Source organism: Ursus americanus, chromosome 19 (genome assembly GCF_024610735.1).
Source record: "Ursus americanus isolate L20-20 chromosome 19, mUrsAme1.1.p, whole genome shotgun sequence".
In the NCBI taxonomy this organism is placed as follows: Eukaryota; Metazoa; Chordata; class Mammalia; order Carnivora; family Ursidae; genus Ursus; species Ursus americanus.
Genome location: NC_142145.1, coordinates 57,157,474 through 57,229,562, shown reverse-complemented (window position 1 = coordinate 57,229,562; position 72,089 = coordinate 57,157,474). Strand labels below are relative to the sequence as shown.

At 44.9% G+C, this 72,089-nt stretch overlaps 1 protein-coding gene across 1 annotated transcript; it reads right to left on the bottom strand.

Moving 5' to 3' along the window:
* Window positions 1-34,209: 34,209 nt before the first annotated feature.
* NAPG (NSF attachment protein gamma) lies at window positions 34,210-57,604 on the bottom strand. The gene is made up of 12 exons (XM_045793885.2): window positions 57,423-57,604; window positions 53,252-53,319; window positions 51,208-51,292; window positions 50,452-50,469; window positions 49,775-49,805; window positions 46,213-46,322; window positions 46,037-46,103; window positions 45,683-45,753; window positions 40,129-40,207; window positions 38,268-38,347; window positions 37,622-37,751; window positions 34,210-36,545 (listed from the first exon to the last, which is right to left on the bottom strand). The coding sequence occupies exons 1-12, from the start codon at window positions 57,476-57,478 to the stop codon at window positions 36,405-36,407; spliced, it is 936 nt and encodes a 311-aa protein (XP_045649841.1). The 5' UTR covers window positions 57,479-57,604; the 3' UTR covers window positions 34,210-36,404.
* Between the last annotated feature and the right edge of the window lie 14,485 nt (window positions 57,605-72,089).

The window sequence follows — 72,089 nt, the reverse complement described above, 5'->3', positions numbered from 1 at the left end:
GTAGCCAGACACCAGAGGAAAAGGATTTCATTTCCAATATTTCCTTGCTGGTCGAGAATCAGTTGAGATAAGGAGGACTGGCGTCATTCAATCAGTGGGAAGACCCTACAAGAAGAGCAGTGTGCCCCAAAGCAGAGGGAAGTCAGTGGGTGGCCGGCCAAGGTGCCCGGACTTTCAGCTGCCCTTCCTCACCATCCACCCCTGGCAGGTCACACCTGCCAAGCCTGGCCCTCGATGGTGCGACTGATCCCTTCCAGGACATCTCATGCTGTCTCCTAGGGGCGCACTTCCCCACCTGAACCCTGCCTGCCTCCCCAGCGCCTCTCCCTTAACCCCACGCACAGACGTCTGTCCTGCATGGCGGGGGACATCTACAGAGATTCAGAGCACAGTCAGGACAGCAGACATGTGACTCCTTATGTCCACAGGGTCTGAGGGAAAGCTACACAGGACTCAACCTTTCTCAGGTCCCTGGCTTGTCCCTTCTACTCAATATACGTTTTTCTTCAAGTATGCACCATTTGTACCTCTACTGGCTTTTGAAAAAAAAAAAAAAAAACACACACACACACACATTCCCAAAGACAGAAATTAATTCCTTGAGGCAGTATAGGCAAAACTCAGAAAAAGAGAAACATTATCCTAATTGCTTCATATATTACAGGCTCATTCCAGCTGCCCTGGAATAGGCATTAATATGCAATGTAGGGTTAGTTTCTTTCCTGCATCCCCCACTTCCGGTTGCCTTTGAGCTTGTGAGCTCTCTTACCGGCTAGAAATAAAATGAGCCATATGCCCATTGAGCCAGATGAGCTCCTGTGGGTTGTTTGCCTAGCTGTCAGAAGACTGGCCGATGTTGGAATCACCATGACGAATGCCTGATTGAGGGTGTAGACATGAGCCAGGCTCTCTGAGAGCCTGCCATGGCTGGCAGCTTGTGAAGAAAGGGAATCCTATCTCTTTATTGGACACATGCTGTACTAGAGACTCTGTTCACAGCCATGACACATAAATTCAATTTTCTTATTCTGACACTAAGAAAAGTGGTTACCATAACCACAATTAACAGTCTCTCCTTTCTCTTGCTATTGGAGCCTGAGCTCCTTGTGGTGCCTTAAGAACATGCCCGGGCAGTTCTAGGAGCCCCACAAGGGGGGCTTCATGCCCTTGTGAATCAGTCCTTTGTGCGTCCCCTTGGCCTTCATGCATGTCCTCTCCCCGTGAAGGCAGTCTGCAAAGCACCGAGTGGCCTGCATTGCTTGCGGTCCTCCGTGCCCATATGGCTCTCTGGTTTCTGGGTGGACAGGCAGTGAGGCCCCTTTGGCCTGAGGAGTCTTCCTTTGTCACGTCTGAACCACTGAAGTGCTGCCTTGAGACCCAGTGACAACAAACACAGAAGCCATAGAGCAGACTTCTCATTCCTTTCTGTTCACTGGTTGGCTCGTGTTTATCCTCTTCCTAGTTCTCAGATACAGAGCTGCCCTCCATCTTTTGATACAGCCAGCCAAGCTCCTGCCAGCAAAGCCTGTCTGCAGGTAAGTGCTGTAAACCACTGGGTAAAATACAAAGAGGAAGAGGAGGAAAGGAGCACAAAACGAGGGAAAGGAAAACAAAAATAAAATAGCCTAGAGGCAATAGCAAGAGAATAAAAGCAGGTTGGTGCTTGGAAGCATAGAAAGGCCATGGGCAAGCTCCAGTTTTAATGACTACTACCCTGAGGTCAGAGCACAGGGACCACTGAGATACCTCACGTCCGGTCTCTCTGGCCTGAAGAAACAGGGCAGGGTTCAGGGTGCTGGCAAAGGAAGTGAGGAAGGTGGTCCTGGAAAGAATAGAATCAGAAAATCGAATTATCTGGCCCCTCTGAACTAAGCATGGGCAGAGAGGCAGCAAAGCAGCCCAGTTAAAAAGCAAAGAATTAAACTGAGATAAAATTGCTATTCAAGAGACAGAGTTTGATGTTTGCAACCAACCACGTTAATTTTGATAAAACAAAATCTCACATGTGCTCATCAGAGGAAGATGGCTGAACCTAAAGTCTCACCTGCAGGGCATTCACAATGATCAGGGCACAAACTACAATCATCTGGCATCTAAAGAAACTAGGAAGTGGGACACATTCTCAAGAGAAAAGGCAAATAGTGGAGACCACTCTGACAGGACCCAGATGTCAAAATTAGCAGACAAGGATTTTCATGAAGTTATGACAACTCTGTTCTATGAATGGCAAGCTCTTACTGAAAAAAGAGATAGCAATTCTCTGCAGAGGAATAGAGAATATAGAGATCCAAGTGGTAGTTCTGAAACTCAAAGTAGCATACCTAAAATGAAAATATTTATCAAATTAAATGGAAATGACAGGAGAAGCAGCCAGTGAACTTGAAAGATTACTAGAAACTATTTGATCTGCAGAAAAGAGAAAATGAATAGGGAAATACCCTGGCAATTCAGATAAAATGGACAAATTCCTTGAAAAATAAAACTTAGCAAAACTGGCACAGAATGAAAGAGAAAATTTGGAAAGACAGATGTATGTTAAAGAAATTGAGTTTTTTACTAAACATTTTTCCACAGAGGAAGCTCCAGGCGCAGATGATTTTGACCCAGTAATTTATCAAACACTTAAGGAAGAAATAACACTAATCTTACACAAACTCTTTGAGAAAGTAGAGAAAGAAGGGAAACTTCTTAACTTATTTTATGAAGAAAGTATAACCCTAAGACCAAAATATAACAAAATATCTCTAGAAAAGAAAAATACAGACCAGTATCCTCATGAAATAGATACAAAATTCCTCAAAAAAATATAACCAAGTAATATTGAATCAAGTAATATAGTAAAAGGATAATGCATTACAACCAAATAGGGTTTATCCTAGGATTGCAGGATTGAAATTACATTCAAAGATCAAATATTGTAATCTAAGAATTTAAAAAAATGAAGGAGAAAAGCAACATTTCTACTTCAATAGATGCAGTAAAGGTTTTTATCAGTGTGATAAAAACTCTTGGCAAAGTAGGAATAAAAGGGAAGTTTCTTGGTGTGATGAAGAACATTTATGAAAAACATAGTACTGAATTGTGAACAACTGAGTGCTTTCTACCTACAGCGGGGAACAAGGTAAAGAGGCCTGTTCTCTGCATTTCTATTCAACATCATACCAGAGATATAAACAATGCAATAAGAGAAGAAAAAGAAATAAAAGTCAGAAAGTATTATTAGTAAGAATTATTATTAACAGTAGTTATTATTATAATATTAATATTCTTATTGAAAACCTTGCCTCTTTACCTCCCTCTTCCCCAATATTCATTCATTCAAAACGTGTTCAGCATCTACTCTGTGTCAGGTACTGTGGCAAATGTTCAAGATGTAAAAATGAGCAGGGCGCTCACCATCCATGCCCTTAGGAAGTGTAAATTCTAGTGAGGCCAGTGGTCAATCTCAAAAGGCCAGAAATAACCTTAATGTAAACCAATAAGGTCATTTCAAAAGATAATTTATGGTATATCCATATAAAGAAATACTCTGCAGGCATTAAATTTTATGTTTCCTAAATTTTTTGATGACTATGTTTGTACCTGTAAGATTTTGAATTGTTATAAAGCAAATGTTGGGGCGCCTGGGTGGCTCAGTCATTAACCATCTGCCTTCGGCTCACGGCATGATCCCGGCATTCTGGGATCAAGTCCCGCATCAGGCTCCTCTGCTGGGAGCCTGCATCTTCCTCTCCCACTTCCCCTGCTTGTGCTCCCTCTCTTGCTGGCTGTCTCTCTCTCTCTCTGTCAAATAAATATATAAAATCTTTAAAAATAAATAAAATAAATAAAGCAAATGTTAGCAGATACCCATTTAGAGAAGGGGGAAATATATTACAAATACATGAAAAATACACACTCCCAACCAACCATGGATATCGTTATCTTAAGTATTCTGCAGTTAAACCATGACTCATAAGGTTAGGTTTTCCACTCCCCAGAGAAATTTTCAGACACCTTTTCAAGGCATTTGGTGCAAGAAAGTTGAAGTATCTTATTCAAGGAAAGACCAAAGCATGATTTAAAGAGAAGGTCATAGCTAAGAGCCAACCTAGGTGAAGAGATTGCAACACAAAATACAAGAAGAAAGGACCTGGGTCTCTGGCAAGAGACAAAAGCAAAGGTCAGGGACAAGGATATCATCTGAGCCCTTTTAGTGCAGGTTGGAATGAAGCAAGGTGTCTTGTTTGCCTTTGCTAGCCAGGTAACAGGATAGTTTGCTTTTAAGACTCAGGCTGGGGGCACTGGGGTGGTTCAGTCAGTTAAGTGTCCAACTCTTGGTTTCGGCTCAGTTCATGATCTCAGGGTCCTGGGATCGAGCCCCAAGTCAGGCTCCACACTTAGCTGAGAGTCTGTTTGAGATTCTCTTTCTCTCCCTCTCCCTCTGCGCCCCTTCTCTCTCTCTCTCTCTCTCTCTCTCTCGTACTCAAATAAATTAACAAATCTTAAAAAAAAAAAAAAGACTCAGGCTGAAGCAGACCCAAGAGAACTTTCCCTAAAATTCCAAAGCCGGGAATCCCTGTCCCTCCTCTGAGCTTCTTACCAAATACCCCTGGCTCCCACGGTGACATGTGTGATCTTCTCTGCAGCCCCTAGATATTGCCCTTCCAATGTTTTCTGCTCCATTTATCAAGTGTGTCCTCTACCTTCCCTAAGATGTCTGGGTCCATCATTAATTGAGACTACGCTTTTCTGAGAACAAACTTAGGTTAACCTATTTGAGATAAACTTATGGGGTGAGTGTGCAAAATCTGTGAACTTCCATGTCCTCGTGTAAAAGAATATGGACAGTGAATATGTCCCTCTGATCTCTCTAGCCTGTGGTGAGCAGTAAGTCAGATGATATGGGTGTCCATCCTTTGTGCTGTTCTGTCCCAACAAACTTTTGGTATGATATCCTGTATCAGGACAATGGTCCAGCATGAATACACTTATGACCCCCCCCCCAGGAGAAGGGTGCTCATCCACTGATACGTACGTACTGTGTGTGCAGAAGACAGGAATATTTTGTTTATTTTTAAATGAGTAAATATCCTAAGGAATATGAAACCTTTATGGAGGCTTTTTCCTCTCTGCATCCCAAAAGATCTAGTTTTCTATTCTGACCCACTGGAAGCCCTCAGTAAATGTCTGTTGCCATATTTACTCTTTCCTGGATTCACTCTGCAACTGTGTCTCCCCCTTGCATTCATTCATTTGGCACACATACATCGAATGCCTACTATATGCCGGGTGTGGTGTTAGATGAGCTCACAGTGTGATACGGCGGCGGGGGACAGACAAACAAATAGACATGTTGTAATGTGTGATGGTCCGTGAGGGTTACAGATATGCACACAAGGCTCCTAGGGGAGATCAGGGGGGGTTCAGCAGCTCAAGCCATCTGTCCTACTTGAATCCCCCTCCTCCTGCTGCCTCACTACCCATGAGCCTTTTCTGTTCACATCTTCATTCTTTTTTTTTTTTTAATATTTCATTTATTTATTTGTGACAGAGAGAGAGAGAAAGACAGCACAAGTGGTGGGGAGGGGCAGAGGGAGAGGGAGAAGCAGGCTCCCCACTGAGCAGGGAGCCCAACGTGGGACTTGATCCCAGGACCCTGAGATCATGACCTGAGCTGAAGGCAGACACTTACCTGACTGAGCCACCCAGACACTCCACAGCTCCATCCTTAAGTCTCAGTCCATATGATTCTTAAGGCATGAGGCCTTCTCTGACTTGCTGTTTTGTTGTCTGTTTGAACTCTAGGCTTTTTTTCTAACTTGCGGTGCTCAGAACATTTACAATACGGATGAGGGATGGGTGAATGAAAACCTACCATCCCGCAACCCAGTGTAAGCTTCAAAATAAAAACAGAACCTTCTAGAAAAATCAAACTCTTCCTGTAACTCTTTTTTAATACATCTTTATAATCCATTTCACTGACTGTGGATTAACTCTGTAGGTTGTGCTGGTAACTCTACAGGCTGTGATGGTAACTAGGTTGCAGTCGTAAGACACATGAAGGGAGAACGAAATAATGACCAAACCTCTCAGCTCGTTACTCCACACTTTCTGTTTGCAGGATGTGCAGAAGTCCTGCACTTCAGGTTCCCGCAGCGCCCTGCTCACCCTCCCTCCAAGGACCTGAGCCACGGAATACTTCTGTGCACAGCCTTTCAGCCAACCGTGCACATGACTATCTCTTCCTTTTCAGAAGGAATGTCAGTGGGCTGAGGTGTTGATTTAAAGTTATCAAATAGTCTTTATTCTAAGAAGTAGAGGTGCATTCCCAGCATTTTGGGACCACATATCCCCCTCTGATGAAATACAAATATAATTAATGCTTGGCCCCTTTAATTTGAGGTCGTACAGTTAAACGTACTTCTGTGTTGCTTGATCTGTTTTTGTTAGTTTACTAGACAGTTTTCCACCAATAAACCAGAGTATTATTTGCCAAGACAGAGATGGATGCCAAGATGGATGGATACAGGGTGGATAGAGGGAGGGAGGAAAAAAGGAAGGACAGAGAGAGAGAAAAGAACTAAAGCTTGATTGATGGTTACGGCCCCTGGCCTCCAATCCCTGCCGGGCCCCAGCTTCTCGTTCCTATCTCCCCCACGCAACAAGGCTTGTGTAGCCTGCAGTGACTTTGATCCCACTGGGGAATGAAAATTCTGGAGAGTGATGGTGGTGTCCTCTCCCTGTCACCTCCATGCACTTCCCCATATGTGAGTCTATGGGTTGTTACATAATTCACAACACTCTCCCAGCTATTAATCACGCTTTTTAAAACCAAACTCAGGATTTGCCATCAAAAAGCTTTTAAGACCTAAGAGAAAAATGTATTCATGTTAGTCCAAACTGCATTTGCTGGACAGCCCAACTCATTTTGGTTTGAGTTTAAAAAAATAAACTTATATTTGCCAAAATTAACCAAAGGATATCCTCTGTGGTAAAATGCTAGAGAAGTCTACATCTTGGTCATGGGTTCATTTTCCCAAGATGGTCAGGTAAGTCCCAAAGTGCTGGTCCCAGATAAGACAGAACTTAGAGAGCAGGGCTCCTGGATTTCTAGCAGCTGTCCAGAGTTAACTAAATTCGTTCTTAGTCTTTTCTGTGGAGGAAAGTTTCCTGGGGCTTGAGGTGCGGAAAACAGAAAATCTGGAATGGTTTAGCTGCACGTGATAACTCTGGTCTCATCACAGACACCCAGGGTCACTACCAAGCTGATGACAGGAGGGGCAGGGGAGCATTCGGGTCAGAGGGAAGAGAAAAACTAGGGGGCTCTTTTTGTCACTTGCTTTGCTAGTGAGGAAACACACGTGCAACTGGTGCCTTGAATGTGCTGGGCCCCACTGAGCCATCTTGCGGTGCTGGTGCCGAGGCACAGCGCGGTCGCCTCTGCGTCTCACCTGCGCCCTGCCTCCTGCCCCCCTACATCTGCTTCCCCCAGAAGCCCGCAGCCAGGCTCCTCACCTCCTCCGGCCCAGGGGCTGCAAACCCATCCTGAGGTGAGACCCCGGGCACTTAGCGTGCTGGCCGCCCTCTGCCCTCCGGAGGCCTGTGTTGAGACCCTGCGGTGGAGGGAGGGGAGACGGAGCCTCACCGCCTTCTTAGCACAGCACCGGCCCTTCCCAGCTGAGTGGTCCTGAGCTTTGGTTTCCTCATCTGTCAAAACAGAAACACTCCTTACTTTGAGAATTATGTTAAGCAAGGCAATGTCCTAAAACGATGATCACTTTTCCCTCTCCCTCCCCGTGTCTCTCCCCGTGGTAAACGGAGAAGAGAAAGTACCCAGCTGTGACTGCCAAGGACGGCGCTGGGGACGGTGCCACTCCAGCTAGATGCTCCCTGCGACTCCTCTCTCCAAGGCTCAGCCAGAAGTCAGGGGCGCAGAGCTGGTGCCCGAGCTCCTACAGGGCACCTCGGCTGCCTCAGGGAGTGCAGTCTTGCTGTGGCCCCACTATGCCTGCTGAGCACACACCAGCGCCCTCAAGTCCCTTCCCTCCCTGTGCTCTGGTGGGCCAGCCTCTGTGCAAGTGGGCCCCTGGGCCTGAGGCTGCTTTCCGCCTTGGCCCCTACGCCAAGGCCCTGCTCTGGGAAGAGGCTTAGCTCCGTGTCCTGCTGTTTCAGCCTCAGCAGCCATGTGCTTGCCGGTCCCTATGCACAGAGACATCCTGCTCCCCAGGGAAGACGCCCTGAAAAGGCAGCAGGTGTCATTTTATGAATGCAGCATGCAGCTCCTAAAGGAAAATGAAAGAACTCATCTTTGGGTTGAGAGGCAGAGCCAGTAGGAAGCTCCTATACCTAGATGCTTTGGCCAACCCTCCAAAACAAGTTTGGGAAAATAAGCCTGGAGATGTCTGCCATTTGCACCCTTTGTGGGGAGGAGTGTCTTCGTGGCTGGTTCTGCATTCTCATGTTGGCTGATTTTCCTGGAGAAAAGGCCCAGTTGGGTTTGGCACTGCCATCGGCCATCCCGGGTCGCTGGTCTCCAATGGGCAATACAACTGGAGAAATGGGATAGAACAGCAGGGAGGCACGTGAAGGGGTCCATGGAAAAATCATAGATTCCTATGTGGACTCCAAACATGGGTGGTTCCCCTCCTTTGGTGTCCAAGGATGCAATGCAAGGTTGGACCAGTGTTCCTGCAGCCAGGGCACAGAACAGAGCCCATGTCCCTGGCTCGGTCCTGGAGAAGTCACCCTGGCCATGTTCTTCTTTGTGTTCATGGGGCAGAGACACTCAGGGAGGCATATATTGATCCGGGAGGGCTGAAGGGATAATAATCCTTCCGTAGGCTACCCTCATATTCACATCTATCTCCAATCCATTTCTGCAGAGCAGGTGTCAGAATGAAAACTGTAAGTGAGGAGTGGTCTGGCTGCCCTTTCCCCAGTAAAGGGGAAGGTAGGAGGTGCGCCTGACATTAGCCTTCCTCACTGTCTCCTCACCTCACCCTGTGGCAGCCACATGCTCTTCTGCAAGCTGAACCTGCCATTCCTCCGTCTAAAAGTGGAATCTAACTCCCCTTCGGTTCAGTCTGGGTCAGCCCTAGGAATTTGCTTGACCAACAGAATGAGGAGGAAATGGCATGTGGAGACTTCTGAGCTTAGGCCATAATAAGCTTCTCAGCTCCCACTTGGGTTCCCTGGAATGTTTGTGTTTGGGATGCTCTTGGAGCACAGCTGCCATGATATAGAAATCCCAGCCACACAAGAAGGCCCTGTGGAGGCGGTCCAGCTGACAACTGCAGCTGAGTTCCAAGCCAACAGCCAGCACCAACCACTTGCCCCAGAGGGAAGGCGCCATATGTGATAACCAGTCATGTCAGCCTTTATCTGACTTCAGCTTCCACCCCCTTCTAGCAGCAACCCAGGCCCCAAAGAAGACTGCCTCGCTGATCCACAGAGCAGCAGAGAGAACAATAAAGTGCTGGCTTAAGCCTCTAAGCTTGGGGATGGCTTGTTATGCAGCAATAGATGATCAGACCATGAGTTCACGCCCACCACGGTGGCCTCATTGAGTCTGGCTGGGTCAGTAGGAGCACATTCTGACTCACCAAAGATCTTTCCCTGCCACAGTGCCCCCTTTATGTTGGCTTACAGGTAGGAGAATCTTACTTCTCTTCTAATTCCATTCTGAATTAGAAGTCACTCAGATAGCTTACTCTGGCTTGCAGCCACAGGACCCACACAGGGGCTAAACCACACCAGGGGTGAATCCCCTCAACGTTATCGAGGGTGGCTGAAGCAGCCTTCTGCAGAGTTCACACGTTCACTCTCTTCTGTGAGCCCCTCTCTGGGTTCCCTTTCTTTGGCATAGGCCCCACCTGAAGAAGGAGGGGGTGAGGCCCCCAGGCCCCAGGCCACTGGCAGGTCAGCCAATCCCCTTCAATGACACTGCCTCCTCTCACTGACATTTGCACATATGGTATTTTCTAAAATTTTCTCACCAAAGTTCAAGGACGATGAGTCAAATCCCTGAGACAGCTCTGGAAATACTGACAGCCAAGTAATACCAAGCCAATGGAATAAATCACCCGCAGTGTTCAAGGAGGTGGCTGGCAGCAGAACTCAGAGAACAGATGCTGGGGTTTGCACACCTCAGAGCACGGAAGAAACACCAGCTTCTCTCCTTCACATACCAAAGCCTTGTTCAGGAGCAAACAGTAGGTCTTGAAAGGTGATACTAGCCTCCCCATGGGAGTTTTGAGTAATATTTAAAGATGAGTAATGATCAAAAAGGACCATGCATAGAGTCTATGCTTAAATATTTTTTATTAAAGACAAATGAGTATCACAAGAGATGCTGGCTAATAAGGACTTAATCCATACACATTTGTCCCCTGCCTTTCACTTTTATTAATTTCCTACTTAAAAATGTTTCACTTTTATTAATTTCCTACTTAAAAATGTTTCGGTATAGGGGCACCTGTGTGGCTCAGTGGGTTACGCATCTGGCTTCAGCTCAGGTCATGATCCCAGGGTCCTGGAATCGAGCCCCTCATCAGGGTCCCTGCTCAGTGGGAGTCTGCTTCTCCCTCTCCCTCTGCCCCTCCCCCTGTTTGTGCTCTCTCTCTCTCTCTCTCTGACAAATAAATAAATAAATAAAATCTTTAATAAAAAATATTTAGCTGGTAGCTACACTTGTGGTGAGCCAAGCATCATGCATAAACTTGTAAAATCACTATGGTGTACATGTAAAGCCAATGTAACATAGTGCTTCAACTACACTCAAATACATTTTAAAAAAAGAAATACTATGCAATCATAAAAAAGAGAGCTTCTGCATAAGAAGGAGGAAGATTTAGAGAAATAGATCTCCATAGTCTTAAAGAAATCACACACACACACATGCTGTGACATGGAAAGGAGGTTTTAGGGTCCAAAGCAATCTCCTTAAGGAAGAAATAGAAGATAAAACAGGATTTTTAGAAGATGACGTCATTAGAAATAAACACACCCACAATGGTGTGGTTTAGAACACAGTTGGAGTAAGGCAGGTGGCCAGGACCCTACAAAGACAGTTCTCAAGGTGGTCAGTAGTAGGCAGGAGCCAGCCACCCCCTAGGCCCTCGGGGAAGTCTGAAGAGCAGTATGGGCCAGCAATCAGAGAAGTGAGGTGAGGGCTGGAAACAGGGAAATGGGTCCAAACTGGCCGAGGAGCAGTTAGCTCCCCATGTCCCCTGCCAGGTGTGCTCCTTGGGTGAGAATCTCTCCACCCCTAGAGGAGTCAGTTAGTGGAGCCAGGTGGGAAGGGCTGCCTTGGATTCCAAGTGAATGTCCACGGGTTGCTGAGAGATGCCTTCCTCCTCTTCCACCTGCTCACAGAACACTAGAGATATCTTCTCTGGAAAAACAGATCCGAAAAAGAGACCTCTGTTCTGGAAGATCTGAGGATGCTCTGAAGAGACTTGTGAACCCCTGTGCACAGCATCCTGCAGCACTACCCCTTCCTCCTTAAGGCCTGCCCACAAATGGCTCCTCCCACTAGCCCTTAGAGCCCCCGCCTCACTCTGAGAGTCACAGAAACACTGGGGAGGAGCAGGGAGATCATTAGGAGAAGGAAGGGGAAAATGAAGTGGGGGATAACAGAGAGGGAGACAAACCATGAGAGACTATGGACTCAGGGAAACAAACTGAGGGTTTCAGAGGGGAGGGGGTGGGGGGATGGGCGAGCCTGGTGAAAGGTATTAAGGAGGACACGTATTTCATGGAACACTGGGTATTATACGCGAACAATGAATCATGGAACACTACATCAAAAGCTAATGATGTACTGTATGGTGATTAACATATAATAATTTTTTTAAAAATGAAGGACGGAAACCAAATACACCCAAAAATGGAACTCAGGGGCAGAATTTCAAAAGCACAATAACATGTTCCAAAAGGTAATATATGATACTGCATTCTAGAAATAAGAACAGTTTATGTTAGGAGGGAGAAAAAGACAATTAGAAAACAAGGTAAGAAGAGAGGGCTCTTGAAAGATAAAGTTGAGAAGATCCTCAATTATAAGAAGGAAAACAGGAGAGAGAAGATCATAAAATCTGAGAATTAAGTCAGGGTGTGCAATGGCCCACTACTAGGAATCTAAAAAGAGAAAACAAAAGAGTGGAAATTATTTTTCAAAAGAAAAGAAATGAAGACCTTGATTTTCCCAGTGTAGTCAGTGAAAAGAATCCCTCAAGACACCTCCTCATGACATTTCAGAACACCAGAGTTATAGAGAACATCCGAATTAATTTTAGAAAGAGAGAAAGAGGAAAAGCTACCGTAACGGATTTCTCAACAGCAACATGGAAACTAGGAGATAATGGAGCAGGGTCTTCAAATTTCTAAGGGTTTCCAACCCAGAATGTTAGTTTTATCCAAATCACGAATATTAGAGCGAAACAGCTCAAACATGCAGTAGCTCAAAACAATACCTCTGCCCCCATTTTGGGGGGAGTTACTGGAAGACATGCTCCCCTATAATGAGGAAGTAAACTAAGAAGAGAAAGGTGGGCAATCAGGAGGCGGGGACCCAGAAGGGGTCTGCTGGGTGTGGAAGGGAGTCCGGACACACAGCTGTGGTGGTCTGGACACCAGGGGGTTGGGGGTTGGGGGGTAGGGAGAGGTGCCCTGGTCTAGCATCACAACACAGAGAAACAGTATTTGGGGGTGGGCATGGGGGTTATAATTTCTTTGGAAAATTTGGAAAGGATCAATTATAATTATATAAAAATATCAGCAAGTATAACGTGAGGCAATGATTAATTCTAGACAATTATTAATTTGGGGGAAAATCAAAAGATGCACAAAATAGAATATACGAACACAGCACTTAATTTTCTCAGCATTTATGTACTTAAAGATTTAATGAGTAACAATTACAAGGTAGGCTTGGTTCTAAGCCCTGGGGATGAAGCAGGAACAAAACAGATTAATCCTTGGATTGCATTCTTGAGGAGAAGGATGGGAGAAGGTTCTGGGGGAAAAACCTCAGGGTAAGGAAGATGACAAAACCCTTCGGGTGTTCAGGGAAAACCTCTGTGTTAGTTACGGCAACATCAGATAGGCAATAAACATTATTTATGTACTGAAAACAATGAAATCATAGGGCATTCATCAATCAAACTATGTTAGCTGAGAAAGGGGGCAAAGAGTAAGAGGATAAATCTCAACTTCCACTAAAGGAAGTTATTAAATAACTTCTGAAATCGAAAAATCAAGAAAGAGCATTATAAGTGTGTTATTTAGAAATACAGAAGGACATATAAAAAGAAACAGAAAATTTGAATTCAGTCGGCTCTGGAAAATAGGATTGGGGCTTAGGGCAGTGTGGGGCAGGGTGTGTTTGACACATAAGTTTTGTGCGTGTATTACTTGATGAAAACAATAAATTCATATAGTAGACTTAAATATCACTGAGATAATGACATACTTAATTCTATAGCTTAAAAGAACATAAACCGTACTATAAATATTGTAGATAGATGGATAGAGATAGATGATAGATAGATAGATGATAGATAGATGATAGATGATAGATAAATGATAGGTGATAGATAGATAGATAGATAGATAGATAGATAGATAGATAGATGATAGATAGATAGATAGATAGATAGAGACGGAGATGGAGAATTATCCACACCAAACTTAATTCAGACGACTTCCTGAACTCCAAAGGTACAGAAGAGTCACATGCTCATTCATGCAGAAAATCCACATTTACATACAAGGGAAAAGATAGGATTGGGCTCAGATGCCAATATTCAATGCCAGAAGTCAGGGAAGCAATATTTATAAGGTTCTGAATGAGAAAAGTGTCACCCAGGAGGGTCCCCCTTAGCCAGGTTCTACATAAAGTAAAAAGACAAAAGGCAGATGCTGTCAGGTAGGCAATAATTCAAGAAATCCATGAGCCTTTCTTGGGGAAAGAAAAAGGACGACATTTAGCCAACCAAAGGATTAATCAGAACCATTTCTTTAATAAAAGGAAAACAATGGTTAAAAACGGTGGTGAGGGGTGCCTGGGTGGCTCAGTCCTTAAGCATCTGCCTTCAGCTCAGGGCATGATCCTGGTGCTCTGGGATCGAGCCCCATATAAGGCTCCTCCGCTGAAAGCCTGCTTCTTCCTCTCCCACTGCCCCTGCTTGTGTTCCCTCTCTCGCTGGCTGTCTCTATCTCTGTTGAATAAATAAATAAAATCTTAAATATATATATATATATATAATAAAAAAATAAAAAATAAATAAAAATGGTGGTGAGCTCTGAACCTATTTAAATAAAAAAAACTAAGACTAAAAAACTGAGGAAATTGTCATTAAAGAATGCAATGTAAATATTCTAAACCATGAAAATGAAATTAATAATATAACTTTAAAAAATCAGGACCTATTAAAAAAATGGTGCAAGGCCCCCAAGTGTGCAAATGTCCCCATATTTCTGAGCAAGGAATCAACAGAAAACGTCTCAAGTTGAAATAGGTATAAAAGCATAAATGATCTAATCCATTTTAAATTTGAGAGGAATCTTCTAGAAATGAATCTCTCTTGTGAAGAAACATTTATCTGAATTTCAAAATTCCTTTCATTTTCTTCTCTTTCACTGAGTTCCATGGAGACAGTTACAATTTTATTTTAAAATAATAAATAAGATCTCATCCTGTAAAATAATGTGTGTATTTTTGTACTTTCACCAGTTTGTACAGAGAGGGCTGGTATGATGACCACGAAGTAAACATCTATTTCTGAATGATAAGATTTGAAAGAATTTGGCTTTGTTTTTGCCTTGTACTTTTTGGGTTGCTTGCTGTGCTTTTTTTTTTTTTTAAATAAACAAAAAGTTATATCGTGTTCGTAAAACAAAACCCAAAAGGAAATATTTAGTGACTAGTAGTTATTTTGTGTATGAGCCTGGCCACAAGTAAGCACCGTGGAAAACACAGAGGGTACCTGGAGTCCTTCCGTGCAGTCTGGTTAGAGACAGAACTGGTGGTGACGGGGATGGGATCAGTTTACAGAGATAAACAGATGAGAAGTAATACAGACGCATGATGCACGCACATCGACAGCCCGATGGACAGACAGATACCTGACGGCACAGCAATGCCTAACCCCAACACCTTACTTTTGCATCTGAGTTTACCATAGATTTGCTCAGTAAGGAAAATCAAAGCAGAAAGGTTTTCTGGATGTGACCCTATTGTCTAACTCAGGGAGAGAGAAATGCCCCTGTACGGGGGCTGTGGTTTGTGAAGATACTTCTCTACATCCTTCACTCATAAACCCCATGTCCTATTCGAATAAAATGTTATGCTAAGATTCAAAGTGGATGTACTGGATAGTTTTGATAAAGATTTTTAAAAGATGGCAAGACCGGCAAAGTGAAGGGGAAATGGCCATTGTTCTTTTTAGCTAAGTTACACATGTGTAAAGCCTAGGTTTTCAGACCGAGGGGCCATTACAACTGATCACCACCCTTCACCTGTGAAAGAAAGACAGAGCCAAGGCCAAAGGGCTGTGGGCAGGAGCTGAGGAGGCCGCCCGTGCTAAGTTCCCAACCACACGCCTAGGTGTTCTTTTGCCTCAGAAGGCAGAGAGCATGGCTTCCACGGTCACCCAGTGGTCACCCAGGCCAGCCCAGCTTCACTGTGGGTGAAGGGGACCGTGCAAGGGCGTGAGTACTGAAGGGCAAGGGCTGTGGCGAGGCACCTGGGAGGCTGCATTCCCAGCGTGAAAAGCAAATCTTCTCTGGGAGCTCTGAGAGGGGCAGGGAAAACTGGAGAAAAACCGAAGGCTTCGCAGTTGTGCAGGCCCCTGTAAGAAGTCATGGGGCTTGGCCATTATTGTTAATACAAGGCCATTTGTACCCCATAGCTGGGGAGGACTGGGGATGGTCAGTCACCCTCAAGGTGAAGGCCACATGTCCTTCATCTCCGTACTCCCTGCACAAAGCACGTTGCCCGGAACACAGGAAGTATTTCTTGGGCGTTTGTAAAATGAACGATTGGGTGACTTGAATTTCTGGACATTTGACAAGGACTCTTGTCAAGCTTGGAGAGAGATGGGGCTGGAATGGGGCAGGGGGAGGAAGGCACACGGCCCCAAAACTTGCCGCCTGATCGGAGTAAGAATGGAGAGCATCCAGGGGCTGCCTCACCATCGCCCATGCTCTACCAGCCACCAGGGAAGCCAAAGCCAAACGCTACTGCACACCTACTCCTGGGGCCCTTACACTTGCTCCTGACCTTGCCAACTTGGGCAGTGAGGAGGTGGGGGCAAGGCTGTTCCCCGGGTGAACGCTGCCGTGAATGGAGTACCCACGTGACGCGACGCAGGAGGCCTGACTCCTGTGCTTCAGGGGTGTCACCGCACAGCCAGCCTGTGAGTGGGGGACAGCCACTTAGAGATCACCTGTCGCCAGAGAGAGGGTCCTGGAAGACTCCCAGCAGGAAGGGACATCAGTGTCAAAGCGAGTCTATGTACCTCCGATTGAGGACAAGAAAGCTCAATATTATATTTAAAAAGTTACCTAATAGCAGAGTAAAGCATGAAGCGGCTTAAGTGGCTTTAAGCTCTCTTTGGTCATTGTTTATTTCCCAGCCCCCTGGGCATCTGGAATCGCACCATTGGCTTGAAATGTGCAGCCAGGAACACACATCCTGATCCACCCCCACGCAAGGACCCTGAGCGTCGGGACCTGCAATTCATCTCCCGCTACAGACAGGGTCACTAGAAAACGCGGCTGCCCCTTGGCAGAGCAGGGACTGATTCATAGCAGCGGCAGGTCAGGGCTTGGGCAAGAGCGTGGCCAGTGGGGACTGCAGACAGAACAGTGGCATCCCCCTGAACCTGCAGAAATATCCCTCCATCCTCACCACTGGCTTCCTCAGAAATCTGTGGAAATCTGCGTGGAGGGCTGTATGCTCCCAGGAAAGCTGGGGAGACTCTCCTGCCCGCACTGGCACTCACATTCTCCTAGATGTGGAGACGTCCTGTGCCCCCGGGTCCCCGCAGCCAGTTTCAACAAAGCAATCACTTTGGACCCAGCGAAGCTGAATTATTTAGCTCAGAGGTAAAACGAACCTAGATATTCCTGGTGATCGCATGATCCTGGATACGCTGGGAACACATATTATTCTGGCCTCTGCCCAGCTGGGGAAGGGGGAGCAGGGGCAGTCAGAGGTCCAGCTTTTCTTTCCCTGGTGAAGGGGTAGGAACAAAACAGCCCCCAAATGAGCCAAAGAGAGGTCAAGTCCCAGCCAGGAGGTGTGAGTGTGCAGAGACGCAGCTGCCTTTCGGCACCGCCTCTGGGGTCTCCAGCTTGCTATGCAAAGATGATGGATATGATTGAATTTCTCCAGGAAAGACTCTCGAGAAAAACGATTCCCTCCCCCCTGCTCCCCAGCCTCACACCTGCAACCCAACCGCAGCCAAGCTCAGTGGTCACACAGTGCCTCACACTCCCAGAGTGGGCTGGGCACAGTCCTGGAGGGGCCAGACCTTGGGTGACCTTAGGGTCATTCCACCTACTGCTCTGCTCTGGGCCCCACTCCCAGGAGCTCAAGTGCCACCGCAGCAGCATGGGCCTCTGTGGTCTGGGGTTCCAGGAATCCTGAGTTCCCGTGGTCTAAACACTGATCTTCCGGCCCTGCGTCCAAGCTGGACAGCTGCCTGCTCCCAGCAGCCAGGGCAGATCCAGATTGGGTGGGGCCTGAAGCTTGTGCATTTTGGAAGAGTCTTCCTTGAGAAAAACTGGAATACAAAATAAGGTTTGAAGTGCCTGTTTATTTAGAAGGAGAAAGAAACCACAGCACTCTAAAAATGTTGGAAGCTGGCAAATACATAAATGCAGGAAAAATATTTTTAATTAATTTACTCTCTGTTGTAATTTTGTAATACTTAACTTTCTGAATCCTCTTGGGTTTCATATTCCTTATCTTTTTCTTATATGACAATGGTTTTATAAGATCATCTTTCTATAAAGAGAATAGTTCAACTTTGAAAAACACGATTGAATGAAGTTTGTTTTCTGGTGTTTATAATTTAGGAAAGTTTCTTTTGTGTTTAAAGCTCATTATTGGTATTATAGTGTATTGAGTTTTTGCCAAATTTGGGGAAACCTCTATGATGTTTCTTTTACATGTTATCTGTAAGATTTCAGGACAATTCCAATTTTCATAAATACATTTTAAAATAGCAAACTCATAGCCAGTTTGCTGTTCACTCTGTAATGGTGCATTACGAATTCTATCGATGATGTCAGTGTTTTGATAAGTCAGCAAGAAACCCACATCTCTCTGCAGTGTTAACATGCTTCACTCCTCTTCATTCACGGCTGCCTCTGTGCTAACCTCCCCCTGTTTCCTTCATGCCCAGGAAGCTTTTGTCCAGAGCCTCCCCAACCTACCTCATGCACACAACCCCCACCTCAGGGCTGGTTTCTGGAGAACCAACCGAAACTGGGCTGAATATGTCCCTCTAAATCCATGTCCGCCCAGAGCCTCAGAATGGGCCTGATTTGGAAACAGGGTCTTCACAGATGTGATTAGTTAAGATCGGGCCACACTGGATTAGGCTGGGTCCCAAATTCATGACTGGTGTCCTCACGAGAAGAGGGGAGGAGGTAGGCACAGAGAGATGAAGGCCACGGGAGGATGGAGGCAGAAACCGAGAGGCAGCCACAAACCAGAGAACACCGAAGATCTCTAGGAGCCACAGAGCCTGGGAAGGAGTAACACAGAATTCTCCTCTAGAGCCTTCAGAAAAAGGCAGCCCTGCTGACGCCTTGATCTGGGGCTTCTGGCCTCTAGAACTGGGAGGGAATAAATTCCCATGGTTTGGAGCACCCACTTTGTCACAGCAGCCTCAGGAAACCAGGAAACCATCCCCATAGCTAGACCCCATAAGTTTTGGGGTAACTCCCCCCTCATGTGTGGTGGGGAAGAGAGGCTGGAATTGAAACTGTCCTACCTGATTATATTTGAGATAGCTTACAAACAGTTACATGAACGCATGGGTAGGCCCCTTTCCCAGTCCTGAAAGGCCCTGAGACATTAGCTGCTTCAGAACCAAGCTTTGGCCCCTCTGCCTGGGAACCAAGTGCCCGTCTCTAAGGAGCATCCATGGAAAGTGTGGATCACAGGTCAGACCCTGGGGTTGTCAGGGTCACATGACATCCTTGAAATGTAACCCTGCACACACACACGCTCAGTGAGTGAATGAAAAGGCAGTTTGCACGAAGAGTGTAGCCCCTGTCGTAAGTAGCTGGCTGTCCAGAAAAGTCTGACCACACGGTGCAGCGGAGTTAGACAAACGCCAGCAAGTGCACCTGAGCAAAGGCTCTTGGAGCTCGGGGAAGGAAAGGCAGGCATGGAAAGTGGATGCTGGATGCTTCTTGGAAAAGGCAGCAGAAGACCAGGACCTTAAAAGATCATAAATGTGTTTGTTTTTGTTTTAGAGAGGGAAAGGGGAGGGGCAGGGAGAAGGAGAGAAAGAATCTTAAGCAGGCTGCATGCTCAGCATGCAGCCAGACTTGGGGCTCGATCTCATGACCCTGGGATCATAACCTAAGCCAAAACCAAGAGTCGGACTATCAACTGACAGCCACCCAGGGGGCCCAGAAGATCATAAAGTTTTAACCAAAGGTGTTGAGCTGTTGAGACCTTTCCTCCAGCCCGACCCACAGCAGGTGTTTCCACCCCTCAGAAGCCCCGCCCCTCTGCAGGTGCCTGGAGCCCCTTTTCGGGCCGTGGAATTCATAGGGGACTTCTCGTAGCCATCAACCTTGAGAAGTCTGGCATGATGCTTGGGGTCAACCTTACTTCCCCTCCGCAGGGCTTACAGGTGTGGTAAGTGTGGAGGAGACCCAAGAAATGGAATTTTTATACCTGTGAACTGGAGGAAAAGAAATTAAAGCCAACCTGAAGGAAAGAGGGTGTTCAGTCATTTTGTCATAAATCCTGAATCTTCCACATTTAGGGGCCTCGAGTGCACCTGGGCGCAGCCCCCCTTCTCAGAGCAGAGGGAAATGAACCCCGGGTGCAGTGGTCTGGCCACAGCACTGCTGGGTACGGACACTCTGCTGCAAGTCCCCACACAAAGCCACTGCCTTCCTGCCACACCAGGCTGCCCTGTGACACTAAATCCTGGCTTTCACTGCTATTGATTAACGAGGGGAGAAATAATACAGTTTGAGCCTGATTACCCTGTATGAACTAGCTTGAAAGGTGACATCAAAGCTAGATCTCCACAATAAAGCAATGTGACAACTGAAGCCACACAAGAACTTAAAAAGGGGGGGGGGCAGAAAGTCAAATATTTCAAACCAGTGTATTTGAACTCTCCTCCTTTAAAACAATTATTTGGACACCATGAAAACACAGTTTGAATGCTTTCTTCATTTCACTGATTGAGCTGACACCTAAATATTTTCATTAAATTTGGGCACTTATTTGACTAAACTCATCGCCTTTACTTTGTTTTTGACATCAAGAATGCTCGGCTTACTGTTGGGTCAGGACAAGGGTGCCCCGGGGTCGGGATGGGGTAATACCTAATACGTACTCACCTGGGTCCAGAGGGGCTTGACTTCTGAAAGCAGCTGGCACAAAGTGAGGCTGGAGACATGGACACAACCCTTGTAAAGCATATTCAGAAGCTGCTTGGGCAGGACGCCCGAAGACAGAGAACACTGGCAAACCATGGTCTCCATGCACAGGGTCTTCGACTGCATTCTCTGTCCAGGGAGGCCGCTGCCCTAGCTCTCCATGCCTATCACTGGCATGGAACTTGCCTCTTTCTTAAGCAAGTGATGCCTGGGGAAGAGAGGTTGATGGAGAGGAAATATGGAGCCATTGGTGTGAAGGGGACAGGATTGGGGGGGGGGTACGTAATTCTTTATCTGGATGTTAGTGGCTCACTTTTCCTGGCTCCTTGTGAACAACCAAACGAAGCTCTACTTCTAGAACAACTAATTAACCTTTTCATCTAGGCTTTCATGCATGTGATCAGATCTCAAGTGGAAAAATGAACTCTTAAAACTTACCTGAAAGATGAGAATCGCAGCTTCTTCTTGGGAGAGCCAAATTATAAAGCTTCCAATCAGAAGAATTAAAAGAAATTCTCCCAGAATGGCTCTACCCATGTATTTGGTGAGATGTGCCCATTCACAAAGAGGCAAGCCAGACATCGGAAAAAAACAGACATTGAAAAAAAAGTCACATATCAAAGGGCAATCACGTCAAGAGGCTTAAAATAATTAAGAAGATAGTTTTTTAAATTGTGTTATGTCTAAAATACAGAGCAGCCACATTAACACGGGGAGCAGCAAAGGCCAGGAAAATCTTGTATAAGGCAGGAAATCCATTTTTAACACAGCATCATTCTTGAGTTCATTGTAGGGTCCCAAGGGAGGACTCAAGGGACACAGTTTCCAGATTATAAGGCCCACTGATAATCGAATTCTTGCTGCTTTGCCTGTGTTACTGTCAGAAGACTTATGCCAAGAGCAGAGAGACCAATTACCCTGTTTGCCTGGGACTGTAGGGGTCTTAAAACTGACAGTCCCAGGTCCCAGGTAACCTCTAGACCCAAGCAAATCAACTTGTTCGGTCACCCAAACTCTTCAGATAATTTCAGTATTATTTATTGTTGTTCCCTACCTTTCCTTTGCCAAGTTGATTGTTAAACGCTTTCCCAGTTAGGGAAACCTGGGTGGCTGAGTCAGTTAAGCAACCAATTCTTGATTTCGGCTCAGGTCATGATCTCAGGGTCGTGAGACTGAGTCCCACATTGGGCTCTGTGCTGGCAGTGGAGTCTGCTTGCAATTCTCTCTCTGCTCCTCCCCACCTCTCTCTCCCTCTCTAAAAAAATACAAACAAAACAAAATAACCCTTTCCCAGTGATATGTAAAAGTAAACATGTAAATCCAATGGGAAGCAATGGGAATAGTCTTAAATTACTCCAATTGCTGCATCAAAGTATAATTTGCTTCCTAGTGGAAATTGTAATCGTAATGAAACTCTGTCACAGAGCTTATCATATCCTCACCCAGGAAAATCAATGAGGTTGTCTTGCACCATATCCTGGGGAAGCTCTTAGCCTGCATTATTTACAAATACAAAGTGTTCTTTTTACATTTTGGAGGAAGTAGAGTATGGATCAAGGTCAGGTTTTTCCTAATACAATAACCAAGCAGTAAGTAATGAATTGGGTAACAGAAATGGTACGATGACTTAGTTTCCCCATCTCCAAACCAGATACTATCCTTGATAGTATCTACTTCATAAAATTGTTCTGAAAGTTAAATGTATCAATATTTGTAAATAAGTTAAAACAGTGCCCAGCACAGACGAAGGGCTGTATGAGCATTTGTAAAGCAAATTAATTAATTAAAACTGCACTGGTTAAATTTTGTTACTGTTGCTCTCAGATAAATGTGGATGGATACAGATATATACACATGTATATACAAAGGCACATAGGCACATACCTACAGACACACCCAGACTTGTGTGAGAAAACGTGTGTAAGGAATGAATGTAAGAAGATTTGAGCGAGGACTCCTGTGTGGCTCAATTGGTTAAGCGTCTGCCTTCGGCTCAGGTCATGATCCCAGGGTCCTGGGATGGAGCCCCATGTTGGGCTCCCTGCTCAACGGAGAGTCTGCTTCTCCCTCTCCCTCTGCCTCCACCTCCTTCTTATGCCCTCTCGCTTTTTCTCTCAAATACATAAATAAATAAAATCTTAAAAAAAGACGAAGATTTGATCAGATATTTGAACATCCCTAACCCTATTTCTGGTCCATGACCTGGGCACCCTGTGGGGATGGGGTCTCAGCAGAGGTCTCCCTGGGCACCTACAGAGCCAGCACCTCTGGGAAGAGAGGAGCTGGAAGTGGGGCTGCAATTGCTGAAAATACGTGCAAGAAGATGCCACCCGGTGGCAGCCCAACCCCCTCCAGGACCACCCCCAGGACAGGATAAATCTCCCTACCTGGAAGTGTGTGGGCAAGAGAACCTGGAACCGAGCTGCTGGTGTCTTGCCCAACCCCTCCCAGCGCGGTGGAAGGAAAGAGTTTCATAAAGAGGAAGAAGGATGCAAGAGCCCAGTGGACTCAAGTCTGGCCTTGAGTGGCCTGTCCTGACCCCTGGAGTTTGCAGCTTTGTGACAAAGGAATGATCACCATAAGTGCCTGATAACAGCCTACAGTGTCCTGGGAGGGTGAGAATGGGGCCTCAGATTGGGGAAACCGGCTATCCTGAAGAAGGGCTGGCTATCAGGACCTGGAAGCCACATCTATGAGCCTATCTCCAGGGATGAGATCCTGCAGGGTGCCCTGGATGCCACAGGACAGAAGGCAAACACCTGAGTCCAAGCCAGGATAACCGTGTACATCGGGAGTGTGAAAGTGAATCAGAACACACCCGAGACCAGTGGGGACAAATCAGGTCTGGAGCAGCACGTATTGGACTAAAGAAAACATTTTATTAGAGTTAATTTCACCTGCTTCTTTTTACTTTTTTTTTTTAAGATTTTATTTATTTATTTAACACAGATTGAGACAGCCAACGAGAGAGGGAACACAAGCAGGGGGAGTGGGAGAGGAAGAAGCAGGCTCATGGCAGAGGAGCCTGATGCAGGGCTCAATCCCATAACGCTGGGATCATGCCCTGAGCCGAAGGCAGAAGCTTAACCGCTGTGCCACCCAGGCGCCCCAATGCTTCTTTTTACTTTTTAATATGACTACTAGAACACTCAAAATTACATTTGCGACTCGTATTTTTTTTATCAGACAGTGCTGGTGTAGATTGTTTTCTTAATCAGACTGAACAGGGCAGCAGAGTTAGGAAAATTCTTTAACATATAGAAAGTGTCAGTGCTGCACCCTGCGAGCAAGGCCTGTGGAATTCAAACTCACATCACATGCCGTATTCAGCTCATCTGACAAAGCCTGTCCAGAGGGACTTGACTGTCCCGGGTCTACATGGACTTGACTTCTGAAAGCAATTGGCACAAAATGAGGCCGGAGACATGGACAATACTTGTAAAGCATATTAAGAAGCCGAATTTTCTTCCAAGTACAGGGAGAGGTTATCAAAAGGCTTTAAGGAAGAACAAGGCATGTCACTTACATTTCCAGAAACCCGTTTTTGCTGGTGTGCTGGTACAGTGTGTAACATCAGCTCTTTGGAGAAAAGAAAATGTCAGGAGAGAAGAAAAAGCCCTGATTGGTCGCCTAGGCCAATCTCCGTGGAGGAGCTCGTCCCACCACGACTGGTCCCTGGCTACCGAGGTGAAGTCACTGATGAGGAAGACCGGGAGAAGTCAGTGCTATCCATCAGCTCCACAGAAGGAGAGCTAGCTCTGGCCATGCACCACCGCCTCGACCAGGAGGGAGAGGGGGGCTGGGGTCTGGAGACAGGGTCCACGGCACTTGCTGGTGGGCTGGGCGTGGGAAAGTGACGCACGGAGGATAAATCCTTTTATCCTCCCGTCTCTACCATGCCTGGACTAGACGTGCTGTTTCCCAGATGGGGCGGTGGGGGTGGTGGGTGGAGGTGGGAACTCCAGGTTTCTCTGACAGACCTGGTGAGTTTGAAATGTGGAAATGAGAAGCAACAAGTAGGCAACTGGGTGTGAAAGAATGGAACTCAGAAGAAAGGTCCTTGGCCTGGGGACTGAGATTCAGGAATGATCAGAAAAATCAGGTCTCTTAATCTTCAGGAAAAGATGTGCTCCCAGTAAAGAGAGAAAGGAAAAGCCCTCTGGCGTGGGGAGCAAGAGTGAGCAGAGGCGAGGGGGCAGGGAGCGCCCCAGGGGGCTGGCATCCTCCTGCAGACTTCTGCCCTTCCTAGGGGACAATGGAGGCTCCTGCCCCCCTGAGATGGGCCTGGGGGGTGCAGGGGGCAGTTCCCTGTGCTCAGCCTTCCCCACCCAGCCGCCTCAGGCAAGCACAGCTCCTTCTTCCTTGCTGTGGAAAAGCAATCACTCTGCACGGGGCAGGGAGGCCATCCTAAGACGCAGATGCTTGGCTCAAGTGTGCAAATAGGGGGACATTTCAGCCCCGGGGAACGCCAAGCTCAGTCCAGAACAAAAAATTAAGATTCCTGGGCACAGGATCAGCATGGCTCAGACCTGAGATGTTCACTCTTGCCACCTTCCCTTGGGGTCGACACAAGCTGTTTCTTCCTTGTCTGTTCCTTCGAGGGGCCAGATGTTTTCCTTTGGACATTAGGAATTTGAAACATGAAACTAAAAGAAGTCTTAGCCTCTCCATAAACTTTCTGGCTCCCGCGGTCCTGTATCTGCCAAACTATACCCCCAGCTCCACCTCACCAGCCAATTTGGAAATGTCAAGGTTCTATTCATGTCCATGTCCTTCCCCTAATTGGACCCTCAACCTACTGCTCCCACTCACTGAAATATCTGGAATAACCCCAGGTGGTTCACACATGTTCCTCCCGTGGCTCTCACGGCTTCTCTAGCACTGGGAACTTGTATGAGCCCCACATACAGACGAGGAAATCAAGACCCAGAGAGGTGGAGTTTCCTGACCAGTAGAGCTGGGATTTGACCCCGGCAGAGCAGCCCTGGGTTTCACCGGGAACCACCACACTATTCTGCCTGCTGACAAGACTTAGTCTCACTCCTGTGTGGGCTCTTAAGCTCCTTGAAGTGTGACTCTGTCATACCCTCTTCCATTTTACCACAGCCTTACCACAACCATCTGAAGCAGGAATACCATGAGAGTTGAGGCTCAGAGGGGCTTAGTAACTTTTCCAAGATCACACAGCTCTTTAATCCTTATCTCTTTAATTCTGAAACCCGTACTTTTAACCACAGCAACAGAAACAGACTTTACTCCATCAATCTAGAGAGCAGAACTAGAATGTAGGAGTAGAAGAAACATCAAAGCCAATGCCATCCCTGTAAACAATAGTTTAGTAAAGGGGAAAGTGCCCACAACTTAGAAGCCAAAGGTTTGGGTTTGAATTTCTACTCCACTGGCTCAACTATCTGAGGCAAACTGTTTCATGTTTTTGGACTCTCCTTTCCCCTCATTGTAAAATGTCCTTCTTGCCCCTCAGGACTGTCAGACATTAAAGAAACACCCAAGAAGCCCTTTGTGATTGTAAAGTGTTCTATCACCGCTGCTGCCATGCTCGTCCATGGAGGGAAGATGCCTGGGCTGTGAGGCTCTACGATGGCTCTTCCTCTCTCTGGCAAAACTCTCCTCTGCGGGCAGCTCTCGGGCGGGCTGGCACTCAGCGTTGTCACCCAGAAGGGGAAGCCTGAGCTCAGAAGTACATCACAGAGTTGCATTTGTGGGCTCGGGCTGGGCCCGACCACCTGCAGATAACCTTGCAGCTCACAGCTGTGTCTGAGGGACCACCTCTGCCATCTGTAGATGGGGCGCCCTGACAGAAGGTCAGCAGGGTCCAGTGCATCCAGAAAATGCGGAGGCACACGATTCACGTGCACCAAAATTGTCCAGAATGTCTCCAAAGCTTTAGTTTGCTGTAGTGTGGAGCGAGGTTCCAGAAAATACTACATAGACTCTCTTAAACATGAGCTACTTCCTCAGAACTGCTTGTTCAAGCAGCATCTCATGAGAACATGGCCCGAGACACATGCTCGGAGATGCTACATGCTGGAAGGGTTTCGGAAACAAGTGGTTGAGATGGAAAAGTGTCAGGTGGGCTCATACCTTCTCCGGGATGCTGCTTACACTGTCTCCTCCTCTCTGGGTGAGGAGGTGTTTATCTTAAAGTAGGTCTCTCTGTCTCTCTCTCTCTCTGTAATAGTTCGTGGATCATCACTTGTTCAAGCAACTTAGAAGCCCACCTGCACAGGCAGTGTTTGGGTGGCGAGTTCTCTGAAGCCCACACTCACGGCCCTCACTGAGGAGGGTCCATGCTTCCTGCTTCCCCGCCACCACCGCATGGTGCTTCCTGTGTAACCGAGCCTCCTGCTCTCTGTTGGGGAAGAGGGTATTTCTGTCAGAATCCTTTAAATGTCTCTGAATTGCTAAGGTGGGAAACCTCCCTCTAATCCACTAATCCAGCCTGAAAGGAGAAAGAGAAAGAGCCAAGGACTTCACATGTAGGCAACTTTGTGATTTGCAGGAGAAAGAATAAACCCAGTGAAGTCTGACAGAGAAAGCAGGTTTCTTGGGGCCCAGATACTATGTCCCCTGCATCAGGTATACACTAGACTCAAGGGGTAGGACAGAAGGAGCCAAATGAAAGGCAGTTAGAAGGACCTGGCTCCAGAGTCGTGGAACTGCTCTACCTGTACCTTTACCTTTACCTGTGTGCACCTGTACCTGTTCCTGCACCTGTGCCTGTACCTGTACCAGCACCTGTACCTGTACTTACACCTGCGCCTGTAACTATACCTGTACCTGCACCTGTACCTGTACCTGCACCTCCGCCAGTACCTGTACCTGCACCTGCACCAGTACCCGTACATACACCTGTGCCTGCACCTATACCTGCATCTGTACCTGTACCTGCACCTGTACCTGTACTTGTGCCTGCACCTGCGCCTGCACCTGTACCAGCACCTGTACCTGTACTTACACCTGCACCTGTAACTATACCTGTACCTGCACCTATACCTGTACTTGCACCTGTGCCTGTACCTGCACCGTACCTGTACCAGTGCCTGTACCTGCACCTGTGCCTATACCTGCACCTGTACCTATACCTGTATCTGTCTGTGCCTGTGCCTCTACCTGCACCTGCACCTGCACCTGTGCCTATACCTGCACCTGTACCTGTGCCTGCACCTGCACCTATACCTGCACCTGTACCTATACCTGTATCTGTGTCTGTGCCCGTGCCTCTACCTGCACCTGTACCTGCACCTGCACCTGTGCCTATACCTGCACCTGTACCTGTGCCTGCACCTGCACCTGTACCTGCACCTGTACCTATACCTGTATCTGTCTGTGCCTCTACCTGCACCTGCACCTGCACCTATACCTGCACCTGCACCTGCACCTGCACCTGTGCCTATACCTGCACCTGTACCTGTGGCTACACCTGCACCTGCACCTATACCTGCACCTGTACCTATACCTGTATCTGTGTCTGTGCCCGTGCCTCTATCTGCACCTGTACCTGCACCTGCACCTGCACCTGTGCCTATACCTGCACCTGTACCTGTGCCTGCACAGGTGGGAGGCAGTCTGGCGGCTGCAGCTGTCATGTCACAGATCACCCGGGTATGGCCGGATGCACCACCAGCACTGGATCCTCTAATACAGGAGCCAAAACAGTGTTCAGCTGCACTTTGAAAGAACAATCCAGGGCAGCAGGGTCCGGCAGAACTTCCCGGGAGGACAGAAATGCATTATTGTGCTTGCCGAGTCTGGTAGCCACTAAACACATGGGGCTATCGTGCATTTGAGATGTGACTAGTGTGACCAAAGAAATGAATTTTACCTGTAGGTTGTCTTAATTTATTTGAATTTTGATAGCTTCGTGTGAGTACTATATATAGGGCAGCATGGTCTGGAGCCACATTGCTGATGGTCCGATGTCAGGTAAGTGTTTAGAAGCGAGAGAGAGCATATTCTCAAAGTTCTCTTGGTTCCCAGTAAGGGACATTATTAGCCTGACCCTGGGTGGGGCACCTGAAGACATGTGAGGACATTTTTGGTTTGTCACAATGCTTGGGGGACACAACTAGCATTTAGTGGGCAAGAGTCAGGGAAGCTAAATGACCTGCGATGAGGGCGGCAGGTCCATACAAAGGATGGCCCTGACCAAATGCTATTAACACCCCCTTACTCATCCCCTCTCCCCACTCCCCACTGCTCCACCCACCCATTCCTCTTCGGGAAGAAGGAGCTCAGGACAGAGCCTTCATGAAGCCCCAGGCTGGTTCACATCCACTACATAATTTTATGCCAGAACTTGGTGCTAAGAGAGTAACAACAGGTAAATAAATATAACTAAGGGTTTGCATACAGAACACATGCATGCTTATGTGCATGGCCCAGAGAGACAGACACATAGCTGCACGATTTTATCTGATCGGTAACTTTGAGTCCTATGCACCCATGCTATCGTTTGCAGTCTGTCTGAATAGTAACTTTGGAGTCCCTCTGTGTTAAGCATGGGGTGCTCTCTGCCAGAAACCCAGGCCCCTGTACCAGCGGGCTTCTTCCAGGGGAGTTGTAAGTTTGCTCTGTGGCGCCACCTGGTGGCTGAAAAATTCTAACACTGGAGCCCTGAAGAAAGTGTCCTGATAAACCTAAATAATCAGGCCCCCAAAAGGGAGGAGAGAAATATGCAACAAATAAAGGTTCCATTCCAGAAATGTTCTGTGGTGGAAAATTGCATGAGGTGTGTGTCTTCAGAGCCCTGTTCCATGGTGATATCTGGAGAAGGTCCGAGAGGAGGGCTCCATGGGAGCGCTAACCCTGCAGCAGGCCTTCCCCAGGAGGACACGCCGCACCTCCAGCTCACCCCGGGAAAACTGTGGCTTGGTCTGACTTGGTTCCAGCAGCTTCCTGCCTCCCATATGGGCAGGCGACTTCCCTCAGCCTTGGTCTGGGGTCTTCTTCACTCTTTGCTTCTCCACCCATTCTCCAAGACCCCCATCCCTCACCCACGGGTCTCCTTCCAGATGGACTGGCCATGCGCTCTCCCTGCCCTGCTTCCCTCCTCGCATCTCTAAGGAGCGAGGCCTCTGGCTCCTGTGTGGGTCTGGGGACATTTCCAGAGGTGTGCCCTGTGCTTGAGAAAGCAAAGGAGAAACAAATCACAAAGGTCAGGAATCCCACGGGCACAGGCAGACTGAAATCACAGCTGGGAGGGAAGCACCCGAGGATAGTTGGTAAACACAAGAACCCCATTTTCAGCAGCCTTTCCCTGGCATTTCTACTGGCTTTGCTACTGTAGGACTGATGAAGTCTGGGTTTCCTTAAACCTCTCGCCCCTCCTCTCACCCCCAGGGGTATTTCTTAGCTTAATCACTGAAGGAAGCTGGATCATGAGAAGAGATCAATATTAGCGTGAGAAGTGCTATTTGTGTTTATTTACTCTGCTGTAAAGAGCCTGGAAGGCCATGGCCCATTCCTGCTAAAGACCGTGAGGACGTCTGGGCTGGATGGATCCATCTTCACCCACCTTCCAGTACTAAGATCCCCAGGGCCCCTGAGGAGCTCCCCCAGGATGGAGTAACAGCTGGGGCGGGGGTAAAAGAGACTCCTAGGTGCTCGTCTGCATGCCAGGAGGGAGAAATGCGGACCTGACCTGACGCCCCTGCTTCCCAGCAGCCACACGCCTGCGTTTGGCTCAGGCACCTTTGGCCTTTGGCAGGTGACCAGTGCAATTGCACAGGGCCTGTGCTCACAGGGGCCCACACCTGGGATTGTCTGAATTTCTCAGTGATCTTGTCTTTGGGTTTGTGTTTTGGAAGCAGTGTCTGATGGGTCAGTGGAGGATGTGCCAGGGGCCTTGGGGGATTGGCTCACGAGGGGTCCACCTCCATCTTCACAGGACGGGCTCTCAGCAACCGGCTCCCTGCCCACCAGCCTGTGGCTGCCTGGGCTGAGATGGTGACCTGGGTGCAGGTAGGGTCGGTGCCAGGCGTGCACCCTGGTGCCCAGTGGCACAGCAGGGCAGCCCCCGTGAGGCCCTGCTCCTGAAGGACCCACACCGAATAGCAAATGCAAACACTGTGACAGGCAGAGAGAGACGCAGAGGAAACAAATATATTTTTTCTTATTTTTGAAGAAAAGGGCCTGTATTTTCATTTTGCATGGGGCTCAGAAAATCTTCTGCTGACCCTGGCTAGACAGGACCTCCAAAGCCCAGACTCACTGCAGCTTCGGCTGGGTATGTGTCATGAGGACCAGGATGGGGTCTCAGGCAGCTGCAGAGTGACACTTGGCAGCCCTTGTTCTAGGTCACCTGGGGAACCTTGCGTTTTCTCTCTTGTACAGCTGTCCGCAGACACACAACTGATGCAAGGGGTGCAGGAAGCAGGGAGCAGGGCCACCGCTCACCACCCAGTGTAGCCACACACGGACATGCCAGTCCGTATTCACCAGATGGGTTCGCACTGGTGGGGTGAGAAGTCTCCAGGGTCTCAACGGCAGTCAGGTCTTGATAAATCCTAATACTTCCATCACATTCATCTTTTCTTCTCGTGCCTTCTACACCCTTCTCTGGTAACACGGATGTATAAACCCACTGTGTTTGCCAAGAGAATTGGTTAGGGTTATTGCATTATAATGTTTAAGCCAGTGTTCAGCTCTGATAGTTTGAGGGCTATTCCCCTCAAACATGTTTGCAAGGGGATGGGATCGTCTGGTTGCCGGTGTTCAGCAGTCTGTGTGCACACATAAGCCATGGAGATGGACCTTGAGCTAAGAGGCTTCTGCAGAGGGGAGGGTGGGACAGTCGAAGACATGCAGAGGAAAGTGTTCGGAGACCGAGGAAGCTGTTGAAGATGTTGGAAAGTGCAACTCAGCTATAAAACCACTTCCCAAATCTGGGAATGTATCAAAACGTGTGGCTAATTCTACAATGCTCTAAACATCACAGTTCAATTGTTGAGTCACTTAGCATTTGACGTTGGCCCTGAAGTTAAAATTATTTATCCTCATGGTTCTGGGAGGTATCACTCTGCCCAGGGACATTTATAAAGGCTCCTTAATTAAAATAATACTCCATCAAATCCCAAGAAACATTGGCTAACGCCACAGTTAAAAGGAGGAGCTACTGGCATCAGGATTGAACCTACATGCACTAAAGGTGAAGCACTAGCTCGTTTCGAAAAGAAATCCTCTGCAATCTATGCACTAAGCTATGGCAATGCTGACTGTTCTCACCGTCGAGATCTTCAGTGCAAAGACATAAGCTGGAGGATGTTCCACTTCTTGAACTGGGAAGCCCAGGTTCTAGAAAGAGCTTATGAAGGGCTTTAAGAGGAAAGGCAAGGTTTCTGCGTTAAGAGTCTGAAGATTTGAACAGTGCACCTCAAACTACTTTTGTTTCAGATTTCCATTTCTTTCCCAATCACCATCCCTCTGATGGATCACCCCCGGGAAATCAAAGCCAAACTGTACCTCAGCTTCAAGCAATAAAACAACTTTATGGTTTGGTTCTGATATCTGGAGAAGTTGCAGCCTGAGAATCACCCAAGATACCCTGGAAGGCAGGTAGCTGAACTGATCTCCATGTGCTCACACAGTTCTCAGAGCACATCATTTTTTTTTTTTTTTGAGATTTTTATTTATTTGAGAGAGCAAGCAAGCTAGAACATACAAGCAGGGGAAGCAGCAGAGGGAGAGAGAGAAGCAGGCTCCCTGCTGAGCAGAGAGCCTGACATGGGGCTCGATCCCAGTACCCTAGTTATCATGACCCAAGCCAAAGGCAGACACTTAACTGATTGAGCCACCCAGGTACCCCCTCAGAGCACATCTTTAAGTCTTTCATGTGCTTCGGCCTAATAATATCTAGCAGGGTAGGCTCTATCCCTCTAAATTAGGCATGGAAGGAGGGGGAAAACAAAGAAGCCCATAAATTAAAACATGTTTTCATGAATATTACACCTCTTTGGTTTGAAAAGCACTGGATAAGTACTGGCTAATACAAATTAAGAGTGACAAAGAGCAGGACTGGAAACCAGGCAATTTCAATAAAAGCAAACTGAGTAACATTTGTTGAGTGCTTTTGTTCATGTATCTATTAATATTTATTTAATGCCTATTATGTGCCTAAAACTGGATGAAGAGAGAGCAGTCGGGATAGTGAGAGCAAATCCCACCCTCTCTGGGAGGGAATGAACCCTAATTTGTTCAGCTTAAGTCAGAAGCCAACTTTAGGACCAAACCACTATGACCAGGAGGTGTGGACAGTGTTTCAACATGACCGCTGAGGGCCCACCACAGGGCTGAAAGGTAGCACAGCTTCCACAGGGAGGAGGGAGATGTTGGGCTATCACCCCACTACACCTCCAAGTTCAGAGCCACCAGCCGTGGTCTGAAGGCAGGCAGAGGTCGGCCTCCAAGAGATCACGGAGCAATGAAGGATCCAAACAAAACTCGGAGAGGCAGGCCAGGCAGCGTCCTGGATGTGCAAAGCCTGAGAGTTGCAGCCCATCAGTCAGTGCAACTGAGAGGGGCCAGTGGGCACAGACATGAGTCCCTAACAAAGGCTTGTCCTCAGTTATAATCAGGCCATGAAAAATGAGGTCTTAGATAAAATGAGTTACACTGTTACCTAAGATATGTAAGTTCCCAACAAAGTTTGGCTGTCAAAACTGCAACTATTAACTGACTTCTTGTCTCCCAGAGTTCATGATCTCATTCATCACTGAGAACACACTATTAAGTGCTTTGCATTTGTGAACTCATTCAATCCTCAAAGCCACCCTTTAAGCGGGTGCCATGATGCTCCCGTGGTTAAGTGAGGAAACTAGCTTGCCCAAGAACCGCAGCAGTCAGCTGGGATCACGCTGGCAGGCTGGACCAGGAGCCTGGCTCACCTGCACTGCACAATACAGCTTCCTTCAACTCTTAACAGTTAAGGTCATATGTGTTTCTTAAAGACCAACTAATTACACTTCACAGCAAAATGTGCCTTCCTCCAGGTTTACATTATTAAATATAATAATTATAAATTATAAATAAATACGGTAAAAATTTCTTGAATAATTGGTAATAGTCAACTTATGTCCAAATCCTGGGACATTCCTTACATACTAAGATGCACTGGAAACTGGTTTCATTCCTGCTCCAGATGAATTGCAGGTGACGGGAGGGCTCTGCTCCTACTCTCAGGGAGGGACACGGGAACATTATGGATCTGAGTGGCAGGGGAAAGGGAACTCAAGAGTGCCCCTCCGCAATAAGTGGTCCGTCCCAGAAGTGATGCCCTTGACTTTCCATCACCTCCCTTAATGAAAGAATGATTCTCTTAAAAGATGTATAAAGTCTTCCATCTCACCAAGTAGCAGATAGTAGTAACTGGGTGATCAGTATCTTAAAAAGCTCAGATAGTTTAAAATAACTCCTAAAGGTACTTAACTTACTCCCAAAGAACAGAACACACAACTTAAGAGAACAAAATTCCATTCTTGTGTAATACAACTGGAATCACATAAATAATTAGGAATGTGCCCTTGGAAAAAAGGAAATAAGCAAAACAAAATGAGTAATAGGAATAAATCGTATTACATAGTTTCAGATTTTATTTTCATAATTATCTTCCCATAGAAGCAATAATCTACATTTCCATAACAACACATTTAATATTTACTCATCAAAGAACTGGAAAAAATAGGAAGCACAGATTCCATACACAAATACCATAATACTCTGCATATATACAAATAAATTCAATATATTAAATATATTTCTAGATTGAATTCACTTACAATATAGTGGAACATTGAGTATTCGATTCTGAGCACATACATGCAGGCTTCCACTTTGGTAAAAGTGATGACACGAGTTCTGGAAAAGCTTTTTCTGTTGTAAACACACGTTTCCCACTTCTGACCACACTCTCAGGATAAAGACTTCTGTACATGGAAAAATAAAATGCATAAAGATGGAACAAGGGCTCTTTCCTGGACACCGCACAGAATAACCCTGACATCAAAGAAATATCCCCAAGTCCTGCTCGTTAGTTGCTAAGTGCGGGCAGGGAGAGGGGAAGAGGCTGCACTTGAAAGAAACAGAACCTTTCATGTTGTGAAGGGTCAGCTGCCCTGCTGATACAGAATGCACTGAATCACTGTTTTTTAATAGATAAAACTTAACAGCTCTTCCAAGGCTGCAATGGGTAATGTAGTCTATAAACAAATGGTCTGAAATACCTTTTAAGTGCTGCTTATCTGTTTAGACAGATGGTTGCTTAGCTCACATGAGCATGAACACAAGACTCCCGAAGTTTCCGACTGGATCTGAAGCGCGCAAGGGCTGCTCTCAGAAGTATCAGTGTGCCATTCAGTACAAACGTCTAGATGCAGCCCCACTAGATGTTCGAAGTTCATCTCCATACAGTCACTGAAAATGAGCTGCCAACTGCAGAACTATGCAAGTAACTTGAGGAATCAAAGCATCAAATTTGTGTTTTAAATCCGATCTTCAATAAAGACTTCTGACCCTTCCGCCACTGAGCCAAGCGCACCGCCACAGACGATGCCATCCTGGCCAAGCCCTCCTCGCCCTCAGAACGCGCTGTGGCTAGAACCAGGCATCACGACGGGCCTTGGTGTCTCCGGGAGCAGCCAGCTGCGCACGTGCCCTTGCAGAAGGCCGGCTCTGTGAGGAGACCGATGGGCCGCGTGGCCCGGAGACCACGCCGGGTGGCACTGCCCGCAGCAGGCACGCTGCCGACGGGCGCCTCTTTTCAATGAACGGATTTGGAGATGGCGCTGAGCTACATGGGTGAACAAGGAATGCTTCACAAATAACCTTTCAGGAATACCTACAAGGACTCATATATCGGCAGCACAGTCCTCTCACCAGAAGTACTTCAGAAACACTTCTTCCCTTTCAGCTACGGATCTGTGGTGTACACAGTGTTCCCTGTGTCATGTTACTGTCCCGTGGCAGCTCTAGATGAATCAGAAATTATTCTGGAGGGAAGAAAGGTCTATATTCTAGATCGATAGGAACATTATCTCTTGGTTAGAATGCACAATAATAGTCCTCATGAGTTCCCATTTAGCCAAGAACCAAAGACATTTGGGGAGAGCCGCTGTGTTTTTTTAGGTGGAAAAAATGTATTTCAGAAAGGAGCTGAATATAGCTTCAAAACTTTCAATTTACACATAAGACTTTAAATGTACCTTTTATTGGGCTAAACAATATTGTAAGGCTCAAAACAGCATCCTGCCCCAGTCTTACCTCTGAAAAGATTAAAAGATTTGATCATTTAAATGCATTTAATATCACTGGGGATAAACTTTCTTTTCAAAACGAAAGTTTAAAATACTACTTTGTTTAACTCAGTAAACTTCACTTTTAGCAGCAATTATTAAATAAAACGCAAGGCAAATTCTCTAACAAATCACAAAAGTCCAAGAGAAAAGAATTTCTATGCCTAGTGTCCCTTTTGTTTAGAACACAATTTGTGGCTTGTAAATTTAAAAATCAACTGTATTAAAATGTGACAGTATATTTTTCTGTTAATTCCTGCTGGTGTCTTAGAAAGGCTCTTATGGAAAGAAAAAAAAGTGTTCTCACGCAGTGGGTACGATGGGTGACTTAGGGAAATGATGACTAAACATGAGTCTTTATTAGCATTTTCAAAACCATGACTGCAGTGAAGTCTGTATCCCCTTAGACAAGGTCCAAGTCTGTGAATGGCAATGTCAGGATTCTTCTCTTCCTTTCTGTGGCAAAGCAAGATTCTAGCACAGGCCTCCTGCATACTCATCTTCGTCTTCCTCCGCGGTGGGGGCAGTGGCACCTTCGGACTTAGCCTGCGGTGCTGCAGCTTTCTTCTTGATTCCGCCTCCTGGAACCACCAAACTCAGGCCCAGCTTAGCATACTGTCAATGACAAAGCATGTTCTCAGAAGACAGATAACCCGAATCTCAATATGCCATGTGTCAACAGCAGCTATCTATAAGAGACAGAGCTTCATTTTCTACCTCAGGAAAACCAGTACTACCATTTAGATGGAAAAACCACCACAACAAAATTCAATAGTGCATGGCCATCCCATGGCTCGTGACCGTGACGTGACAGGTACACAACTGGTAAAAAGTATCAGTTATACGCCACACTTAGGAATTGGAGATAATCAGGACACAATTAGTTAAGTAACACTTGCAGTGCCTACAAAATAAAGAGCTGCTGAGTAAATGACAAGAGCTAAGCTGGGGACAAATTCTTTAAAAATAATCAGACTTACAAAAAGCCTATGTAAGATTTTATCTGGGGGGAAAAAACGGATTTCTTCTATAGAATACATCATTATAAAAAAAAACCCTGAAGGTCTCAAGCTGATCTGACAGCAAATCAAATGAACAGGGGCTCAGAAATCTACTGAGAAGGGAAAGCCACAGTCACAGCTCACGTTCTGTATACAGCGCTGTGTGAAGCCCTTTCCCACATGCAGACCACTCTATTCCCACATGCAGCAGGACAGGCTGGCAAGACAGGGACCAGCTGCTCCATTCTTACAGTTGAGTTAACAGAGGCTTCCAGAGTTCATGACTAACGTGCATCACACAAGCAGCTGTCGCAGAAGTGGGCCTCCCACAAGCCTATCTAATTACAGAGGCCACCACCTGATGAGCCTCTTTCAAACAGTGAAGCCTAAAATACGCTTAAACTAAGCAAGCTACAGAGATCAAGCGGTAGTAGGAGAGGCTGAGAAATGAAGGTCAATTAAAAACTACACATAGAGTCAACACCATTAGATGGCTACATAGACAGCTGTAAATCCCCATGACTGACATCTCAACAGTCTGAACAGTGAAGTTCAGTGCCAATGCCACATTCCTTTGTAGGCAGTGGCTGGAGGTAAAAAATAGAGGGGGAAATCTCACAAGTCCATACGAGAAAAATTGTCTCACTAGAAGCCTCCACCTGTCAAGAGGAAGGACAAAAGGCCACTTACATCATTGTCCATGTACTTGAAAAGTGGCGAGTTGCAGACCTCGGACACCTGGTCTTGGTCCTGCTGGTCATAGCCTTCGAGAAGCTGCTCCAGCGCAGCACAGTCTTCACTCCCGCTGAACCCTGGGATGCTACAGCAAGCACGGGTCACACAGCTCCACCTGCCCTGGGGCTTCTGCCTCCCACCCCCCCCCGCAGATGTTTGCCAATAGCTGTGAACACGCGGCTAGCGGACATCCCAGAATGCACAGGACCACCCTGAGAACAAGGAATTAGGCAGCCTGAAATGTCAACAGCGCCCCGACTGGACCAGTCATTTTAACTACCTCCAACAAGAAATGGCCTTCCTGTAATGCAACCTGAGAATATTTCTTCACTCTTTTTTTGGTTCTTTTTTTCTCAGAAGACAAATGGAACAAAATCATTCTAGTCATTCATTCCCATTAAATCCCCAGGAGAAAAACACAGGGAAGATCACAACTTGTAAAAATCCTGCTGAAACAGTAGGCAAGTCCTCCTACCACTATGAAATTTATTAAAAACCAAAACTAGCTTCATGGCCAAGAAGAGCTGTCTGAGCAGGGATCTTACACTGAGAAACAGAAATGTTAACACCGCAAGTCATGACAGGGCTGCCAACATCTTACCTGTAGCTCTCCCTGACACACCTCTCGGCAGCCACGTAGTCATTTCTGTGGAGATGAACTAGGACTTGGGCAATTGTTTTCTAGAACAAAAGAGGGGATTATGGTCCAAACTGACATCTATTTATTAGTAAAGTCAACTTCCTGACATCTGGAATTTAACTGTTAGAGTCTTGGTTTGCCTACAGAGATTGGTCAATTCTTAGTAACCGCCACAGGACACGCGAGGGAGAATACCCTGCGGCAAGCAGCACATCCCACACTCTACCGCGCACACGAACCACTCTGGGGCCAGTTAAACAAGACTGTGATTTGGGGGGTCCGAGGCAAGCCTGAGACTCTGCTCCCAGGTGGTCCCGACACTGCCAGTCTGAGGACCACACTGAACAACACAACTCAGCACACAACCACCACATGCCGTAAAGAAAACGTCTCTTAACTATCTGTAGAGTGGAGTCCCATGACTCCACAATACTTTGGAATTCTTAAAGAAATACTAGGAAAAAGGTGAACAAATAAAAACTTTAGATAATAAGAATACCATTTATAAGCCAACAAAGCCATTAATAAGATCTTATTGGCAAACAGCTCTTCAAAAAGTGTTCTTCCATCATTTTTTTAATTTTTCAGATGACTTTTATCAATCTGTCCTTAAGTTCACTGAATCTTTTACCATCTCCATCATCAGATTAAGTTCATCCAGTATTCTACTACGGACATTTGCTTTTTCTGTTCCAAAATTTTCATTTAGTTCATTTTTAGTTTCTTTTTAAAACAAAACAAAACAAAAACACAGTCCTTTTGTCCATTCATCTGTTTACCTTTGCACCTCATGGAATAGTTAAGATAGTGGCTTCAAACCTGTGACCTGGTAATTTCCACATCTGGGTCTTCTCTGGGTTGGCACCAGTTGTCTTCTCTTGGGAACTGGACCTATTTTCCTGACTTCCTATGTTGAGTGCTTTGGGGCTGTATCCTGGACACTAGGTGCTCTGCTGAATAGACTCTCCTAGAATTCTCAGGAGAGTGTGGAGGTTTTCAGCAGGGACTCCAGTAGGCAGGCTCAGATGCATGTTCTGTCCACAAGGGTGGGCAGCAGCTCTAGTCTTCAGTGTCTCCGCCCGCTGCCAGGCCTCAGCCCTAAGCAAGAGCTCTGCTGGGGGGCTCTGAGTCCCAGGCAGTGATCAAATCACTGCAGCTCTCAAAGCCTATGCTCTGCTGCTCTGAGTCTGTCCGCCACACGCACAGCTGGAGAGTAACCCCGGGACTCGTGTGGGCACCTGCTCACACCCACAGTCAGGGGGATTCCCTTTCCCTCCTTCCTGGGTTTTTCCCCTTGCTCTCAGCTCATTGTCCTAGCTCCTCTGACCAAAGAGACTCAGCCTCTTGGGTTGTTTTATCTGCTGCTCCACCATCACAGCCGCTGCTCCATGACTAGGGCTCACCCTCAGAGCAAAGCCAGGGGAGAACAAGAGGAAGACAACGGAGCTGCTTTTCCCAGTCTCTCCAGTTAGAAACTTTGGATAGACAGGTTCCTTGGGCATTTTAGCTGCTGGAGCCTCTGCCGCCCAGCTCTGTGACTGGGGGTTTCTCTCAAGCAAGGCCGCAAGAGCGACAGGGAAACCCGCTCCCGTACTGGCTGCTTCTCCAAGTGCTCACTCCTCCTGCTTTTACTTTTCTCAGAAGTTTGTCCAGAAGTTTTAAGTTGTAATCAGCAGGAAAGATAGGCAATAGCGGGCTTACTCCATCTTGGCCGAAATTATTTTTTAAAATATCCATGGAATGCAGTCTTACATACACAGTTATACCAATATGAAAAATTAACAAATGTGAAGCCAAAAATAAGTACTTTTTAAAAATATACCTTATAACAAGTTGGATAATTCTCAATCTCCTTATAAATATTTTTTTCTTTCTGGATAGAAAGTGCTGCCTCATCAAACCTAAAGACAAAACAAAGAAATGTCACATAAGGCAGCTCTAAATAATCTAAAGCAGAGATAACTCTTCTATTTGATACTACGGATTCTAGCAAAAAAAAGAAGGCGTCAGGTATTTTTAGCAACTGCTCTACAACACAGTTTCCATGAGCTCTGCACATCCGGCTTATCTTTTAAACTCTTGATTTGCCCGTTCATGCATCAAGCAGACAGACAAAAAGCAGAACTTAAGGATGCTTCAAACGGAGCAGTTTAAGTCTGGTAGAGACCATCCATTAATGAGCATCTACCGATTCAACAAACTGCTCTGCAAACTTTTGTGTGAAGTATTAGAAAAGCTCTGATTTAATCATCCCAGAGTTCTTTCCTTCCACTAAAGCCATCCAGACACCCCAAGAGCACTGTCTGCCTGCTGGAGAATTCCTTCCCCCACTCTGTCCTCACCGCCATATGCTCCACTGCTGCCTCAGTGACCCAGAGAAAACATCCTTCCTGCCACCTTTCATCCTCACCATTCACCTGTTTTGAAGAAGTCTCACCACCCATTTTCGTTTTCTTCCATCCCATTCAGGTGGCAGGAAGAAGAGGAAAGGCATCGCTAACCCTGTTCCCCCAATCCTCCAAAGCCCTCGCCCTTCCCTTTCCCCAACCTCAAGCCCAGCACACCCTAAGCAGCAACTCACCTCTTCATACAGGTGTATCGTGCCCCTGTCCTGGGACTCTCTTCCTGGCATCCAACCTGTGTCTAAAGGAAGTGTGTAGACCTCACCCATCTCTCTCACCCCAAAAGCCAAAATGGCAAGCAGTCTGCACTGTTAGGATGCAGTGGGGGAAAAAGCTGTTTCATAACCCAAATTAAAATATAAAAATGTTATACTACACTTTTCTGTATGTTAACAATTATCTTTTAAAAAGATCTGTGCACATGGATGCGTGTATGCATGAGCACGTGCGTGCACACACAGACAGTATTGGCTTGGTTTAACTCATATGAATTAAACTGAATTTATGTGGGTCGTGCCCTGGTAACTCACTATCTCATACAATAAGGCTCACTGGAGAAATGCATTCTGGATTTCCAAAGATCAACTTGCTAAATTCTGGGAGCAGAGCCAGTTTATACACTGGGCATGGTAGCAGACTTCTAAGATTGTTCCCCAAGATTCTTGCTCCTCATATACACTCCTTGGATAGTCTCATCTTGAACGTGGGCACAACCTCTGAATATGATGGAACTCGCTCTTGTGAGGATACTAATCAACTGACTTCAAGTGAGGCAGAGAGAATGTGTGGATGGGCCTGACCTAATCAATGAGCTCTCGAAAAGATCAGAGATTGAAAGTCAAGAGAGACGTGCTCTCACCAGCCCTGAAGAAGCAGCAAACTACCATCTTATAAACCATCCAGAGGGCACAAGTCAAGGAACTACAGCAGCTGAGAACTAGAACTCTAGAGCTGAGAACTGCCCCTAGCCAATAGCTAACAAGAAAACATGGGTGTGCCTCCTACAGCTGCAAAGAAAGGAATCCTGCCAACAACCAGCGAGCCTAGAATGAGACTGCAGTCATACTGGACAGCCTGGTGAGACTCTAAGCACAGGACCCAGCTATACTGGGCCTGGACTTCTAACCTGCAGATCTGTGAGACAGTAAGTGATATTGTTTTAAGCCGCTAGGTTTGTGGTTATTTGTCATATAGAAAAGGAAATTAGTATGGGGGATTATATATATATCTGTATCATCTGTAATTAGAACCATGAATTTATCCCAGACTCCATTTTATAAAAAACATTACACCAGAACATTCGGTGACCGTAATATCCAGGTTACATCATTCTAGTAGGAATCTTAATGTTTTAAGTTTTTCACATATTTAACTATAAAGGCTGCATTCTTCTCAGATGACTTATTTCCTTGGCATAAAAATAGCATTTCCATGTGCTAACAGCGAGCTAGCAAAACAGCCATCTAAGAGAAATACTGTATATTTATATGTAATAAAAAAATCGATCAACTTGGCTAAAAGTCCATGAAATTGACACATAAAGCCAACTGTATCCAGGAAATTATTCATAATTTATTATAATGAAACCCAGAGGTAATTCTTAATACTCCTAACAAAATAAAATGCATTTGGTTTTGCTAAAAAGAGAATCAATTGTTTTTATCTTCCTATAATTCAAAAATAAAATAAAATGTAATAAGCCCCACAAAAATTATGTGGCTATGACAGGAAACTGTCATAGGACTTCACTCAACCCAGCTTTCAACAGTCATCTCCCTCACCTCCCTCAAAACAACTCCTCTGGCCCCAACTGCCTCCTGAAGTCCAGAACATATTTTTAACTACCTACAAAACTTTTCAGCCAATTCATCATATTGCCAACTAAGCTTATCACCCCAATAAACCTTGGCATCACAATGGACAGGACAAAATTATGCAAGACAGAAACCTAGTGATTATGCTTAACTAGTACCTACTCCATATATACACACCCAGGCCTCCCTGAATTTAGAATGTAGTGACTGTCTCAGTCAACTGGCTAGAGTCTGAGAGCCTTACAAGTAGAGAGTCGGGTGGGGGTGGGGGTGGTCACAAGACAGAGAAGTCAGATTCTCCTCCTTGTTGGAAATCATGACAAAGCTCTGGAAAGCTCTGGATTTGGTTCACTGAGTGCCAACCACACAGTGCTGCCAACCAGCTCAGCTGCCACAGAACTTCTCTGGAAGGCACAGAAATGTACGTCTCCTTGTTAAGTCAGATCAACTGGAAAGGCCTTTTCAGGGAGGGAACAAGGGCCCTGGTGTGGGACTGATTCAAGGCCTCGCAGATGCAACCTAATTAACTCTGACTCACTTTTGAATTATGGCTCTCCAGAAATGGGGGAAGAGCAGGAGACTAATACAAACATATTAAATAGGTTATTTAATTTTGCTATACTAAGATATAGACTATTGTTAAGTTAGGATTAAATATTACTGTAAAAATAAGCATATTATGTCAATGCAACAAACATAAAATTTAAAATTCCATGCTATACCCTATTAGATGTTCTTATAAACATACAAAATTACTGTTTTCTTTTAGACAAACGGCAGCCCCAATTCAGATTATAATGAAAACATATATTCAAAATATTCAAATATCACATAAATTTTCCCGGCTATCTATTAATAAAAATCCTCCAGGTTTTTCTGTACTGACTACAAAAATTCATGATAGCACTACTGTGACAGCTGACTTTTAATTCTTTCATACTATCTGCACCCAGTGGTAGTTTTCAAATATCAAATTCCTTAACACTCCTAATAAATTTAAATCAATTTTTATATCGTTATACAACTTATTTCCATAAAATTTTTGTTCAAAACACTGCATGAAATACTATCATTTTTCAATGCATTTTTACTAAAAAGCTAGAAAAAAGCAATAAAACAAATTCATGAAGTAAATAAAAGATGCACCGGTTGCCCTAGATTTCTAAATGTCTACCTTTCCAGCATCTCTATACCACTCTCCACGACTGGGAAGAAAACTTGGTATTTGTTCTAGAAAAACGGTTTCTCATTACACACGTCACAACCCACCAGGAACTTCTGGGAATGACAGTGGTCACCACTCCACGGTGGAGCTTTCCAGAGGAACATGCCTATGTAACTGGAAAATGCTGCTCAGCTGCCCTCCTGGGGAGGTCCTGGCCTCCTCCTCCCCCTTGCTACTCCCCCTACAACCCAGCTTTAGAAAATCTCAGTCTGGAAAACAGAAAGGGAATAGATACAAAAGCAGAAAGACCCTAGGGAAGCTGAAGCAGAGCCCATGCCTAAATGGGGTGGGGGTGGGGGAACCTTACTTTCTGCCCCTACCTCCAATTTCTGCTTCTTAGGCCTTCAGTGGTTAAGAGCCCTTGGGCCCTAAGAAAGCACTGGGGGCCTTGGGGGAGGACCATTAGGGGAGTGGATGAGAAAAGGGGGTCAAAGTATGCCTGAACATGCCTGTCTGCCCTAGAATGAGTACAGCCCAGGGCGCCATTCTGTTTCTGTAAGTGCAAGACCCTGCTCAAAGGGTCAGACTCTAGGTACTATCTTATAGTTCACCTCTTCTGCAACACCTGGGATCATCACCACAAGCATCTCTGGTTTTGTAAGAAACCCTTCCGGGGGGAGCCTGGGCAGCGTCTGCCTTCGGCTCAGGTCTTGATCTCAGGGTCCTGGGATTGAGCCCCATGTTGGGCTCTGCTCAGCAGGAAGCCTGCTTCTCCCTCTCCTCGCTCATTCTCTCGTTCGCTATCTCTGTCTCTCTCTCAAAAAAGAAGGAAGGAAGGAAGGAAGGAAGGAAGGAAGGAAGGAAGGAAGGGAGGGAGGGAGGAAAGAGAAAGGAAGAAAGAAAGAAACACTTTCAGGGACTAACCTGAACTTACTATACCACCATTTATAAGCTGAGAACTGCCAGAGTTGTTTGGATTTCTAGGAAGCCAAGAGAATTAAGACAAATAAAGGTAATGACCCAAAGCCGATATGTATAAATTAAATTCTGCCTCATGGTTTAATATAAAAGTCCTAATTTAAAACAAAATAAAAAATACTACTCCATTTAGACCAACAAAAAAAACCGAATCAATAAAAGGTCTTATAAACAACATGCAAGAGTTATTAATTTTATTCTTTATTCTGATGTTACTTTAAGCCTGTTTGAATTATATTTTAGAATCGGTAGTCTTCATGAAGACATTTAATTCAGTCTTAGAAAGGGGTCAATAGATTCTTCAGTCTTTTGTTTTTTCGTTCCTTCACAAAATTATCTTACGTCTTTTCTGTCACTGGGGAACTAGGGGCAAATTTTAATGAAAAGATCTACCTTCAGACTTAAAAGTTTTCTAAGTGTGTTTACCTTAAATACTACCAAACAACATCATGGCAAAGAGAATTTTATTAGTGACAGAAAATGTTTACTAAGCTTAAATTAAGGTAAAGTAAAAAACAAAGGAAACGCCAATAGGATTCTAGGTTTCTGGAGTCCAACTATTTATGCCTTAAGTCATATGTTTAAAGGGTGAAAAAATAAATACCAAACACCCTATTTAATGACACTATTTGGCGAGAACCTGTCAATTTTCATGGGTGAGCACTTAGGCTATCTTGTTACTTATGCCTATATAGCTATTTCTCCTCAAGCAAAACACATTATAACCTAACCAAGTAACATATCAAGAAAACTGCTCTCATGCTGCTGAGCCAGGTTTTAACCAATAAAAGCACAATGCATGAAACATTTTGGCATCAGATTTAGAAAAACAGCAAATCTTTTGATATTTAATTCAATATTCCATCTTGTAGACATCACTCTTTCTACTAGGCAGGCTGGTATGCCTATGGCTTATACCAAAAAGATTAACAAGCCATTCCCCAAATTACTTCACAGTTCCAAATGTGGACTGGAGGCTTACCCGGATACACAGGAACACAGTTTTGGAAATCCTACCTGCGTCCTCGTACCAGCAGTCTGGAGGCTTTTCCTAGTAATTCAACCGCCTGTCGTAAGCGTTCCTCATTCTGAAGGAATCAAAGGAAAGAGAATATTGGCTGCTTTAATCTAGGAATGTTTTTTTCCCTCCCAATAGTTATTTGATAAACAAGTAACAGCACTCGATCAAGGTGGCAGGGGGGAAATACCAAAAGCTGTTAATCCATTTTATTAATAAAAAAAAAACACAGTTCAATTTTGAGCACAGAAAAATTTTAAAAAGCAGTCACTGCATTTCTCTTATTTTCCTACGTGTTCTGAATCTAAACATTCTAAGTATACTTAAAGGAAAAAAATCGAATTCAAACTTACTTCAAACACATTAGCTGTCTGTTGATATAACTGTACAGCCTTTTCTGGATCTACATTTTCTATAAGCCTATATTAGACAAGAAAATGGGACTCATATGAGAAATAGGAAATTTGCTTTTCAAAGGACGTTTATTAAGACAAACGGCTTCCATGCAGAGAGCTGTGGCCACACTCACTTGCCGGCCCGCTCCAGGGCCATGGCTGCTGTGTCGGGGGTGCCGTTCTCTAGGTACATCATGCTGGCTTTCTCAATCAGCTGAACGGCCTCGGGGAGTTTCTGCATCTCCTTCAGGCAAAGGATACAGCACAGATCAGTAAATCCATCAACTTAAATGCAGAATTAAAAATCTGAAATTCATTTTATTCCTAATTCATGAAGGTAGATGATTCAAAATGTTATACGACAAATGTATTTAAGACAAAATGCCTTCACATGGTTACTCTTCCCCATCAGACTTCATTTAGCCAAACTAAAAAGTTAATCAGTTAATTTCTACACAGAGTTCATCACCACTTTAGAGTTTCAGAAAATCTCTATAAATGGTAAATCCAAAACACTTGCTCTTAACTGTTTTCTAAGATTTATAAATTCTTTGAGCATTTACTGAGTCCCTACTACATATGAAGCTTATGCCAAACGCTGCGAACCGGCAGCTGAAGGGCTGTACCTCATTTCCAAGTGCATCTTCTTTCAGTACTTTTATTTTATTTTATTTTTCTTTAAAGATTTTATTTATTTATGTGACAGAGAGACAGCCAGCGAGAGAGGGAACACAAGCAGGGGGAGCAGGAGAGGAAGAAGCAGGCTCCCAGCCGAGGAGGAGCCTGATGTGGGACTCGATCCCGGAACGCCAGGATCACGCCCTGAGCCGAAGGCAGACGCTTTAACGACTGCGCTACCCAGGCGCCCCAACCTTCAGTACTTTTAAATTAGATCCTTTTACAAGGTTCTGTTCTACGGCTTCCTACTTTTAAAAAAGACCACAAGCTGTGGCATCAGCGGGCTCGAGTTTCCACATGGCGATAGTGGGTTGGGGCTGAGCAGCAGCTGTCCCGGGAAGCACGGTGCCTCCTGGCAGTGGCCGCGTTTCTCCCCACTCCTGGCTGCCCTCCACACCCGGGCCTGCCTCCTGCACGCCAGTCACTCCCCACGTCAAGCTCATCTGAGTCTGCAGCCCTCTTCCAAGACGAGTGTCACCAACACATTAACTCTGTGTCTTACTATGAAATCATAGGTCTCAGCATCCTGTGGTCCTTATCTCCAAATCAAAACTCTTCTTAAAAAAGGAACAAAAGTCACTTAAAAGCTAGACATAAAGTTTACAGACATTATCTACTTAGGGTTGCCATCGCAGATCTTAAAGTAGGCTCCGCGCTGACACCTCAAGGGTTGTTTCCAAGTCTGACTATCCAGTCCCTCCCTGAATTGACAAATCCTTTAGGATACCAAACTTGCTGGTCTCATTCTTACTGATTTCCATATGTAAGTTTTTTTATTATTTAGCTATGGAGTAAAAGAGGATGGGCTGCCTTCTTAAAAGTTACACTATTTTATATTCTTCCCCATGTTCTTGTAACATGACAAAATCATCAAGAAGAAAATAAAAATATGCCTATTTTCAGTGGTTCGTGTGCCTTAGTCACCTTACCACTTCTGTGGAGCAAACAGGATACAAAATCTAATAGCTGTAAAATGCCAGAGCCAGAGGTTGCTCCAACAAGCCGTGTCCTACACTCTGCCTCCTACATTCTATCACTCCCTAAGCCTTGCTGGGGGATGAATGTGAAGGTCTGTATGACAATCTGATGGAAATTTGAACCCACAGAATTAACAATGGGCCACGTAGCTCAGGACCCCGAATGCTGCTAAGGACTGTCCAAAGGCATTTAATTTAAACATAAGAGCATGCCAGAAAGCATTTTCTCTTGTCTTTTCCCCTATCCACTAGATTTATTTTTCCTTCTTTCAAAGTACTGCCTTCAATTCCTCAAATTAAACAGATACTACAGCAACGGAAATTATGTCTAAATAATATCTCTTGATGGAGACTCAAGTCTTTAGCGCAGCTGTTAGAATATAAACTGAAGCTGAGGATTACATATTATAGTGTTCTAGCATTTTTGTACTTTAAAGGAATGTATCCTAATAATAGACACAAAGTACACCAAGATGACAAGAGCCATCTGGGAGCTTCCAGCTCTCAAGGGGGAATGGGACAACAGAAGGTCAGGGCAGATACCTGGCTCCTTCGGCTATAAAGAAATTCTAGTTGCTAAGAAACTGTTGCTGATAACCTGATCTGCATCACCTAATATCAAGCTGGTTACATGTTTTATCCAGAAAAGCTTTATTTCAATGGCTATGTAACAGTTTCTTATAAGGAAGCATCATAATTTAAATATTTTATAATTAAAAATTTAGATAACTGCCATTTTTGTTAAGCAATATGCAATAAACATTTTTACACATAAATCTTTGCTATCTCTTTGTTTACAAGAGAGTCACAGAAATGGAATTCCTGGCTATGAAAATTCTTAAAACCATTGACATACATTATGAAAGTAATTTTTTAAATGACAGTAGAAAATCTGCATTAAAAAGTTAAATGTAAAGAGCAGGATAACGTTATGCAGAGCATTTTCTCAATTTGTGCGTGTTTATATGTGAAAATGTATGTGCTCAGGAAAACACAAGAAAAAAACCCTAAATACATTACTAACATTTTTTGGTCTTTCCAGTTTCTACATGTTCTACAATGAGCATGTATTCACTTAAAAAAAATCAGCAAGATTATAAAAGTACAGGAAAAAAAAAAACCGAGTTTTACTAAAGTGTGAGTTCTTAAAGCTTTATAATAAATAATTCAAACAGCTTTTACTACATTAGGGAACATAAAAATGGAAAGTAAATGTTTGATTTCAATTGCTACTTGGCATACTTTGAGAGTGAATGTCATAAACTGTCATAAAGTAACATGTTTTTCTTACCACAACAGGATATTAATTCCCAACCTGCTTTTAAGAGGCAGAAATATGAAAAATGGCTCAGGCACATGAGCCAAACTATTCCATTCAACAAGAACCAGAATTAAATAGCAATGGCTTAGGTCTAAGGTTCTCTCCAATGCCCACTTTTATAAAATAAGCAAAAAATCTCTTCTTTCTATAACCCAATGGTAGTAAAAAATACATATACTTGTAAATTTTTACTATGTTAAAATGTCCAGGGGCGCCTGGGTGGCAGAGCGGTTAAGCGTCTGCCTTCGGCTCAGGGCGTGATCCCGGAGATCTGGGATCGAGCCCCACATCAGGCTCCTCCGCTATGAGCCTGCTTCTTCCTCTCCCACTCCCCCTGCTTGTGTTCCCTCTCTCGCTGGCTGTCTCTATCTCTGTCAAATAAATAAATAAAATCTTTAAAAATAAAATAAAATAAAATATCCTGAAGTTCTCAGAAGTAAGGAAATCTCTCACATAGCTTTTTGTCTAGCAACACTCTCCTGGTTATAAAGCTTAGAAACTTGTTGTTCAATACATTCTCTTAAATTTCACATTTAAAACTCCCTATCTTAAGACACATACAATGTGCGCTTGGGTCCAATTAGCATTACTTTGGATAAGAAATCTTAGCCCCGCTCGCCTTACAGCTAGGAGACTTCCCAACCTGCACACAAATTTACTTTAACACCTTGTAGTCATTAATTCATTTTACCTACAGAACAGCTGTGGCACATTACTGACCTTCAACATCATGCCAGCTTGTTCATAAGCTCTGCAAAGAGAACACAATTTCTCAGATGAGATGTTAATGAAATAACGGGGAGGAGAAACTTTCTACCACAGACAGAAGAAGTTATGTCAATTAAAACTGGCTCAGGCACTATATATTGCTTTAGGCTTTTAATAACACTTTTTTTCTTCTTTTTCTTTTTGTGGGCAATATTGCCTTGGAAACAACAGACATCTGAGTGAAAGGGATTTTATTTTGCAGATGCAAAATTAAGTAAACTCAGAAAGGTTAAAGGACTTTCTGACAAACCTAAATCCAAGTTTTGAAACATGTAAATACTCTCCACAAAAGCAGGAGAAAGACTATTTCTCTCCACAAGTACTACTGACTATCAAGAAAGAGAAAAAAAGATTCTAACTGACTTGTTTTTTCATAGGTTATTGAAGGAAATGGTCCTAAAAATATTTGGTGAGCTGAATGTAAACACTGTACATCTTAGTTAGGAGTGACTTAGTTTCTAAGGGTCAGGTAAAGACCAATACAAATGGAAATGATGATTTTATTTAAATCAATATAAAATAGTTCACTATTTATGGATTTATAACTTAGGAAAAATTTACTGACCTAAGGAAAAACAACATTTAAAACAATCTCCAAATACATGAAAACATGGAAAATATTTACTTACTTGGCAGCATGAAAAAGGCTGAATGGATGTAACAAAGTCAAAATTAAGGAAAAAAACCAAATCAACAGTTTCTAGAGATCTATTATTTAAAAAACAATGTCAACTGCCTAGTTGGTTCCAAAAGACAAATCTTAGAAACAGATGAAGCAATCATTTTACGCCTGTTGATGTCTCTCACAACTACATAATTCACAAAAACACTGACAAAATACGAGATTTTTAAGCTATTTCCACTGCCCATTAATCTGAAAAGTATCACTGCAATGCAAAATTATTACAGCCATAATTTGAAAATGAGATAAAATAGACATCTTTTACTTAGTAAGTTTTAAAATACCTCAGGAAAATTTATTGTTTTAAACTACTTAAAAATCTTTTTTCAAATACCTAAGAAAGACTGTATTTTAAAAATATTTATTGAGCAGTTTATACATTTCTAATACCTGCAACTACTGTTTCATTCTTCAGCACCTATGTATTTCCCTAACTTCATCCCAAGGAAAACCAGCATCAAGCAAATGCAGAAACAACAGAAATAAACTCTCAAATATAGCTCTGCAAAACAGGGTGAACCGTATGATTAAAAGTCTCTGTAAATGCTCCTTCGGAGTCTAAAAATACAGAAATTTTTCTAATCATCTTCTAATTTAATAGCATTGTAGTCCACATGTAGCAAATTTATAACAAAACAAAATAATGAGTTTCCGTCCAAATTATCAAATTGTTGAATTTCTTTGTAAAGGTTGAAAAAGATACGCCCTGTTGTTCTCATGGGCGACAGCTTCTCTCAGGCAGGCATCTTTTGCTTGCTCAAACTGTTTGGCATTTTTAAAAGCAACAGCTGAAACAGAACAACAACAACAACAGACTTTCTAATCCACTGTTAAAAAACTTCAAATGAATCATTACCAAAATCCGCATCATGTGGGAAGCATTAGAAAATATCCTTATTTTAATCAAATACGTAAGAAGTTTTATACAGTGCTACTTTTTTCTAAGGAATTCTCTTACAATTTTTTTGATTACCGATAACTTAGAAGGACTTTCAAAAGTCTGGTGTTTTGTTTTGTTAAACTGTAGACTACTGGCAATAAATCAGTGCCACTTCCACTCAAAACCAAGTCTTTTTAACAGCAGCACCTAAGCTTTGAGAAACAAGACGGTATCGGTAAAACCAATAAGCCCAAATAACAGGTCCTGTCATAAGACAGTACCTTACTTCACCAGTTTTACATTCAATAATAAAAATAGTGCTTTAGTTACAGCTTATTCCAGCTTTCAAATTATTTAGAAACGGAAGACCAATAAACATATTCAACATTTGTACAACAAGCCCTCTTTTTGGCACAATCTTTAAATAAATGCCTAAAACATTAATAATGCATTTCTTTTAAATAAAGCTTTTATACTGTTTAGTAGGTTTCTATGAAAATGACATCTCCACTTTCCGAAGAGCAAAAATATATTGCTCCCTGTTGTAAACGTGTCATCGTCAGAGCAAAACAATAAGGAGTGGCCCTAAAATAGGATCTTCCAGATTTTGGAAAACTTGCCAAGGGTTTACAAATAAGTAAAAAAGGATACTGTAAAAAAAAAAAAAAATCTGTTAAAATCAAACTCTTAAAATTCTCTTTAATAAAATGTTGAAAATAAACGAACTATTTTCATCCCTGGACTTCTACATTTTGCTTTTTAAAAAATTTATTTTAATGATTAAATATATTTTGCATAACCCCCTAAAGAAAATAAAGGATGACTTAAAGGGAAAATATGACCTGAAATATGCATTTAAGAAAGCAGCTCATGGTCTCAGATACTTATAAAACAAACCGGTAATAAATTTCCCTCACGAGATTTGCAAAATGTTGTGCCCTCCAGTTACAAAAGTGTTCTTGTACAAGGTGGCCATAGAATCTACGTGAAATTTGAACTTCTAATAATTTTCCTTTTAAATATGACAAATAATTTGCATAATTTGACAGACAGAATTTAGTCAGGATTTAAATAAAAGTGCTAAAGACTCATTAGCTTTCTATTTACCTGATTTCTTTATTCTTTGGTGATATACTGAAACTAGTCTATCAAAAGCACATTACGTAGGTGGTCTCTATATTAGGCTAGCAAATGTGATCTAAGCTATGGCTGAAACACAACTGCAAATGTGGTCAGAGTACTTCAAAAACTGCATTATGCTTTGAATCCAAAATAATCGTGCATATGCTGAAAGCTACCATTCCACAATTAAATGCTAAATTTTTAGAAAGGTTCTTCTCTGTTGTATATTGCAGATCATTTTTATCTTATAGACAGATAAATCTATTCAAATATTTATATAGCTTAGCACTTCACAAACATTTATCGGCATATCTCAAAAGTGCAGTTCTTGAAAAAAAAAAAACACAGGATTTGCAGACCTGCTCAGAATAAGGCTAAATTAAAAAATAAAAAGTTAACAAAGAAAAATCTTTATTTAATTACAGGTAGTATAATAGAGGCATATGGCAAAAACTCCTGGAAAAAGTATGCAATTGACTAAAGTTCAAGAATACTCGAACAATGCGAAAAACCTGCAAATATGTACTTCCAACCCTACCCACTTCTGCTGTCAGGAGAGAGCTGCAGGTCACTGGATCTCTAACTCAGCCCTCAACACATCTGAAAATAACAAGTGGAAAAAAGCAAGGGCTTGGGCACGTTTGTTTAACTATTAAAATCTCAGAGAATGCATTTAGTGTAAGTATTCTGCCGAGGTGAATGTTAAGACTACATATTGGAGTCACAGGGCTATCATCACACATACCTGCTTTTCCATATTCAGAAGCAGCACTGTCATAATCTGGTTTCCATTTTAAAAAACCAGTTTTCAGGCTAAAATGAAAAGAAGACACGTTTAACAGAAGTTCCAACCACACTTATAAGTCAGAATCCTGCTTTAATGGCTCTGTAGGTGATTCACAAAAGACACTGGGCACAAAGTCCCCATCTCACCCGCCACCACCAAATTTATTTACAATGAAATACAATCTCGCCATTTTCCCTCTATCACAGATGTGGTTTTCTCCTTTTGAAATGTCTGTATAATAATGAAGTACAGAAGAAATTCTCAATGCATGGCTCCCAGACCAGCATTACCAGGAAATGTACTAGAAATGTAAACTCTCCTCCCTCCCTCCCACTCCCCCCCCCCGCCCCACAGAACCACAAACTCCGGCGTGGCAGCAGCAATCAGAGTATAACAAGCCCTGAGGTGCATTAAAGCTGGAGACCCTCTGAAGTACGGCCTCAAGCAAGCCGCTGGATCTGTGAGACTGAAGCTCAGGAGAGGCTAGAGGTACTAACTAAGGAGCCACCGGCATATGCCACACCAAGGGCCTAGTTAAGATCCGCCAGGGAGATCTTAGAGAGTGAGCCACAAGACTACAGAATACAAACATTCAGAGCAACAACACAGGGAGTCAGCAAACCAGGCTGAGAATTAGCCACCAGTGAACAGGAAGGACAGCCAGAAAGATGAGGATGTTATGAAAACAAAAGAATCTGCTTTCCAGGATCACTACTGGTTTCTCAGGTGCCAAAGCAAAGGACCATCAATTTTGAGTCCCTACCTTACTTGCCCTTTCTTCAATATTTTACTTTATTTCTTTTTAAAAATAATTTCAGACTTTCGGTTTAAAGTAACCCAGTGACTGTCAGACTTAGGTGTGCATAAGAATTGCTAAATAAATGCCATCTTAAATTGTAAATTTCAATTCAATTAGTGAACGCCTGCTTACAACTAACACCATTAAGATGCTTCACAGCAGCACCTGAACTGAAAGACGGGGGAATCCCCAAGAGCCCTCAGAAATATGCCTTCGTTTTGTGACAGTTGTGTGAACTGCCCAGAAACCCGAATTTTTAAGCAACATTTTTTGCCAATTAAATGTATTTAACAAGACGTCTGGGTGGCTCAGTCGGTTAAGTGTCTGCCATCGGCTCAGGTCATGATGCCAGGGTCCTGGGATGGAGTCCAGCAGAGATCACCCTGCTCAGTGGGGAGACTGCCTCCACCTCTCCTACTTCCTCTGCTTGTTCTGTCTCTGCCAATCTTTTAAAAAAAATATATTTAACATTTGTGTTTGCATATATACTAGGATCCAAACATGTGAGCAATTTTTTAAGCTTACCAAGAATATTACACTTCAGAAAAATAAAATCCTTAAATTGTAGTCTGTCTAATCCACAAAACTGGGAAAGTACTGAAGTAAGACAAATTCTAATCCCCCACCCCTACCCTACAGGGTTCATTATATTCTGTATATTAACACAATTTCTTAAATCCCACCCAAAACACAATACACTTATTCAGTTGTCTAAGGTGCTACACATGGAAAGAACTAGAGATTTAAAAATATAGCAAATCATTCCCAGTCAACTAAACACCTCTAATAAGAAAGAGAGAAGGGGCGCCTGGGTGGCTCAGTCGTTAAGCGTCTGCCTTCGGCTCAGGTCATGAACCCAGCATTCTGGGATTGAGCCCCGCATCAGGCTCCCTGCTCAGTGGGAGGCCTGCTTCTCCCTCTCCCACTCCCCCTGCTTGTGTTCCCTCTCTTGCTGCCTCTCTGTCAAATAAATAAATAAAATCTCAAAAAAAAAAAAAAAAAAAGGAGGGAGAGAGAAGGCACGCTGGTTAATTGAATTGCTCTACCTGTTAGTGTTTTTGGTATTTTGGTTAAGTCAACAAGGAAATTCTGTTGAGGCCAACAGATCAATTTCCATAGGACCAAAACCCACAAAACTACCATTTGCTTGAAGGAATCGATTAAAATTACAAAACCACCTGGCAATACTGAACCATATTATCATTAGAAAACAGAGAAAAACCCCATCTTCTCTCCTAAGCTCCTGGCCCATTTTTCCTGTCATCTACTGACAACTCTGTCTAGAGGCACTTCAAACATGACACACTCAAGCCTGACTCCAACACTGCCTGCCCTAGCCCTACCCCACCCAACATGTTCATGCCTCAATATCCCCTATCTTAGCTGAAGGTCGCTCCTCTACTTCATCTCCCAAATGAGAAACCTAAGAGTCAAGCTTTTCCCTCCATATCCAGTCAAGTCATTAAAGCTTACCATTTGTATCTGACAGAAGTCATCCAATTCTGCCCATTGTACTGTTACTTTATTTTTTTTTTTAAGATTTTATTTATTTCAGAGACAGAGAGTGAGCATGAGCAGTGGAAGGGGCAGAGGGAGAAACAGACACCCTGCTGACCCCGGAATCATGACCTGAGTTGAAGGTAGAGCCACCCAGGCACCCCTTGTATTGTTACCTTAATTCGGACCCTCATCGTGAGTCTACTAACCCCTCATGGAAAGTCACATTTCCTGCCTGCCCTCCCCTTCCATTCCCCCCACCTTGAGGATATTAATTTTTCCTTACCTCTATTCCAACATTTAATATCTTACCTTTACTCTTCTGTGGACTTGTATGCCTGCCTGTGAATTCTAAGCTCCTGAGTAAAGGACTACTTTTGGTTACCTCAATAACTCCAGGGGCTGGGTCAAATATACGCTTGCTGCATATGCCAACGGTCTCACTTTTCTCTCCTGCTGTACATTCTCCACTTTGTGGCCACATTTCCTTCACCAAAAATAAACCTAACCAGGTCCCACTGGTTATATGATCCCTAGAAAAGCTAAGGTTCCAGGACCATCAGAAGGGCAGCCTCTTCACGGTCCGGCCCCAACTGCTCTAGTTCACCCCCTGGCACTGCAACTACTCTACATTAACTCTTCTCCCAGCATATCTTCAGACCTGTGCACATACAACACCCTGTACATAGATTCTATCTCACAGGATGTACCTTCTAAAAAAATTCGTATTTTCCAGGCCCTGCTCAGAAATCATCTCTGGGAAATCTTCCTAAATTTTTCCAGACAAAATAAACTTCTCCCCCTGAGCTACTAAAGCAAAGTTAACACAACTTTATTATGGTCCTTATTAAATGCACTATTCTAATGATAACTTTATGTTTGCTCGCAGTAAAAAAAAAGTAAGCTTGTTGTCGGAATCTCCTGCACCAAAAAAGCTCCAGTACCTTACACACTGCCTGGAAAAAGTAATACGGTACAACAGAAAGAACTTGATTTTTTCCCCACCGTTCAAAAACTGGCGCTGCCAACTGTGCAGCCTTGGGCAAATCATCATAAGGCTTGTCCAGGCCTCACCTCCTCTTCTGTATGTCGAAAGTTGTAAAGGTCTCAGATCAGGTATGTAAAGCATCTAACACATGGCACCCTGTAGACTTTTCATTTTCTGTAACTGCCGGGTAAAAATTCGTTGCAATAATGACACTGAGAATGGACGGGATCTTTCAAAGGACTGACTGGGAAAGGATCAGTTCAATTTCGCAAATATTTGTTGATACGTGCCGTATCAGAAGCTGGGAGAACACGTAAGATGACTAAGGAAGCGCACCCCCCAGGAACCGTATATGGGACACGACAAGAGACCCCCGCGGAATTTTCAGGGTACATCTGTAGACCCCTTCCCAACACGGGGGTCTTTCAGAGCGCTGGTTCTCAACAACGCGATTTTCTCCCCCAGGCGTCAGTTTTGGTTGTCGTGAAGAGGGAGGAGAGGTGCTGCGGGCATCTACTAGGTAGAGCTCAGGAATGCTGCTGAACCACAATGCACAGAGCAGTCCCCTCAACTAGTCATCCAGTCCGGAGTGCCCCGACCAAAAGCAGCAGAGCCTCCAGCCCACAGACCCCAGAAGGCAGCGGGGACAACTTCCGGCGGGGGGGAACCAAGTCCGCTTCCGGGGGTGCAGCAGGCCCCGCCCCGGCCCCCAGGCCGGAGCCCACGGGAATCCACCGCCTTCCCGACTCGCTCTCCCGCGCCCTCCCTCCAATTCCCAGACTAGGTCGGCGTGCGGCGCGGACGCACCGCCGGGACAGAAGCCCACGTCTGAGTCTCTCACTCACTATTTCTCTGCTTTGGCGAGGTGCTCCAACCCCTCATTTATCTTCTGAGCCGCCATCGCGAAGGTCCCGGCCCTGACGTGGAGGGGGAGAGCCCGGCTGAGGAGGCGTGGGAACGCCGAGGTGGAAGCCGGGATGGCGCCGCAGCCCAGCTGCTACAGGGTCCTGTAGGGCTCAAACCTAATGCGGCAAAGCAGCCTCCAGAGCCGGTCTGGGCGCTGCGCAGGCACACACCGCGCAGGCGCAGAGCGCCAGGGTTCGCCTGAGCCTCGGACATCTAGCGCAGGCGCGGTGGGTGCTGAAGGCCGTTCATGCCTCATACAATATTTATTGAGCACCTAATATGTGCCGGGAACTGTTCCAAGAACCAGGAAATCAGCAGGGAGTACAACAGACAAAAAACCCGCCCTTGTGGAGTCTTGCTTTTCCATTCATGCGAAACACGTTGGTGCTATAATTTATTACATTTGTTCCATAGCTGGAATAGTATTTATTCATCCTGCCTTTGAGCGCCAACTATATGTCAGGCAGTAAGCAAAACAGACTATCAGTGCCGTTTACTGTCAAATAATCACCCGACGAACACAAACTGTGGTGAGCGCTCTGAATGAAAAGTTCAAGGAGTTAAGATCTTTTGCCGTGTTCAAGCAGAAATAACAGCCAGTAATACTCTTGGCTCAATTGATAACTCATGGTGATTTCAATATCCACATAGATGATTCCTGCAATGCCTATGCAACCTCTCGGTTTCTCACTCCCACCAACTCAGCCACCCATTACCAGGATCACAACCTTGACCTTACTAATTACTAATAACTTTGTGCCCTCCACTCTGTGCATTTTAAGCAGCCCACTTGAATTACCTCCTCCTAACATTCCAGCTCACCCTTCCTAGTGTCAGCAATTCTTCACCTTCAACAGAACTCTCTCCTTTTTCCTACTCGTCTGCTCTTATTCACACTTCCCTCTTTACCCAGCATAGATTCCGTGTTCCATCATTTTAGCTACTCTGTGGTAGCTAAGCCTCCTCCTCCTTAGCCCTACCTCCTCTGTCCCTGTCTGGAAAAGCCCCAACTCTCCATCTACTCTGGAACTGCTCTTGAGCAAGTAAATGTGGCTGGAGAAAAAACAAACTAGCATGCTGACATTACTCAATTTAATGATCATAAACATCAAGGAGATCTTTGGTGCTGCTGAGCAACTGGACTTCATTTTCCTGTCAAATTACTCACCCACTCACTTGGACGGCTGTTCACACGCTCTTTCTCCTGGAAATTCCTCGCCTGCCTGCCGACTCTTACTTCTTGTTTCATGGGAAATAGCAACTGAAGAGAAATCTTGCATTTGGCCTCAACAGTCCATCTACCAATTACCTGTATCTGTTCCTACATAGTCTGCCTTTTCTCTAGTGAACGTGTTTCTAATCTGTCCTCACGTCCTTATTGAGTCTCACAGGTATGAGCACCATCCATGCACAAGGCTTACCATCATCACCCTGTTGTCTAGCCTGAGCTCACCTACATGAAAGCACAGCACTCCCAGAGCATGAAAGTGGAAGCTATTCGCCTCTTGAAACCAACTCAGAATCACTTCTGCCACTTTTATTGGTCAAATAAAGTCATGAGGCAAGTCCAGACTCAAGAGGTGGGGAAATAAAGGAGTTGCAACATATTAAGACTGTGACTTCCAGTTCACCGTGGCTCTGGAATGCCTGATTCAGCGGAAGAGAACCTGGGCCTTTATCAGGAAACAGTGAAGTTTTACATTTTTAGGTGAAATTAGACTTCACAACCCCCCAGTGCCATGAACCTCCGAAACCACTGGAAGTGCCAGAAGTTTTTCTAACAGATCTGCACCAAAAGTCTATAACCTCCTCCCCACCCTCCCTTGTTCGCACATTCACTTAGTAAACATTTTCTGAGCACCTGTTCTGCACAAGGCACTGTTCTACACACACACAAGACACGACTGTAAGCAAGAGAACATAGGGGAGGAAGAATTCTCTTCCTCTACCCATCTTAGATTCTCCAACTGCAGCCCTGTAAATTAGACTGGCAAAGACAGATCAACAGGAGGAAAGCATACAGATTTATTTCATGTAAGTTTCACAGGACACAGAGACTTCCTAAGGAAATGAACACCTGCAGAAGTGGTTAAACCTGAATGTTGTTATAACAGATTTGATGTCAGGTGGAAAGTTGTGGGAAACAGAACAGGACAAAGGGTGTGAGTTAAGGGTAGTAAACTGAAGGAAACTTAGCAAGGACTATTCATTCAGGGTCTGCTCAGTATCCCTCCATCTTCTGAGATAAGGAAGTTCCTCTTTTCCAGGTATGAGAGGGCACTTCTCAAAGGAGGGCTGATGGGTTCAGGACATGTTCCCCCAAAATATGTCACCTTGGCTTGTTGAATATTTTAAGCAGAGGAAGTTTGAGAAAACAGCAGAAGCAGGAAGATGACTGTGACCTCCTCTGCCCATTGCCCTTCTGCCCTGAAACAGGTCATAAAACCCTCACGTGGGAGCTGCCTCCCTACAACTGGAGGAAAGCAACATCCTTATCTCCAAAGGTGGAGGGACACAGAAGACTCTGAACACACAGGTCTTGCTGAGCTTCCCCCGCTTTACCACCCTTACCTCCTGCTCCTTAACCCGTCATATTCCTCCGTGCCTGCCCACTCCTCGCTGAACCAGCATAAAAGCACACAGATGTGGTTCTTTGGGTCCTCATTTCCTTATGAAAGCTCCCATGCCATGTAAAACTTACATGAAATATATTTGTATACTTTTCTCCTGTTAATCTTTGTCTGTTTAATTTTCAGACCCAGCCAGAGATCCTAAGAGAGTTGAGAAAAACTGTTTCCTGTCCTACAGCGTCTTATGACCTGCTTCAGGGAAGAAGGGAGTGGTCAGAGAGACCTGTTGTTTTTCAAATTCCTACATCTTAAATTTTTCAATATGCCAAGGTGCCATAATCTGGGGTAGCCTGCTCTAAATCCTATCAGGACATAATGTCTGCTCATATGGAATTTGTGGTCAATGAGGGGACACAAATATTAAACCTAATTTTGTTAAGCATTGACTGAGAAAGAATGGAAAACAGAAAAAGTTCTGACAGCTCCATGGCATTTGAGGGCTCTCTGTTCCCAAAACCTTTGACAGGGAAGCTGTGTAAGTCCATAGTAACTCAGCTTCCCAGGAAAGGGAGCAAGAGGAGGGAGAACAGGGACAGCCGTGCGGGCATGGGTCGGGCCGCTCTCGCCTGGGGGTTGCTTCCCCTGGGTCGTGACTCCGGGATGGACCGGACGGATGGACGGGGGAGCTCTACTTTCTTCTTTTCCCCCATCCCTTCCTACATTAGGGTTGAAGTAGGGCTGGAGGGAGGGATATTTACACTGGGAAACCAGCTTGGATGAGCCAAAAGTGGAACGCTTGCACCAAATGAGGAAAGACAAAAGAGTGTAGTTTTTCAAACTAGACCTGATGGTGCACCCCATGAAAAAAAGTCTTGCTATCACAGCAGCTGCTGCCAGCCCCCAAGCAAAGGTTGTCTTTGTTGTCTTTGCCTTCAACACATCTCCTGCTTCCTGCCCCCCTTTCCAGGGCGTCTCTCACCTCCTCTCCTGGGCCCCTTCGGAAGTTCAATGTCCCATTCATCCCCCAGGCTGACTGCTTCCTCAAGTGACCCCATCAAGCTCATCCTCTCCTCTTATGCTAGAAGTTCCTTTTTTTTTTTTTTTTTTTGGATCTGCCTCAATAAAAATTTACATTCCCAAGTGCTCTGCTGCTTTTGGAACTGACTACAGGGATTTCCATCGAAGGGTGAATGAGGCTGAAGTAGAGCTTTCTCTCCCATGGCTCGCTTACGGTGGGCTGCAGCCTGGGGAGGGTTCTCCATGCCCAGGTCCCCAGGTCCCCAGGTCCCTCGTGTGCATAAACCTCCCCTGCTCTGGTTTGCTCTGCTGCCAGGAAGCAAGATTCTTGGACCCACCTTCCTCAGCTGAGTGTTCAGGGAAGTGAAGGGTCTTTGTCATTGCTTGGGAGAGAGTTTGGTCCATGAACTCTATTTTGACTCAGAAACCATGAAGGAGGAAGCACAAAAGCTCCTATGTCACTAAGTTTTGTGTGCTAATTAAATTACCAGGACCTCAGCAGGGTTGCTTTTTAAAAAAAAAATTGTCTCATTTTTGGTTTTGTTCTTGCAAATATATTACTACATTACATATACTTCTGAGATTTGGCCCCAGAGTTTAACCATGAGTCATCAAGTCATTTCCCTGGGAAAATAGATTCTGGGTCACAAAAGCAAACAAACAAACAAAAATTAAAACGTTTAGGACAAATCCTATTGTAATTTGGTGGGATCCTGTCTTCGCAATAGGATTTTAGAAAATTATTCTTGGCTTTTGTTGGGATAAAACCGATAGATGCTGTTACGATCTATATTTTTGTTAATATTAATGAATCCATTGCTTAAAAAGTCATTTCCAAATATCTATGAAGTTAATGAGATTAATATGGAGATCAAGATTGAGAATTATTTCTCAATTCATATGTTCATATGTTCAACGTATGTTCAAAAGTCCCACTCGGAAGTCGAAAATCTCAAACCTAACCTGTGCAAATCTGAACTCCTAAGGCTCTGCAAACCTACTCTTCCTCATCTTACCCACGTTGTTTGATGGCAACTTTGTTCTGTTCATTGCCCGAGCACATGGAGTGACCCAGGCCTCCTCTCTCTCTCACATACAGCGTGTGATCTGTCAGGAAATTCGGTTGACTCTACCTCCAAAAGATACCCAGAACCCAACGACTTCTCACTCTGTCCACAGCTATGACTGTGGTCTGAGTCCCCATCTTCTGTTACTGCGGTGGCCGTTGGCCCCGTGTCCTCACCTTGTCCACACAGGTTATTCTCAGCACAGCAGCAAGAGGATTCTTTTAGAATATATCAGACCAGGTCACTTGGAGCTCCAAACCCTCCAAAAACTCCCATTTCTTCAGAGTAAAAGCCAAAGGCCTGAGCACGGCCCACAAGACCTACCAGGACCTGAGTGCCTCCTCCAAGACCCTAGGCCTTTCGTCTGCCCGTCGGCCACACCAGCCTTGCCAGTTCCCAAGCACACAGGCACACCTGCCTCAGGGCCTGTGTTCTAGTATTCCATCTCCTGGAGCACGCTCCCCAGAGCTTCCGTGGCTCTCCCACCTTCTCTAAATCTAGTCAAACCTCACCTGCTCTCCGACGCCTGCCCCACTGAGGTTGTGACCCGCTCTCTCCCCCATGCTTTCAGTCTCCAGAATCGTCCTACTTTGTTTGCCCCCATAGCACCTGTCATCCTCCGTGATGTCCCTTTCTTGTTTATTAGGGTTTTTGTTTATTGTTCATCTTTCCCCATGGAAGTTAAGCCCCATGAGGCTGCATGTCTATGTATGGTTTGTTTGCTGCTGTTTAGAACGATGCCTGACTCTTAAGGGGCACACACGGCTAGACAAGGGGTAACTGGGGACTTGTTCCCTTAACCCTGCGGCCACACTGCTCTACTCTGGCTGAGTCTGATGGTTTTCTGTGTCTGCCCCACCACTAACCTGTGAGCTTCAGGGGACAGGGTCCCTGACTTCTGGGGGACCCTGTACAGTGTGGCACAAAGGACAGAGCTCACTCAGTGCTGCCCTGAAATTCTCGAATTTTTACAGCAGAAGAGAAAGAGGAGTGAGAACGTTCAGAAGCTGCTTCCTCCAGAGCCATGGTGTGACTCTTCCTCAGGGAGATTTCTCTGGCTTTCAACTTGCTTCTATTTGCTGGGCTTTCTCCACAGTTCCCCTCGTCTCTCCTGTCTTAACCTTTCACAGAATGGTCATTGTTCATTTCTTTACATTTTCAAAAGAATTCCCAAGAGAGAATTCTCCCTATGAAACACACAAGAGAGCAAGGCTGTGCAAATGGAGAAAGACCCACCCATGGGTGCCAGTCCTTTTCCCTCAGCACAGGACGGTGCAGACCAGCGGAGCTCAAGCCAGAGCAGAGTTTCCAATGTAACCACCGTCCCAGAGTCGCCTCTGCATCAGTGGGGAGGAGGTGCGTGACTGTGGTGCTGAGAGCGGACCCCGTCCTGTCCAGCTTGACTGACCCTGCAGGCTCCCCATGGAAGCCAGCAGCTAAGACCTCCATCCTGGGGTTCCCTGGCAGCCATGAGACAAATGGCTCAATAGAGCAGCTACAGTCTGTTAGAAATTCTACTAAGTGTTTTTTTTTTTTTTTAAGATTTTATTTATTTATTTATGTGACAGAGAGACAGCCAGCGAGAGAGGGAACACAGCAGGGGAGTGGGAGAGGAAGAAGCAGGCTCCCAGCCAAGGAGCCCGATGTGGGGCTCGAACCCGGAACGCCGGGATCACGCCCTGAGCCGAAGGCAGACGCTTAACGACTGAGCCACCCAGGCGCCCCTCTACTAAGTGTTTTATGTGCACCACCTTAGACGCACTATAACGATCCCATTTCATATCTGAGGAGACTGAGGCTCAAAGAAGCTAAGGAACTTAAGATCACACAGTCAGTAAGCGGGAAGGCAGAACTTGAACCCAGGACCGTATGACTCCAAAATCTATAGTCGAGCCACTCTAATGTACTGAAAAATGGTCCCTGTTTTGTAGTAACTTAATAACAACTCACATAATACCCCCACTCATTTGCATGAATCCATTATAGAAGTTCAAGTGTTTTTTGAAAAATAAAATCAGAATGCACTTTACTACCTGTCAGTGTTTGAAAATTTCACGAATAGTTGAAAAATGGAGTTGGAAATTTATTAGGTATGACTGAAGTAAGTTGCCAAATGCGTGAGAAGAAAACATCCCTGCCCGGGGCAGTAAGTATATTTTACTGAGACTTTGCGGAGTTCATTTTCTGTGTTTGTTTATGGTCTTGTAGTTCTCCCTATGAAACACACGGTGGCGCCACGCGCGTAGGCTTTTATAGCCACAAGCCGCCCAAACAGCAGTGACTGCTACTTTTGGTGATAGAGTCAGATTCTGGCAACATTTCGCGTTTATAACTGAATTTTCCACATGAAAGTGATACCGCTCACTATTTTGTACACAGAGTTAAGCAGTGTTGCCCATGAGTTCAGGGTACAGTAAAGCTAGAAAGATCTGCAGCATTATTAATATGTCTAATAACAGATCTTTTATATCCACTTTAACCAGCACAACTGTTTTGATGAATAATACTTTCGAGAAGAGAGAAGTTGTAGAATTTACTCTGCTAGTTATCTTGAATAAAAGTTGAAACCAGTTTACTAAATTGGCTTCGTAGAGTCCTACTGTATATTTTTTTGGACTACTTGCAGATAACATATTTCCATCCTGAAAATGTTCTCTTTCTAAAACTATATCCTAAAGACACACCTGTGAAGAAGACTTGTCTTTAAACTGTGATAATTTAATTTTGTGGTTACATTTTGTACAAATATAAATTATACAGATTTGAAATAATACAACATCAATAATGCCTGACTTTATCAATGGAATTTTATAAATACATGCATCTTCTACATTAAAAATTCCTCAACAATTGCACAGTTTTGGGGCACTGGAGTGGATCAGTCAGTTGAGTGTCTGCTTTTGGCTCAGGTCATGATCCTGGGGTCCTGAGATTGAGCCCCGCATTGGGCTCCCTGCTTGCTTCTCCTTCTGCGTCTGCCCCTCCCCTCCACTCGTGCTCTCTCTTTCAAATAAATACATGCAATCTACATATAAAAAAAGAGTTGCATAATTTGAAGCTGTCAGGAACAAAGAGTTGTAGACTGGGTTTATGCTATTTACTCTGCAGACAGTCATTCAGGAGAGATACGTGTGGGGTGCCTTCTCTGTGCCAGGCACTGTACCGGGCTCTGGAGGTAGAGCTGTGGATACCACTGTCAGAAATCCTGCCTGGTGCTCCCAGAGTTTACATGCTGAGAGGGAAGGGTGCGGGTGGGGGCTTGGGAGACAAGTGGGAATGCTAAATGGGATCTGTGCTTCTTGGAAAACAAAACGGGAAGAGGGCTGAGGCGATGCACACACAAGGTGGGGACAGTTCTCTCACCGGGCAGGTGAGGCTGAATGAAGACATTAGCAGGCATGACGGCTTGAGCCAATGGGCTCTCTGGACAAGGAGTGTGTCTCATAGAGAGATAAAGTGAAGCAGCACATTGGTGAGGCAGACTGTGCCTGGCCCATTCCAGGAAACATAAGGGACCTGCGAGGCCCAGGCCACACCAGAGCACGGGAGACTAACCACTAGCAAATGAGTCAACACACCTTCCTTTGTCAAGACCCATCTAAGATCAGGCAAAGTTTGGATTATGTTTGAAAATCTTCAGGAACATGTCATTGGTTACATACAGCCTCCGTCTGCTTGTGTGATTAGAAACGAAGAAATGGTAATGACGAAGGTGGAGAAGTACTCCTGGTCGATGATGGAACGCTTATTCAAACATGAACATTTCAAACCCACAGAGTGTACGAGGGTTGCAAAAGCCGCCACAAGACACTTTTTCTCAAGATTCTCTATCTCGCTGCGGAGATAGAATAATAACGCGGTGGTGGGACACATGCTAGAAAAGAGACATAAAAGGTCCAGAGAGGAATCGTGTTCACAGGGATCTCAGTAGAACCCCTGAAGTCCCAGAGAAACTGGGCTGCAGGCGCCAGGCTCCCCTCTGCCCGCCATTCTCGTTCCTCCCGCTGGGGGGAGCTCTCGGCCCACGGCCATCGCCAGAGGAGGGCGTGGACTCAGAAACGCGCTCTGGGGTAAGAAAGGGTTTTTAGTCATGCTCACATTCGAAAGGAGACCTTCCAGATTTGGAAAAAAAGAAAAGGGGAAAAAAAAAACACACCCTCATCTCCCCAGCTCCCAACAAAGTCAGAGATGAAAGAAGACGGTTTTAGCATGGCAAATAAAAAAATAAACAAGTGCTTGAAATGGATAAGTTTTTCCTTTTAAATTTGTTTTTGCAAAGGGTTTTTTCTTCCCTGAAAAACAAAATACTAAAATAGCAAGCTATGTTTTCATTTATGACTCCTTCTCAAGAGGAAATCTAATAATAACAAGGGGTTCCCATTGGATTCCAGCTTATTTCATAATGTAAATATATTTCTATCCTCTGGGGAAAGAAACCTACCCTGAGCCAGGTAGTTCTCATTTAAATTGGTGATTTTGTTCATTTGTATTTTTTTTCTTTTACCTTGAACAACCTCTCAAACTGGAGAGAAGCTTTGGATTCTGCAGCTGTGTATGGACGGGGTGCCATTAGCTAGTAATAGAGGGTGAAAGATGGTAGCAAAATCACTTGTTCTGCTTTACTCTATATCCAGTGGGAAAGGTGGTTTGCCCCTCACCAAGTTTTATCTTATTATAGCAGATGTTCAAACGTTGAGAGAGCAGGGTCGTGTACTGGACAGAGAAAATGCTTAGAGGGAGTCCCACGTTCCAATCTCAGCTGGGTTCCTCATAGGATGTAAATTATTTCACTTCTTTGAGCCTCAATTTCCTCTTGTATAAAATAGGGATAATAATACTGTGGTGGATTCAAAATGGCAGTCAAATCTCTGACACTCCTCCCATGGAGAGGTGGACTCAAATCCTCTACCTTGAACCCAGGGTGGGGAGATGTTCTGTGGATGCTCTGACCAAGAGAACATGAAGGGAATGATATTGTTCCAGAACGCTCCACTTCCTGCCTTTCTTGGAGCCCTGAACAGTATGACTACCCTGAGGCCACCATGATGGGAAGAAGCTTGAGTGAGCCAGGAGAGGGTCTGTGTGTGTGCGTGGAGGGAGAGGTGCCCAGTAGGGCCAGCTCTCCTGGCTCCCAGCCATGGGAGCCATTTCAGCTGAGTACCCAGACATCACGAGGCAGAGATGAGGCCCTCTGACTGCACCTATCCAAATTCCTTTCTGCACTGTCATGAGATACACTAATAACAAATCGTTGTTTTAAGCCACTGAGCTCTGGGATAGTTTGCTAAGCCACAGTGGATAAGCCCACTAAGTACCTATCTTGAGGAGGCGTTGTCAATTTTACCAATAATAAATACCTCTGAGGCACCTAGCCCAGAACTGACACGTAGTGAGCACTCAGTAAATAGCATCATCATTCTTACTGTTTGCATTTTCTTTCCATAGGATAAGTCATTTTTTTTTTTAATGTAGGCAGAGAATCCTCTCTGAGCTCACAGAGGACAATGAAATCCCTCACAGCTGACTCGCCTGGGAGTCCACAGGCTTCGGGGCTGCAAATCCTCCCCAGTCTAAGCAAGTCAGGCACAAGAGAGCCACTGAGTCCAGCCTTTGCTGGCACTTCCGTTAAACACGTGTTCTGTCGGTGAGTGGGACGTGCTGTCCCTGCATTCCAGGGACACCACAGGGCATACAGTGCAGCTCTGTGCTTGCTTTTTGCTTTTTTCTCCTCTAAATCTCCTTAACTACTTAAACTCAGTGGGCAACCAAACACAACTGGGTTTAAAGAACGCGTGGTGGCAAGAGATTGTCTTTAAATGCAGCTGCTGGTGCTGGCCTCCAGGGAGGAGTTGAGAGCTTGCCAACCGGGCTGAGAGCCTCTCAAGCATTCACCCTCCCCATGGCCTCCAAGTGACCTTATCTTTGGTGACAGTATTTAGGGGATACTCCCAGTAGACGTCTTGGGACCATCAAGGCAGTAGTAATGTTAGGATATAAAGCATTCTTAATGTAGCGAACTTAGAGAACTCAGAATCCCAAGAAACAGCATGTACTGATTCCTAACCTGTCTTGCATGAACCCGCTGTTCCGCATCCCTGCTGCCTCTGGCCCCTTCTCTGGCCTGGACTACTGGTCAACCTGTTCTTACTGGTCAGTCATCCTACCACCACTCGGACTTCTGTAGAAGCCATCATCCTCTCTGCAGCCTTCTGGAAGCACCAGCGTCACAATATGACCACACTCCCTCTTTCAGCAACTTCAGCAGTCCCCTGCGGACAGAAGAAAACATAGCAATTCCAGGTTTGAGAGCCCAGCTTTCCCGGCCTGGGCCCTGTGTTTGCCCCTTCTGCTCTGACTGATGGCTCTGGCCAATGCTATGCCCATCCCCAGACAGGAGGGGAAGTCGGGAGGAGTGGAGGATAAAGGCAGGAATGACACCGTCCCCCGGAGGTGAAAGAAGCAGAGGACTCAGCGGGAGGTGAGGTGAGGATCTTTTGCTTAAAGACTTTGTTTGCCTCACAATCCACCTCTGGACCCTAAGCTGGGAACCTCAAGATCGGTTCAAATGACTAGGACTGGAACAGCTAAGTTCTGAGGATGCGCTTGCCCCATTGGTGCTTTGGGACTGCTTGAACAAAGGCAGGATTCACTAAAATCACAAAGCAAAAAAGCAAAAACTGAGAAGGGAGAGACTTCCAGCCAAGGCTCCCGTGTTCCCCAGCAGACTGGGACCAGGCGCTTCAGTTCCCCTGCTGATGCTTCCACACCTCTCTGTTCCCCAAGGAGTGCAGCTCTGCACCAGAACTTGCACGCAGCCACTGTGACCTCTTCTATCCCCACTCAGAAACCAAGCTTCAGGGTGTCTGGTGGCTCAGTCAATCAAACATCTGATGCTTGTTCTTAGCTCAGGTCTTGATCTCAGAGTTGTGAGTTCAAGCCCCACATTGGGCTCCATTCTGGGTGTGGAGCCTACTTAAAAAAAAAAAAGAAAAAGAAAAGAAAAAAAGCTTCTATTTCTCATGTTTCCAGTCTCTCTTGTCACATGAGCTCATGTTTTCAGTTCCTCCTTCGGGGTCATAGCACACATCTCCCCAGTATTCCCACAGGCTTGACCCTGGTGTCTTCCGTTGACCTGGCATACAGGACCAGCTCCTTCTGTTCTCCCCACTGGCCTCATTACCTTGGAAGGACACTCCCTGTGTGGCTTCTTGTTGCCTTTGCTTGCTTCCTTACCTGCCAAGGAGCGTACTGGGGACAGAAAGACAAAGGGGCTGGCAATTTCCACCTGTTGGGCTCTGAGTTTAACGCTGGAAGCCCATACCAAGAGACAGAGGGTTATGAGGATGCAGGGTGTTTGTGGGGAGTTCTAGGAAGCGTTTCTACATTAGCTGAGATTTGCTCAAACTCTCTCCATATCCAGGGGTCAATGCTGGTCCTGCAGACCAACAGGGAAAGATCCTGCTTCGGCGCAATGGGAAGACCCACCTGAACAAATAATCTCGTGGTTCTGCTAAAGCTTCATTTTCAGAGTCACCCTTCAGAAGCTGTCTCATTTATCACTGCAGGACTTTAATCTTATGGTTTTGACTTTTTGGCCCAAGACTGGACCTATGATTTAGGAAAGCATCCACCAGCAGGCAACTTAAAGTTTAAACTACAGTGTAAGTTTTCGGTATTCAAAGTCAGCTCTCAGATCAATCCTCTTACTGAATTATAATCTTTTATATCTTACTTCTTAAAAATACGAATTTATAAAAGTGGATGAATTTAGTAACTCTTCCTTTATCAATGTATCAAGACTCTTCGGTTGTTGTTAGAAGCCCTTACAGTAGAGGCGGCCCCCTGCCTTGGACTGGGTCCTGGTCAAGGTCGGCCGAGTTGGTGTTCTTGGTGCCCAGAGACCAGCTTCAGCTGCCTTACTCGCTGGACATTGAACAGACAAGACATAGATCTTCACACTTGTAGCTGGGACCATCTGTGTGTAATTTTCCCGGACAAGATTCTTTTCTCTGCCTCTGGCATAAAGGGTTCCCTGTGTCTTAGGCAAGCACTGGATGTCTGTACAGAGAGGAGCACTTTCAGCCAATTTGCTCCCAACAATAGCTTTAGGTTGACAATTAGAATAACATTCCTCTTGGGGGAAAAGTCTGTATGTTTTATACAGAACTGAACATTCTGAATTGGATCAAAAGATCATTTTTTGAGGCTAGAGTTCTGCTAATTTTATTGCCAGAGCTATGATGACATCTGTTTATGTTCCCATTTTGTAACATTGTGTGACTTTGAATTCTTCCTGGGACAGTTTTTAATGAAGCCAGGCTTTATGGTTGGTGGGGAACCAGACCGTGCCTTCAGTGTTCACTTATTCTTCTGGAACATGTTTGCAACAGTGAGTATGGTACTTGCCCGTGAGCCCTGGCTGTACTTCGCATGTGGATGTGGACCTCTGAGCAGCCAGGCACTCAGGCCCTATCAACGGAATGCTTCATCGGCGTGTTACAGGTTCCATCTCAAATACTGAAAAGTTGGCTTACCCAACTTTTGGGAGAAATAATAATGTAAGAAGTAGAGAGAAAGAAACATTCTGGTAACTCTGGTATTTTTCACATTTGAAGGTTATTCCTTAGAATGACCCGCTTTTAAATGATTGGTTATATGTGGATAGTATAATTGTATGAAGATGAACAGAGATAACAGTTTTGTGGGGAGAAGGGAATGGAAGAAAGAAAGAGTCTAATTTGGATTACTCTTGGATTGGAAGCAAGTCCAAGGAAGGGTTGGATGGTACAGTTAAAAAAAATAGCACTCATCTTGTGGTGGCTTGCTTGCTTCTGGCGATGAAATCTGCCCCAGCTCATGCCATTGGAGAAGGTCAGGAGGATTTGGAGGGGTCTCTTTTTAATTCGTTTTGAACTCATTTAGCGACCACTGCCTTCTCCTGCTATTTGGGGGCAGCTGTGACCCAGCCCAGAAGGCAACTCTCATTAAAGCCCAGGACACTGATTTGTAAGACAAAGGAAAAGCTTTGTGATGCAAAACACAGACGCACACACACAGATATACATACCCATAGATGCACACACAGACACAGGCACACACACACAGACACACACATACACACACACAGACATACACACATAGAGGCACACACAGACACACATACCCATAGATGTACACACAGACACAGGCACACACATGCAGACACACACACACAGACATACACACAGACGCACACACACAGATACACATACCCATAGATGCACACACAGACACAGGCACACACATGCAGACACACACACACAGACATACACACAGACGCACACACACAGATATACATACACATAGATGCACACACAGACACACACAGACACACACACAGACACACACATACACACACAGACACACACGCACAAGCACACACACGCACAAACACACACACACAGACACACACATAGATACATACACAGGCACATACAGAGGCACATGCATATACCTATCTTAGGGAGAGCAGAGAGTTCTCTGAAAAGAGGTTGGCCTGGATTGAGGACTTTAAAAAAATAACTCTCTGAAAGAAGATAAGGGAGAACTGAAGAAAGCAAGGTAAGAGGCTAGACAGAGGGCATCTGAGGGACTCAGCTCTAGAAAGCCCATCACCTGTGACCCACAAGACAAGAGAATGATTTGTGACCAAGGAAAGAAAAATTCTATCCTTAGTGTTTCAGATTCCATGCCATGGTTCTGAAATCCAGCTGACTCATCATAAAGAAATACCACCAAAGTTGGATATAACTGGTCTGGGGTAGATTGTCTAAGCACTCTCTACTGCCAGCCATTTGGTGAGAGAGCTGGGGAGAGGGAGGGCAAGGCTGATGCCATTGACATTGGTGCAAAGAGAAGCAGACCCACTTGCTGGCCTCATCAAGACACTCCAAGAGTGGGGACAGTAAGCAGA

What these genes read in the sequence shown, in the direction of transcription:
- NAPG (XM_045793885.2), bottom strand. Translation starts at nt 57,478, where the DNA reads ATGGCGGCTCAGAAGATAAATGAGGGGTTGGAGCACCTCGCCAAAGCA. An exon ending in CTCGCCAAAGCAGAGAAATA is followed by an intron (nt 53,320 to 57,422) that starts GTGAGTGAGAGA and finishes TTTTCATTTTAG; the next exon opens with CCTGAAAACTGGTTTTTTAA. An exon ending in TCAAGTACATGGACAATGAT is followed by an intron (nt 36,546 to 37,621) that starts GTAAGTGGCCTT and finishes TGTCATTGACAG; the next exon opens with TATGCTAAGCTGGGCCTGAG.